The sequence below is a fragment of the Amphiura filiformis genome, chromosome 14, assembly GCF_039555335.1.
Source record: "Amphiura filiformis chromosome 14, Afil_fr2py, whole genome shotgun sequence".
NCBI lineage: Eukaryota > Metazoa > Echinodermata > Ophiuroidea > Amphilepidida > Amphiuridae > Amphiura > Amphiura filiformis.
In genome coordinates, this window is record NC_092641.1 from 24,685,949 (window position 1) to 24,758,037 (window position 72,089).

General features: G+C 37.1%; 2 protein-coding genes and 1 long non-coding RNA gene across 3 annotated transcripts; all 3 read right to left on the bottom strand.

Annotated features, from left to right (window-relative positions):
* Positions 1-18,730: 18,730 nt before the first annotated feature.
* On the bottom strand, positions 18,731-19,560 carry LOC140169299 (uncharacterized). The gene is made up of 2 exons (XM_072192555.1): positions 19,248-19,560; positions 18,731-18,753 (listed from the first exon to the last, which is right to left on the bottom strand). The coding sequence occupies exons 1-2, from the start codon at positions 19,558-19,560 to the stop codon at positions 18,731-18,733; spliced, it is 336 nt and encodes a 111-aa protein (XP_072048656.1).
* Positions 19,561-19,655: 95 nt separating this feature from the next.
* On the bottom strand, positions 19,656-20,060 carry LOC140169301 (protein-tyrosine kinase 6-like). Its single transcript, XM_072192556.1, has one exon. The coding sequence runs from the start codon at positions 20,058-20,060 to the stop codon at positions 19,656-19,658; it is 405 nt and encodes a 134-aa protein (XP_072048657.1).
* Positions 20,061-40,426: 20,366 nt separating this feature from the next.
* LOC140168974 (uncharacterized) lies at positions 40,427-50,657 on the bottom strand. The gene is made up of 3 exons (XR_011861302.1): positions 50,523-50,657; positions 44,040-44,228; positions 40,427-40,504 (listed from the first exon to the last, which is right to left on the bottom strand). It is a non-coding gene; the product is annotated as an uncharacterized lncRNA (long non-coding RNA).
* Between the last annotated feature and the right edge of the window lie 21,432 nt (positions 50,658-72,089).

Genomic DNA, 72,089 nt, shown 5'->3' on the forward strand with positions numbered 1-72,089 from the left:
GTGTGAAATTATTGATTGGCTCCAAACAAAGGATTTGAACTGGTGTCCTTCACCGTAATCAAAATATGGTCAAAATTGAAAAAAAATGAAAAACTTGTCTTGGATATTGATATCTAGTTTTTAAAGATTAATGAAAAAATGTTTACTTAAGAATTGTTTTGTTACGTTGTCCAAAAAGTGTGGGTCAAAGAAAATGTTGGGTTTTTTTTTTCCAACACTGACCATTTTCCAAAATTTGACATCATAGTTGGATTCATCAAGTCTTTGCCATTCTAAAAATGTATACTTTTTCAACTTTAGATCAACAATTTAATAGCAATTATGAGGCTCAATGCCAGGTTTCCATAATTCAAGGTTTGAGATCATCGGTAACAATTGAGGATGCTAGTTCTAAGGGAGTTAAAAGGGCATTTCATGATCCACAGCATCATCCCCCCACTTTTCTCAAAAAAAGTTGAGATTTTTATATCACTTTATTTTTATTTACTTATTTACATTTTGTTTATACAGGGTAGCCTCATCAGCACTTTGTGTTGCTCTCCCTGAGGGCCCTGTTCTAGTTACAAAGAGTATAATGCTTTTACTACACAACATGTTATAATACAATTATATTAATTAAAATGTACATATAAACCTACAAAACTTAATACATGGAGGTGAAATATCAGGCAACAAGCTTAATACTATGTTTGAAAACATTGATTGACATTGACATAGAAGATGCATTTAGTCTAATATCGGCTGGGAGTCTATTCCACAGCTGTACAGAACGGTATAAAGGAAATGTTTGTAAACCCGAAGATGACTTAAATTTAGGAATAACAAGAGTTGCACTACATTGATGTCTTGTAGGATATGAGTGAATGGATGATGTATAAATGAAATTTGAATTAAGGTAACTTGGTGCCAGATTGTTGAGACATTTGAAAATAGTACAATACAATGAAATTTCCGATCTTTTGTTAAGTCTAGACCAGTTTAGATCATTTAACATGTCATCAATGGGTGTTAAAACCTCTGGCTACATGTTTATGTACAAAAAATTTCTTGCAGATTAATTCATTTACATGTAGCAAAGATATTGTGAAATTTGAATTTCGTTCTGGTATACCAGAACGAAATTACAACACATTGTCTATGGAGCAGTGTAATACACATAATCATGCATAACTCGCAAACGCAAACTCGGAATCAACTGAAATTTTGGGAATAAGCATTTTGCGTGGATATCTACTGAAAATGTCATAAAAAGAGGATGCTAGATAACGAAATACTCCTTTAAGTCACAAAATTATAAAAACGGAGCTAGTGTAAGTTTCTGTTATAAGGGGGCTGTGCAAGTTTCATATTGCAATAATGTTGTAGAGCATTGGAATTGCATGGACAAAACCACCTACTTGCACTGAAACTACATGTACATAACAACCTTATTTGGCATTTATCTCAGAAAGCACTCAATGTGATTTAACCCCCTTTTAGAACAAGAATCCTTAAATGTGGATACATTTGTGCAACAAAACAATCTATGTCAAAAGGGTGACATGCTTTTCTAGCAAATCTTTTATTTTACACATATTTCTGCTTTGTACAATACAGAAAAAGGAATTGGAGACACGTTCAGTTCTTTCTTTAAAATCCATTCTGCTCTACATTAATCCAGCCAATGAGGTATTGCCAAACAATGTCACATTATATACATATTACACCACTGAAATCAGTGTTTTTACATCCATAACTCATTGGATCTCATCATTTTTACCCAATTTAGGAACAGAATTGATGAGATCCTCATGGTATTTTCCATCTAGATGTGTGTGGCGACATGTTGTGTAGCGACGTGGTGCAGCAGTGAGTGAGTCTATACCAAATACCACATGCAAAACCCTTACTAAATAAAGCATGGCTCTGTTTTATGCAATTCGGTACAATTCCATCAATACATATTTGATGCCATGGAACTACAATATGTACAAGCAATGAATTTGAATTTATTCCGTATAGTAGTGGTGGTAATCATAACTTGTTTTACATTTTTCTTCATAAGCATGGATACCCAACCAAAATCAAAGACCACCACCCATGGCTTCCTTCCCCCCCCCCCCAGTTAGGGTGCACAAATGGTGAGACATGATATCTTCCCTATCTCTGTGTTCAATAGGACTTCATGAATTACTGACATATATACAGGCCTAATCCCACTGTCTTTAAGTTAATAGGGATGCTGTGTACAAAAACTTTCTTTCACAAATAGTTAGTGTGAAACAAGAAAATACATATGACGATTGGCATTGTAAAAACTAGCTCACAACTTTGCAACCAAGTATCTTAATTGATGATACTTGAATTTGATAATAATAATAATCACTTTGTTCTAAGCAATTGAGACCTCTACAAAGATTTTTATTTGATTCTCGATGCGAGAAAGGGAAATATTAACAATAACGCACAAATCTGTCTGAATGGCGAAACAAAAACATGGGTAGGTAGGTAGGTTGGGATTTTATTTTTATTAATAAAGTTTTAAAGTCACAGACAAGTTTATTTAAAATGCCCGCAGTATTCAAAAATCAAAATACTGCCTGTTTTCAATGGTGTCTATTGGAAGCAAAATAGTAATAATAATAAGTTTGTTTCTAAGCTATTAGAGGGATTTATTTAATTCTCAATGTGAGAAAGGGAAGAAAAGCAGTTAATGGACCTTCCAATGGACAGTGGTGCTTGTGAAGTAAGTATGGTTGATAGAAAATATTACATTTTGCTGTAATTTTTGGAAGTAAAGGATCAAAAGCCCGGGTCAAAAGCATATACAGATATTGAGATATTTTTACTTTTGTGAGAGCTTTGAGACAAACCTTTTTTCCTTTAATTATTCTAAACTGAATATTCTGGTCTCTCTCTGGTAGGCACGCACTGCAAGTATCCCATCTGATGTGGCAGACAACCCTCTATCCCACACATCACCCACATCTTCAATGACACATCCAGTGTTATGATAGCTAGGTGTGCCATTGCCACCCCATATGTATTTGTACACCTGCCCCTTCCTATCCCCCGTATGATAACATGCAGCATATAATTGCCTTGCATCTTCCCTGTAGGATACAGCCCTGAATAGGCCTATACAACCATCAGGTGGTTGTATACTACACAGATCCTGACCTACATCACCCAATGCTTTGATTACCATCTTATTCCTTCCCATTACCACCACCAGGTATTCTGTACTGATACTGAGATGGAATGGAATGAAACTAATGAATACAATCCTTTGGTGTGTGAACCCTGGCAAACTACAAACCACCAATGCAATATCAAGTGAACCTATCACAGCTGTATTGGCATTAGCTGCAATACAGTATGGATACCCATTCCCATTATGAATCTGATATTTCTCTACATAGTTTGATGCTTCTTGTATTGGGAACTGATACACATAAGATTTATTCCAGCATACTATCAATATGCCATCAGGTACAGACTCACTCATTGCTGAACCACATGGGCGTACACTATGTCCCCACTCATCAGATCTGAGGGTGTACAGTAGATGTGTCTCTTCCCTGCTCACATGATGTACCTCTACACTGTCATTTCCACAAATAGCCAGACGATCACTAGTCACAAAACACAATTCTCCCTTTGAGTCAATCTCATGTTTTAACTTCCACTCCAGCCCTGTAATGTGGGAAGATAATGGGAATAAATAAGTTGTTTACATTTGTGAATTTTAAGTGAATGAATGACTGGATGGATGCATGAATGAAATCAGAATAATCATCAATTCAATACAGACAAACATGAAGAAATATTTGCAAACAAAATAATGTCAATGTGTAGTCAATTACTGAATTAGCTATAAAAAAGTAACTTACAATGATACAACTTTGATACAACTTAATAAATATGATAAATAATATAACATTCAAAAATCAACATACTTATAGCAATATTGTCATATTTGTAGAGGTGGACATCCTTATTTATTTTTTTCAAAATTCTGATCAAAATATTCATAACACTGTACACACATAGTGTACTGGATGTTCAAAACACATCAAGCCAATTGATATCAGTCATAACTGACCGACTGGTACACACATGCATTGACAGACTGATATGCACTGGAATTATATAGTAATTCTTTTTACCCCATCAGATCGGCTCAAACTTAAAAGGGGACATAAAATCTAACATTTTGAAGAAATCTATTTTAATGGAAATGATATTGCATAAAGTGCAAATGCAGAAAAGATTTTTCAAAATGTCAGTGAAGTTAACCCATATTGCCCTGTGCATGTGTTTTGGACCAACATCTGGTAAAATTGCAAATAATTGTGCGCTTTGCACCCACTGGCCCTTTACATAGCAAAATTCACCTTCATTTTGGGCTATAATTGTCTGAAATTGGGTTATTTTCGCGTGCAAATGTCCTGACTGGAATAATATATGATTATCTACTACCTAAATTGTAATGCTTCTGCTGCCACTGTCAATCTTATTGTACTAGTCCCCTATTTGTAAACCACAACTGGGCCACTTGAGTGTACAAGCCTTCCTCACAGTGAGTTTGGGGCCTCCAAATTTTGGCCTGGCCCATGGCCCCAAAAAGGTAAATCCAACCCTGACCCCTCTCCACCAAAACGCGTATCACTATATATCTTACCAGTTCGGAGAAATTGCACTCACAATCTGGGACGGACAGAATGACAGATGGAAGGACAGACAACCGGAAAACATAATACCTCCAGTGGAGGCATAAAAATCCTGGTGCTTATCATTTTGGTCCTGTGTTACTGTGATAATTATGTGTGAAGCATGACATTTTTTTCAATTGTACAATATTAGCCCAAAATTAAGCTGAAATTTTGTGTTTACCAGGCTGATTTTCAATACACTATTTTTGCCCAAAATAAATGTACAATTTTGTGTTTTCTGGGCAAGTTTTCAATTAATCCCCCACCCCACAAAGACAACTGCTGACTGCACACATAAAGCAAACAAGCACATATTGTCTAAATCTTTGGCTCCTTCCACTGGTAAGCATGCTTATTGGATATTTGGCAAAATATTTTTCACAAAAAGCAGTTAATTTTCTAACCACACATTCCCAAAATTGAAAAAAAAGATGTTTTTCATTTACCAAACACATGCATAAATCATGAAATCATCATTATTTTGTTTTAATGAGCTGCTTGAAGTCCATCAGCATATTACCAATCTGAACTGTGAGCCAGTCAGGCAGGATGTTTCAGATGGAAGGGGGATGGGCAAGGTAACTTTTAAAGTACCAAAAATTGACAAAATGTGACAGAATAGGCTAAAAAGTACAAAAAATGCTGTAAAAAATCACAGAGGGTCAAGACAGGTGGGGGAAGCTTCCCCCAGCTACTCCATTGTGTTAGCCAAAGAAGTAATAAACATAATTAGGCAAAAAACAAACAAACAATTGTTTGATTGGCGTAACCCGACCGATTAAAATTAGGCCTGACCCTAGAGTTTTTGGTTGTTTCTTTTTTGCAAAAAAATAAATGAATAAATAAATAAATGAAAAATTGAACAAAAAAAGAAGAAGAAAAAGTTCCAAGGCCTATATCAAACGCAATTTACAGCTTTAAAAGTTTAAAATAATCCGACCTACCTACATGTACCCTAATTATGTTACGCCAATCAAACAATTTTTTTATTCCTTATTGTGCATAACATTTTCAGTCATGGTCGCAGCATATATGTGACTGTACACGATGAGCCGTAAATGTCCTGAATTGTATCCTGAGTTACAGTGTAAAATGTGCATGAAGGTCGTATATATAGGTACCTCAAGTTGGTGCGACAAGTATCTGATTTTAATAGTGTTAGTCAAACATCTTTTAAACCAATTAATAATCCTATTGCTGAAGAGGATAATAAGCTTCTACCTATTTCTATAGAATTTTCAAATAGCTCTGGTCTTTGTTTGCTTTGCCTAAATCCTGTTCAAGTGGTGAATTACAAAAGCATTGTATTTTGTCTAGGTATATATAACCAACAATTAACAAGAGAGGAACTCGTTGACTTGGGGATGATTTGAAATGACCACCAATTATGACTGTTTGAAGTTATTACCAGCAATGTGGAAAAAGAGACACATGTAGAAACGAAAAAAGCTACCATTTTGTTGAAGTTCAACAAACCATAACCCCGCTTCTAGATATCGTATGAAGTCAAATGATATACCATTTTGAAGCTTATGAAGATATGATATATATATTCTAAACACGAAATAAAACAAAATTGACCAGGGAGGAATTTACAGCTCATTCGTCGTGTACAGTCACATATCTGTCTCTGAAAAGGTAGGCCTATTATTAGAAATATCATTCCCATTTGAGCAAAACAGGTATTGTTGAAGGGCAAAAAATAAGTGAAATTGCTAAAAAAAGGTATTTTTCCCTGAAAAAAATTCGCAAAACAATTAAGATATCTTCTAAAAGTTGGTGTTTTTAAGGCGAGTGGGGTGGTACATGTAAGAGCCATATGAGTTTTAGCTACTTAACTAAAAACTGGCAAATAATTATTGATGTCTTGAAGATTGACGGTTGGGGCATGAAACGTGTTGGTGACACAATACACTGCACAAACAAGCACACATTGTTTAAATAATCAAAGTTCACTGGGCACATCGGAAAATAATCTGGATGTACACTCTGTCACCCCTCCATTCCAGTGGCGTAGCTGGGAATTTTTCCAGGGGGGCAAGCCATGGGGCGGGGGCCCAAGGCCTAAATCCACCAAACAAAAATTTTGCCGCCCCTTCCTCATCAGCCCGAAAAGGTCGACCCAATATTTTTTTCGGTGGTTTGAAAAAGTGAAGAGCAAAAAAAATGGTTATAGGCGATAGCGCCCTAAAAGCAACACATTTTGTTTTCTCACCACAAATCGTATGGTATTGCATATTGTATGGATTCCCCAATCCCCATCTCTTTTCCCCTCCTATCCCTCTCTCCTCCCTTTTTGTCTCGCCTGAACTTTGTTCAGGATGGGACTTAGTAGTCACTATTTCTGTCTGTCCGTGCGTGTGTGGGGGTGTGTGGGGGTGTGTGTGGATGTATGTGTGTGTGTCCGTCCGGAGCTGTATCTGGGGAACCGTAAGACCTACGGCGACGCTACTTGGTGGGAGGAAGGGTATCCAAGTTTGCTCCGTAACCGTATGTTTTCGGTGAAAAATATGCAAATTAAAGGCCCTTTCAGTGATTTCACAGGAACATTAAAAAAATGGAAATTTGTCAGAGTTGCTTAGAAATAAAGAATAAGTCTACAGAATTTCATTAAACCACTTTTCCCTGAATACATCGACAAATTAGTCAAAAACAGAAGTTTTAGAAAGGTTTTCTACTTCAACTCAGATCGACTCGAGAAAATCGAGATTTTCATACAGTGCGCCACCAATCGACTGGAAAAACTTCCTAGTCCAGTGTTTCTAACACGGGGGAAGTAGAGTCTAAATTGATTTAAAACAGATGCTTAATTTTTGTAGTAGAAAACAAAATAAGCAATTAAAGGTCACCGAGGCAAACTAACGGTCAATTCAAATATGAAAAACAGTTAAAATTGTGTATTTTGTTTAAAATAGTAGCTACTGATGTAATAAGTAGTAGAAACAATACGCAACGCGTGTTGGTACGTGGAGAGTGAGCTTCTTTCGATCTCGAGTCGGACTTTTTGTACTGTCAGTATCAAAAGTCCAGAATCATACAAATGCTTTATTTTGTCTAAAATACACGGCTTTCGACCGAACCACTAGCAGGCTATGTTAGCACATCTATGCCAATTACAAAGGTAACAAAATCTGAATTTTGATGATTTTTACGATCGTCCGGATGAGCAAATCACTGAATGGGCCTTTAACATAGCTAATTTGCATAATTTATGCGAAAATCAGCGCAAATTGATAGCGGAGTTTGTGGACAGACTATCTCAAGATCCGTCGGGCGCATGGTAACGAAACCTGGTGACAGGAATGATACACACCTGCTGATCACCTGATTAGTTTTTCGGCGAAAAGTATGCGCATTTAGTTGTTAATTTGCATAATTTATGCGGAACGATTCTACAAATATGGTTGGAAATCTGAAGAAATCCGCCTTGTGGAGCTGTATCTGGGGGATTCGTAAGATCCCTAAGCCCTATGATGATGAAACGTGGTAGGGGGTAGTAAGACCAGAGGATCTCAACCCGATTCGATTTTCAGCGCAAAATATGGTAATTAAGTACCTAATTTGCATAATTTATGCATAAAATGCAAAAACCTATTTTCTCGGAGACTAGGGGTCGCACGTTCTTCAAACTTGGTGGGTGGGTGCATCTTCACCCCAGACAGAACAAGTTTGTATTGGTTAGTGCGTCAAGGTCACCCAAGGTCATCCAGGGGTCATCTGAGGTCAAATGACTAAAAACTGTCGTATGGGCACGAAACTTGGTGGGTACGGTCAACATAACGTGGTAGGGGGTAGTATGACCAGAGGATGCACACTAGTACCCCCCCCCCCACCATGTGGCCCCTCCCACACACTCAAAGTTGAGGGGGGGTCAAAAATTTAATGAAATATTGTTTTTATATTATGCATTACATATATCAATTTCGGTCATGTAGGCCAAGTTATTAGGCCAAAAAAGACTTTGAAGAATGTCTCTCATGTACAAAAGTATAGGAAACTGAATATTTAAAACCACCTTTTTAGGGTGAAGGAAGCATTTTTTCAAAAAAATGTCTAAAACAGGGTTTTATGTCAAAAATGGTCTATCATTATTTCCGGGTCATCCGAGGTCACCCAGGGGTCATCTAAGGTCAAACTACTAAAAACTGTCGTATGGGCATGAAACTTGGTTGGTACAGTCAACATTTAGAGTCAAATGTTCGGAAGATTATTTCGGGGTCATCCGAGGTCACCCAGGGGTCATCTGAGGTCAAATGACTAAAACTGTCGTATGGGCATGAAACTTGGTGGGTACAGTCAACATTTGGAGTCAAATGTTCGGAAGATTATTTCGGGGTCATCCGAGGTCACCCAGGGGTCATCTAAGGTCAAACTACTAAAAACTGTCGTATGGGCATGAAACTTGGTGGGTACAGTCAACATTTCGAGTAAAATTTTCGGAAGGTTATTTCGGGTTCATCCGAGGTCACCCAAGGGTCATCTGAGGTCAAATTACTAAAAACTGTCATATGGGCATGAAACTTGGTGGGTACAGTCAACATTTAGAGTCAAATGTTCGGAAGATTATTTCGGGGTCATCCGAGGTCACCCAGGGGTCATGTGAGGTCACATTACTAAAAACTTTCATATGGGCATGAAACTTGGTGGGTACAGTCAACATTTAGAGTCGAACGTTTTTGGAAGGTGATTTCAGGGTCATCCAAGGTCACCCAGGGGTCATCTGAGGTCAAATTACTAAAACTGTCGTATGGGCATGACACTTAGTGGTTACAGTCAACATTAAGAGTCAAATTTTGGAAGGGCATTCCGAGGTCACCCAGGGGTCATCTGAGGTCAAATGACTAAAAACTGTCGTATGGGCATGAAACTTGGTGGGTACAGTCAACATTTGGAGTCAAATGTTCGGAAGATTATTTCAGGGTCATCCGAGGTCACCCAGGGGTCATCTGAGGTCAAATTACTAAAACTGTCATATGGGCATGAAACTTGGTGGGTACAGTCAACATTTCGAGTAAAATTTTTGGAAGGTTATTTCGGGGTCATCCGAGGTCACCCAAGGGTCATCTGAGGTCAAATTACTAAAAACTGTCATATGGGCATGAAACTTGGTGGGTACAGTCAACATTTAGAGTCAAATGTTCGGAAGATTATTTCGGGGTCATCCGAGGTCACACAGGGTCATGTGAGGTCACATTACTAAAAACTTTCATATGGGCATGAAACTTGGTGGGTACAGTCAACATTTAGAGTCGAAGTTTCGGAAGGTAATTTAGGGTCATCCAAGGTCACCCAGGGGTCATCTGAGGTCAAATTACTAAAAACTGTCGTATGGGCATGACACTTAGTGGTTACAGTCAACATTAAGAGTCAAATTTTTGGAAGGGCATTTCGGGGTCACCCAGGGGTCATCTGAGGTCAAATTACTCAAAGCTGTCGTATGGGCATGAAACTTGGTGGGTACAGGCAACATTTAGAGCCAAGTTTTTGGAAGGTCATTTTTGGGTCATCCAAGGTCACCCAGGGGTCATCTGAGGTCAAATTACTTAAAACTGTTATATGGGCATGAAACTTGGTGGGTACAGTCAACATTTAGAGTCATTTTTTGGAAAGTCATTTCGGGGTCATCCAAGGTCACTCAGGTCATCTGAGGTCACATTACTAAAAACTCGTATGGGCATGACACTTAGTGGTCACTGTCAAAGTCAAATGACTAAAAACTGTTGTATGGGCATGAAACTTGATAGGTACAGTCAACATTTAGAGCCCAATTTTTGGAAGGTCATTTTGGGGTCAGCAGGGGTCATCTGAGGTCAAATTAGTAAAAATTTGTCGGATGGGCATGAGACTTGGTGGGTACAGTCACCATCAGCCAGGTAATTGTGCCCAGCCGAGACCCACCAAAATTTAGGGATCAAAGGTCAAATTCCAATATTGGTCCAATCAAGCTCAAATTGAACAGGCAAATCGCCATGGGTTGTTGCGGGTTCATTTACTTCTACCAAAAGTAATCGTAAAAGCAGGCGATCGCGAAAGCAGGTGAGACTCGTGGTTCGAGAACCGCCTTGTTTCCTTTCTCTCTCTCCTTTTTCCTCTTTTTTCCTTGCGCTAGGGGGTGGGGGCCCAAATAGGGTTTGCCAGGGGGAAATTGCCCCCTCCCCCCATCAGCTACGCCACTGTTCCATTCCAAGTCCACTCAGAAATATATGGAGTGGGGAATATATGATGCAAATATGATGGAGTCTGGACTCATGAAATCTAATCTCTTTGATTACAATTTAGGAAACATGTAATTTATGAGCCCATAATACATTGACACCAAACATGCTTGTTGCTTTAAGACTCACTTGCATTTTCTGTTTGTTTTATTTGTTGTTGTTAATACTATTTTGTAAAGGTGCATGTGTCCTGCTTTACCTGAATTGACTCAGCTGAGCTGTGATTAACAGGCCTCGAAATAAGCCAGAATTTCTGAGGGCCATTTGGGCCCTTGATCTTAAATGTTTGAGGGCCCTCACAAATTTTTGTGGGCCCGAATTTGGGCCCTTGGTTTTAACCTATGAATCCTGCAAAAAAAGTGAGAAAAATGGTAAATTTTTTGCGGGCCTTTTTGGCCCGCCGGATGTATCTTTTGCGGGCCCTCACTGATTTTTTTTGGGGGGGGGGGAAATAAAACATTTGAGACATAATCGGGTCATAATCGATCGTAGCTAATCGTGTTTTGTGCCGATGACCCGGTTCAGTGACAATCCCGACTTCTGTTATGATTCTATTTTTAACCCAGCGACTCCGGGAGAGTTGTCGCAATTGAGCAATAGCGGGACCCCTGATAAATTAGTGATAATCCCCATAGAGGAGAAGGCACTACGCACACTGTCTCTACATATTTCTGCGCGAGATTGACCTGGATTGGAACTTAGGCTAACATACGGTGGTTCTCCACGACATAAACGGGATTAATTAAAGCATTATTTTATTGACGTGTACAGTTAGATATCTTGACCATTAGGGGTCCTACCGTGAAATAAAATGCATGATAGTGATAGTTGATAACTTTTCACAGTTTCATTTATTTACTCAATTATTCTGCCTCCACAGGAGGTAGCATGTTTTGGAATTGACACCTAAAATGCCGCACATTGCGCGGCATGTAGGCCGATTGTGCAAAGTTATATTCTGACAAGTACTAATTTCCGCCCAATATTGAGAGCACAATATATATCCCCCACTTCTCTGCGCCATACATTAATTCGCCTATCGCCATTTCCCTAAATTGAATGTTTAAAAAGGTAATCACGCTTCCTTAGCATGTGCAATAAATTAGCATTAAAATTAATCTTATTCTATAGGGATTCTAGAAACACCTAGCAAGTGGCGCCACTGGCGTGGGTCTTTCAAGTTCATGAATTATGCATTAGAATATTTTCAAGCTCAGTATGTTGTATAATTAAAGATCTAATTAAAAGGACTAGCTTGCGTATGCCGTCCTGTCAACCAGACCAAAAATGCCATACTGCGCAGGTCAGCAACTAATTACGGCACGCCTTTGTCATGACGTCAGATGCAAACTAGTCTTTTTTTTTATTTCGGTCTTTAATTATAGGTTGTAGCCTCATCAGCAGCTTATCATAGAAGACAAACCGAGTATAAAACCTCTGGGACAACCGTTATGCTGTGGCAATGGGAATACACATCAAACTACAATCAAGGAAAAAAGTCCTTGGAACGCTTGGCACACTCTGTTGAAATTCCGTGCAGAATTTCTTATGTTCATGGAAATGACCTATATTGTGTTTGGGAAGAAACATGACATCTACAACAATGATTTACCCTTCCCTCTCCCCATCAAGCAATGTTGGAACACATTGGGGAACCGCTGAAGACATTGGCAGTTCTCAACATTGCACGGAGGAGAGGGGGTGACAGTTTTCCGTTATTTACACGCAAGCGTTCCAAGACTTTTTTCCTTGATTGTCTCTACCGAATGCAAAATATTTCATCTAAATTTCGTTTTTGTCTCATAACTCAAAAACGGAATGTCGTATGAGCTTCAAATTGCACACGATTTGAGAGTGGATCATATGCTTTGTAATCATAATAAAATTGTTAATAAAGAATTTGGTTTATTTAGGGAGTGGTCATTGGAAACACCCCTATGCTAAATTACTCACGTTTCTTAATCATGGCTCTAAAATGCTCTAAAATGTCGTTTTTGTCCATAACTCAAAAACAGAATGGTGTATGAGTTTCATATTGCACCAGATTTGAGAGTAGATAATATCCTTTTGAATCATAATAAAATTTTTGATAAAATTGTTGGGTTATTCAGGGAGTGGTCACTGAAAACACCTCCTATGCTAAATTACACAAGTTTCGTAATTATGCCCTCTACTGTAGTCAAATTTCGTTTTTGTCTCGTAACTCAAAAACACTACAAATACATTTATTTACAATATCACAATGTTTTGCAGCATGTTTCCAAAATATTTTCAATGTTATTAAAACTTAAAACATTTTGTACCCTTTATGATATAACCCAACATGTAAATGTTTTGTCTAAAACTTGTGTTTGCTGAGTATAGGCATATATAAATGTTTTCTGGAAAACTTGTGTATGCTGAGTATAGGCATATCCGAGCGAATCACAAAGATCATGATGTAACAATTTGAAACAACTCATTTCTGAATATTATTTCTATTAAGACACGCTTTTGCGATGAGAAAAACAAGAAAAAAAAAACACAATTGAATATACTTTTTAAAAAAAAAGACCACCACTGGGACTCGAACCATTCACATCGGTCAATAGTCAAAAGGTTATCAGTCTGAGGACTAATCCGCTACGCCACGCTGCCATTTCGCAATCGAAGTAACAAGTTTTGTTCTTTTATAGTAATCAGGTATCGGGGAAAGTGTAAACTTGTATAGAGTGCTTGCACGAAAGGTCATGAGTTCAAATCATCCTCCAGACACGCTCCATAAGATATGCTAATGCACGGAGTACAAAGAATTACTTTGATCAAAACCAGTTAAACAGGTGATTGGTATTGTACTCCGTGCATTTGCATGTCCTCTGGAGCGTGTCTTTAGGATGGTTTGAACTTTGTGATCTTCCATGCAAGCACCCTATAGTAGAAGCCTTAAAATGTATCAGTTTACCATAATGACAAAATGGTCCAAAATCGATATTTTATGTTTTTAGGCCGCATCTCACGAAGCGTCACGTTCGTTTACATTTGCTATACCAATTGAAAATGTTTTATTGCAACAGGAATGATTTAAAATTTGTTAACAGTTAAGTTTACCAATTTGAATTGAAATAAATACGCATAAACAACTCATTTCTGAATATTATTTATATTAAAATACGCTTTTGCGATGAAAAAAAAAACAAGAAAAGAAAAAAGAAAACAACAATTGAATATATACTTTTAAAAGACCACCATTGGGACTCGAACCACATCGGTCAATAGTCAAAAGGTTATCAGTCTGAGGACTAATCCGCTACGCCACGCTGCCATTTCGCAATCGAAGTAACAAGTTGTGTTCTTTTATAGGAGTCAGGTATCGTGGAAAGTGTAAACTTGTATATTAGAAATGGCAAATATATCATTTCAATTCATAATGACAAAATGGTCCAAATTTCATATATGAGATTTGAGGTGCATCTCATTAAAACATTCGTTTACATTGGTATACCAATTGAGAATGTTTTACGCGTCAAAAGAATGAAACATTGATTTCATATATGAAATTTGTCGATTTACCATTTTGAATTATGGTAAACTGATATACTTTATTTCAATTCAAAAGTTTACACTTTCCCTGATACCTGACTACTATAAAAGAACAAAACGTGTTACTTCGTTTGTGCAATGGCAGCGTGGCGTAGCGGATTAGTCCTCCGACTGTTAACCTTTTGGCTATTGACTGATGTGCATGGTTCGAGTCCCAATGGTGGTCTATATTTTTTCTTTAAGTGTATTAAATTGTTGTCAGTGACCAATTCCTAAATAACTCAACATTTTTATCAACAATTTTATTATGATTCAAAAGGATATTATCTACTCTCTAATCGTGTGCAATATGAAGCTCATACAACATTCTGTTTTTGAGTTATGGACAAAAACGACTTTTTAGAGCAGTTTAGAGCCATAATTATGAAACGTGTGTAATTTAGCATATGGGGTGTTTTCGGTGACCACTCCCTAAGTAAACAAAATTCGTTATCAACAATTTTATTATGATTGCAAAGTATATAACCCACTCTCAAATCGTGTGAAATTTGAAGCTCATACGACATTCCGTTTTTGAGTTATGAGACAAAACGAAATTTAGATGAAATATTTTGCATTCGGTAGAGACAATCAAGGAAAAAGTCCTTGGAACGCTTGGCACACTCTGTTGAAATTCCGTGCAGAATTTCTTATGTTCATGGAAATGACCTATATTGTGTTTGGGAAGAAACATGACATCTACAACAATGATTTACCTTCCCTCTCCCCATCAAGCAATGTTGGAACACATTGGGGAACCGCTGAAGACATTGGCAGTTCTCAACATTGCACGGGGGAGAGGGGGTGACAGTTTTCCGTTATTTACACGCAAGCGTTCCAAGACTTTTTTCCTTGATTGTAGGTTTAATTTCATGATTACATGAAACCTGATTGTCAATGCAAAAACTTTGGCTGGAGAAGTTGAAGCTGACGTCTATGGTGACACTTTGGATTGTTTTGTGCAAAATTGGAGGTATTTTTATACCGTTTAATACGCGGCGAGTCAGCAGACCGATTGGCATGCATGCCTAGCCAGGCCTGGCCAGATGAACTTACAAATTTATATGTTCGACTAGGCACAATCATCGTATCTATACATCATAATAATAGTTCATACACGCTGGACAACAGGAAGAATGTTTATAACTTACAATTCATGATTCAGTACAATCATGTTACTTTTATCTTGAACTTGGAAGAAACTGATTTCAATACCAATTTCAATATTGCAAACTCAGGACCATCAGTGACCATACATGGCACTAAACAGTGAGATCCGTGCCGGTTTACAATTACGATTTATACGTACAAGCAAATTGCTATCACAATTCATGAACTACATGACTAGACCCAGGCGGCGAGTGGCATGATCGAGCCGGCAACCTGTGAAACCGCCCGGCCGTATGGCATTTTCCATATACTCGGTTAGTTTTGTGGGGTTCATTATCGAACCCAACGGTTTTAGCTTGTATTTGTATTATTTATTACCTATTTGTTTGTGATATTTCAAGCGTTTTAAAATTTCAAAATAATCCCATTCAATTACACGGTTGACGATGAAAATTTACTGAATTTAGAGAATGCACGACGACCACCACCTGACTAGCCCCAGGAAATAGCATGCATGCATGACTAGAAAGTAGAATGGATTATTTATTTCTGTTCATCTTGATATCAACATTTAAATGGTAAGTTCATGAGTTTGACCTCAATTAAAATACAAAACAAAACCCGTGTCAAATCTACATTGTAATATGTCGCAAAATTATGTGTATAGTGCATGACTGAGTGCATGATGCTAGCATGACTAGTCTAGAGCTAGGCCCGGGGCTAGTCCTTTACTAGCCCTTGGCAGTTGGCAGTTTGACCTGCACTTGGGTTAGGTAAATCTCTGACTAAAATCCAAAGTTCTTTTCAGCCACTTCCCATCATACCGTCACATACAAAATGACATACAAACCGTAGCCTATCGTAATACTAATCATGGCGTGTCCGTCCGTCCGTCCCTCTGTCCGCGCGCTATCGCGTGCGCGTGTGGCTCGCTAACGCGTGCTTGCGGTACGTATCGCGTGCGCGCGGTGTGCTATCGCATAGTGCGCGGAGTACCGACGGGCGCAGTGCGAGCATCGGAAAGCATTACAGTGTGGTTAATCGTGCAGGTGAATCTCATCGGATCAATAGGCCTATTTTCAACACATTATTTCAAAACAGCACACGTGCAGAACATGAACATGTTTCCAGGGTGCAATATTTTTTTCCATAGTTAAACCCCAACCTGTTACCCGTTGATTATTGTGTCAAATTGGGTCTTGATCATTGATAGATGTATATCATAGTACTTTAAAAGGTCAGGGCAAGTAGGCCTATATGGGTAACGGGTGTTGGGTAATTAGAGATAGTCACAAGAACCACCCAACCCGAGAACCGCGAAATCTAGTTTATTATAGTATAGGCCTATAGTATAAATTTCAGTACTTAACTCCCATCATACCATTACACATGGGGACAGAGAGAGAGAGTGAGGGAGTCCCTTTTGAAAAAAAATTGCTCGACCATAAGCCTACAGCCCTACACTCAATCCATGACCCTCCATGCTCCATCAAACTCGGCTCTATGCACTACATGTCCCATGCAAAGCAGTTGGATGGGTACAGGGCGTTAGTCCGACACGCTGCTAGTCCGACACTCTGCTAGTCCGACCCGCTGCTATAGTCCAAATCTAAAATACACTCTGCCAGTCCGACACGCCTCTACTCCGAAAATGAAAAACTCTGCGCTAGTCCGAAACTGAAAACCACTGCGCTTGTCCGAATCTGAAATACACTGCACCAGTCCGACACACCGCAAGTCCAAACCTACAATATGCTCTGCCAGTCCGACACGGCGCTAGTCCGAAAATGAAAAACACTGCACCAGTCCGAAATGGAAAACCACTGTCCTAGTCCGAATCTGGAAAACACTCCTCCGACACAGCGCTAGTCCAAATCTAAAAAAACCATTCTGCCAGTCCGAAACTGAAAACCACTGCCCTAGTCCGAATTTGCAAAACATGGCGCTATTCCGAATCTGAATTCGGACTAGCGCCGTGTTTTTCAGATTCGGACCAGCGCTGTGATTTTCAGATTCGGACTACCGTTTTGTATTTCTGCAGTTTCAGACTAGCGCAGTTTCGGACTGACGAAGTGTTTTCCAGACTCGGACTAGCGCAGTGTATTTCGGATTCGGACTAGGGGCGTGTCGGACTTGTGCAGTGGTGTTCAAATTTGCCAAAGGCATCCATGGGTTTTATATCATATTTTGTAGCCTATCTGAAAGTTTTACTTTGCATAATTCTTGCATATATTTATTTTGGTAATCGAATATCCAATTAAAATAAAATGTTCAGTCTTGTATTAGGAGAGAATGGACTCACACATTTCAATCAGACAAAAATCTATAGGCTATCCAATAGCATTACCTTAAAGCTAGCATTATAAGTATCTCCTAAACTAATAACAAAAGGTGCCCACTGGTAGTTAAAGACATTTCTTGTTTTGATAGTGTGAGCAAATGTGTTGTTTAAGGGCAGTATATAATTGCTGAAAACATCTTATGCAAAACATTAATGAAGGCTTACTTGAAAAGGGTATGATTTCAGACTTGATTTGAAAATACTTGTTTAGGGTGGGGAAAACATGACAAAATACTTGTTTAGGGTATTCTGAGATCGAAGGATAATTACTTGTTTAGGGTCCATTTTGAAAGTCCATACATGAGCATGGTGTCCACCTTGTAATGGCAGTGGCCCCCGGGCAGTTTTCAGGCAAATGCCTGATTTCCTACTTTTTGTAGCTCCATTTCTGCACTTTTATTTATTTTCAGTCCGTTTAGAGGCTTTATAGCTCAAATTTGCGTGCATTTTCTGGCTTTTCCTGCAAATGGTTACTTCAGGCCACTGGCATCCCTGCGCACATGAGGACTGGTGTATTTTGTAATGTCAGATAGGACCTGTCATGGTCCCCTACACACTGAACAAGTGCTAACCTGACCAGGAATTATGGCAAGGGGCTGACCCATAGCCAGGATTTATTTTGGAGTACTGGACAATGAAAATGTGGAGCTTTAATATCAGGAAAAATTCAACTTGCATCAAAAAAGTGAACTTATGTTTTCTTTTTTTTTAAGTAGATCCTCTGTTAATTTTTCTTTTCAACTTTTGGGAACTTTTTAACAAAATAATTGGACCTTTTGGTAGGAGGCCTAATTGCAACCACCCCCTCCTGGCTATGAGCCTGGGGCTGCACAACCTGGAGTGTTGAAACAAAAATATATTGAGATATTTTCACTTTTTATATGATCTAGAAATTATACAGAATTCTGTGTGAAAATATTCAGAATGCAATTTAGTGTATCTGAGCTGATGTGTCCCACAAAAAATACTGTGCAAAGGTGGGGTGTCCAATCCCTTAAAGGAGTATGGTACATCACATGATGTATTCCGACCTATAGTTTGTGATGGTATTTCAATCACTTTTATGATCCAGAAGTTACATGAGATTTTGAAGGCCCCAGAATTCTATGTGATGAATAAATGGTTAATTAATCCATTTTAGACATGTTTTGTCTTACAAAATTCAAGCGAAGCATCTTTCATCTCTACTATTTCATGGGGTACTGACTGACACATCATTTTTCAAAGAAAAAGTGAATCTGATGTGTGGATAAGATTGTTAATTGGACCATCCTACTTTAAAGGAGGTTCAAGTTTATATTTTATATATTTTAAGTTTTATCTACTTACCATCTTCTGCAAGATTTTCTCCCACCAATGTGGTTCTGTATTCATGGGACACGCTTCTCAGAATTTCCAAACTCTCTGGTCTCTGGGTGCGATCTTGATGCCAGCATCTCGTCATCAGCTGTTTCAGGAATTGGGGGCAATCATCAGGAATCTTGGGACGCAGGCCGTTTACACTAACTTGGAAGATCACAGTCTCAGCTTGCATGCCTTTGTATGGTATTTCACATGATACCATTTCCCAAACAATGACTCCAAAAGCAAATATATCAGCTTTTGGTGACAGTTGCAAATCAGTAAACCTCTCTGGCGCCATCCATCTTGCACTTCCTTTTGTGCTTTCTGTCGTCTTTGTACTAGTAAGTTCTTTTGCGATACCGAAGTCACAAATCTTTAAGACATCATCAGCTGTTAAATGCAATTGTGCGATTTCAAATCGCGATGTGCCACATCATGTTTCTTAAGGTAGTTAACTCCGCGAGCTAAGTGAAAGATCCATCGATGAAGAAGATGTTCTGGAAGTTTGTCTTTATCTTTGAGATAATCATAAAGGGATCCTTTGGCAGCAAATTCAGTTACAATAACTACATGTTCCTTCTCCAGGACTGTATCATAATACTTGACAATATTCTTGTGATCTAGTCTCTTGAGGAATTCAATCTCACTTTTTTGCTGGGCTGTCAGTTGTCCATCAAATCTAATCTTCTTTGCGGCTGCTTCTATTGTCCCAAATTCTTTGGATTTCCAAGTGACCCTGAAGACTTCCCCACTGGCTCCGCTACCTAGGCGCTCATGATAGGTCAAATTTGCACCCATATGGGCTTAAATCTAGTTCTGAAAGAAAAGATAAGTATATTTTGTTATTAATTTTGAGGGGAAAAATCAATAATAGTATGTTCCAAAAGTTGTCAAAATCATAAGATATTGATTGGCCAAAAGTAACACATTGCTTGATCACTAGGCATATTACATGTATACAACTTTGTTTTTTGTGTTAATTAAACTTCCTTACATACATATCATAACAAAAGAAGAAGAGAAGATGTGTGATTCTTTTAATAAAAATCATTAGATATTATGAGCTAAAACTTACCATAAAAATCAAGCTGCCAAGTTTGTGTCGTGGTCATAATTTGTTGTGGGAAAAAAATTTTCGGTATAAATAACTTGGGTTGTAATCAAATTGGGCTATTCCAGTTTGTATCCGTATTACCCTGTATAGAAGACATGACCTTAATCTTTCACATGGGGAGTCTAAATTTCAAATGGGGCTACCCGAATGTAGGGATTTCAAATGAAATAGCCCATTGGACAGTTTGGACCTTGATCAATACCAGTTTTGTGACTTTAGGCGTCGAAGTAGCATTGAACATGAACACAAGAGTTTGTTCACTTGACTTTGGTAGCTTTTGGTGGTTTATATATATAGATAATGTTTACCCTGCTTGAAATTTGTGGAATCATGTTCAATCAAAACAATTTATCTTGTCAGAGTGAGATAAGTGGTGATTACAAGTTTTGTACAATTGAAGAGATAAATAAAAATTCCTTTAAAAGGAATAGGGCGAGCAAATGAAAAATTGTCAAGAGAAATGAAAGAATGTGTAACCCTTCACAATTAAAAACAGGGAAATATGACACAACATTGATTTCCAATGGAGGAATAACACAAAACTTATAAACAAAGTTAAAAGAGTTTTTTTTAACTTTATACGTTTATGTTATTCCCCCATTGGAGGTTGTGTCATATGCTTGATTTTGATCTTATCCATTGCTTATCCTTTGGTTCCCTGCTGGTCAGTTGGAACAGATTTTCCCTGTTTTTGTGGCGCCCTCTACGGAGGCGCGCCACAATATAGGCATGGACTTTGTGAAAAGCTTCTAATTTCACTCTTGCTAGATTGACTTCGCAATTGTTTTGCTAAAATTATGCCCAGCTCAGAAATAAAACCACAATTTGCTTGGATTTTATTTTATTATTGTTTTCTGATATGCACGGGATAAAATGGTGAGCGTATATTCTTTGTTTAAAATACAAAATTAGGATTTATAAAAACACCAAATAAATCCTGACCTTTGTATGTGTTCAACCAGTTTACCGTGTGCCTTAGAACCCGATAGACGGTGACATTTGACCATACACTAGGATCCACAACATGCTCATCTATCATGGGAACAGTTCTTAAACCCTAATACATTTGTACATTCATCCTTGGAAGATTTGGGTAAACAAACTCTACTCTGCAACTTGAGGTCAAATTTTGCACTATGATTATGTAATTGAGGTTATTGGACTATGCCATTGGGATGAGACTCTTGTGGTCCATAGTACCCAGTAATGTTTGCTTAATTAGATGTTATCTTAATTAGAGCTCTAGTAGGCCAAAGGTTATTATTTGCATGGTATAATTGACTTGGAACGTTTGTTTGCTAGGAGATGTCAGAGTCAGGATGTAGGTATCATTATGCCTCAAATCACAAATTATTGTAAGATTAGTGCAGAGTAGGTTAGATATGAAAATGGAAAGTTACAACAAATGACTATACACCTGATTTGTGAACTGTGTCTTTTTGAAAGACTCTTCCTGTTTATCCTTCATCTCTATTTGATTTTCAATGTTTTAGCAAGTAGATGATGTATATGTATCACAGACGTTATACATTTATAAAAACTTAACGTTTTCTATTGGTCAACATAGGCGTAGATCCCGGGTGGTTTGCCAGGGGAGCTTACATATTTGTGTCTTCTATACTATTCATCATATACCCCTGCATAACGAAATTTAACAATATTCAATATCCAAAGCAAGATCCTCACTATAATAGGTCCCAAAAACAGAATTTTTCCCCACCCCACATAATCGCAAATTGACACGAAAGCTTCATTCCCATTTATTTCATCCAAAACGGTCCTGTCATACATCTTCCCCAATCAAACACATTTCTCTTGCATTTGATCATTTCCTACTCTTCCTAAAAAATCATTATAATACCAAATCTACACATCATGGAATTCACCATATCACGTCCAAGCACTGTTCATCATATACCCCTGCATAACGAAATTCAACAATATTCAATATCCAAAGCAATATCCTCACTACAATAGGTCCCCAAAACAGAAATCCCCCACCCCACATAATCGCAAATTGACACAAAACTCAAAAGCTTCATTCCCATTAATTTCATCCAAAACGGTCCTGTCATACACCTTCCCCAATCAAACACATTTCTCTTGCATTTGATCATCTTCTACTCTTCCCTAGAAAAATCATTATAATACCAAATCTACACACCATGGAATTCACCATATCACGTCCAAGTTCACATTGGGCGCCACATTCCTTTTTTAAAGGAATTTTTATTATATTAACCCTTCACATCATAACAGAAGACGTTTTATGTTAACATTTTATATAAAACATTGTTATAAAACTTAGATAATAGTTATTTAAAACATTTTCGTAAGCATACCTAGAGTTTTTGGGCGCCCTCTACGGAGGCGGCCCACAATATAGGCATGAGTTTGTGAGAAGCTTCTAATTTCACTCTTACTAGATTTACTCCGCAATTGTTTTGCTAAAATTATGCCTTGCTCAGAAATAAAACCACAATATGCTTGGATTTTATTTTATTATTGTTTTCTGTTATGCACAGGATAAAATGGTGTGCGTATATTCTTTGTTTAAAAGACAAAATTAATGGATTTGTATAAACACCAAATAATTCGAGACCTTTGACCTTTGTAACCACTTTGACCTTTGTAACCAATTTACCGCCTCTTAGAACCCGATAGACGGTGACCAACACTATGGACTACAATAGCCTAATCTGAATGGCATAGTCCAATAACCTCAAATAAACAATCATAGTGCAAAATTTGACCTAACTTGCAGAGTATGAGTTTTTGTACCCAAAGTTTCAAAGTCAGGCATCTTATCAAGATCAAGATAGTGATAGTGAAATAACAATTAACATGCTTATCTTACCAAGGTCTTATCTATCTGCATGGGGTAATTGGAAATTATGGTGTAGCCTATTTGTTTTAAGGATGAAACAACTGGCTCCTTTTGCATGGAAATTAGAACAAATTACTATACAAGCTGTATCAAAAAGTTTGGTACCCAGCAGTTTTGATAGTAATTGAAAAGCCTGGTTCTTCCAAATGCAATATCGGGTCCCCCTTAAAATGATAAAATGATCAGACCATAAATCTTTTGTGACTGTTTATGACATTAATCAACAAATTATGCGGATCCTAGATGTGTCGAGGATGTTATGTTTATGAACAAAACGTTACGCTTGTATTTTCAACATTGTTAATCATTGCTACGTGTATGTTAACAAATGAAAGTTCTGTAATTATTTTAATTCTTCAATGCTAAGTTAGTAAGTATTCTTTTGGATATCATCAAATTGTAAATCTCTAGTCAGATTTTCAGTGTGTTAACAACTATGTATCAAAGATGTTACGTTCATGTACAAAACATTAACGTTCTTATCTTGTAAACATTGTATACCCATATAGCTACTTTTGAAGAATGAATGTTCTGTAATTGTCTTTTATCCTTCAAATTTTGATCATCTTCTACTCTTCCCTAGAAAAAATCATTATGATACCAAATCCCCGGGACCAAATCTAAACACCATGCCATGGAATTCACCATCACGTCCAAGCTCACATAATTTGGGCGCCCCATTCCTTTTTTAAAGGAATTTTGATTTTTATCATCAGATAGAAGGACTTCTTCTCTCGAGACAACAGGGCTGGGGTATCTTTCCATATCAGAGTTTCAAAATCTGTCATATCAATTTCCTCAATATGTTGTTTTGATACAACTTATGAGGGGGAAAGTTTGATTTTACAATATTTCGATATTATTTTTGAACTTTGTAACTTTATCATGATTAACATAACTGTATTTCAAAGTGTCAAACTATATCATTATTTTGTCCCAACAAATATAATCCAGGGAATAAAATATTCATTCATATGTTTATTTATTTTATTCAACCTGGGCCATTTCTACTGGTGCTACATACATGCAGAACAGCGCTAGGCTACACATGCATTCTAATAATTTTTCTACAATACATTATACAAGCATCAGCAAGCACAATATGCCACAAGATTTGAAAAGTAAATAGCCTATGTACACACTGAACATAATGCACATACAAGCTGTAAAGTACATACTGAAGCTGTCAGTATAAAATGATATATATGACCTTCACGATGCTATTGATTTAGCCCAAAGATTAGGAAAACTAGCAAAACTGGAGAACTGGCACTGTTCAAATAAAAACATCTGCAAATCTTGCTGCAATTTCCAAATAGTATTTCTATTACTTAAATAATTATTTTTGTTATTTCTTTTAATACAAACACATTACTGCCTATGATGACTTTATCGTATTACTTAAATATCAAAATCAAGTAATAATTACAAAACTCGCCGTAAACTATCACCTCTGTGTGTTTTTGGGTATATAACCAGCACGAATATAACCAGCATGCGATTTTTCAGCTGATCAGCTGAATTCAGCTTTTTTGACTATTCAAATTTACACATTTTTATTTATTTTCAGCCCAATTTTGTGTCTTTTTTACCAATTTCACACTGTTTTTCAGTATTTTTTGTTATACTACAGCTTTTTTCAAGCAATTAAGCCACTCTCATGCCTGATAAATGGACATAAAACTATAGATTATAGTTATATCAACAGGATCTCAAAAACATTTAAAAGAAGCAGGCTTTTCAATAAACTTCAAAACTGATGGGTACCAATTATTTTGATATACACGGTATACTGTCAGGTTAGGGTAGTGGTCTTCTGACTTGCTTAAGGAATCGGATAATTACATTTTCACAGTATTTTTTTGTGGGAGCTGAGAGTACATCAGATATATCAAATTGCATTCTGAAAATGGGGAATGTCCTGATATCAAAAATTTTTTGATTTTTGAAATTTACGATATAATACAAATTTTATGACAAATTATTCAAATTTGGTATTTTTTTAATTTTTAAAATTTAACAGTCCTCAAAGTAAACTTTATAAATCTAATATACATTTAAAATAGACTTGCTGATTTAAAGCATTATTTACAACGTTGTTTCATGCAGGCCAGCCAAAGCCGACCTACACTCATCAATCAGAATATGCTATTCACTGGAAACTGATTATGATGCTCCGATTTCTAGCGCGGAGCACTCACGCCGTTAAGAGTGAGAGCGAAACGCGTGGCCAAGCACGTGGATCTAGTGCTAGATATTCAGACAATTCAGTTGGCATAAATTTACAGTCAAAATGGTTAGATAACATTATTTAAGCAGGTAATCCAAGTACATGATGGCAGTCAATACTTGACATATTGCTGTAGTTGATCAAGAGATACTTCTTCCTGTGCAGTAAAGAGAGAAGAGGCTTAAATATGATGAAGTATTTTTACTCTAGACAAAGTCTGCATAGTTTGTTGGTAGTTGAATAGGCCTTAGCCTGACTAATTAATTTCCATTCAGTTGAATAAGGTATTTTCTTATCCTTCAATTTAATTGATATATTGCTTTGTCAACAGCTTGCCGACGTCAGATCTTGAGATTTGACAATTGTCAGCAATGAAAGTTGTACTCGACAACAGCCCTTGGTGCTGATGTTAGATAAAGTGGACATTTTGGTGCAAGACCCCCCCCCCCCCAAGAAAGTAGATTAAGCATGATCAAATTTTAACAAAAAACCTTAAGCATTTAAGAATGGTTGACTTTTTATGTGCAACAGCTTCCAAGAAGTTGTAAAAAGTTTTCTTCAAAATACCATTTTGCAGGTGTTTGGATGGATGCACTCATTGACTTTACTCTTAGAGTTTGGTTTGTCTTGAAAATGGTGGGTTTATATTATGTTCTTTTAAATCTCATTACAGTTCTGACGTCTTATTACTTACCAACTGGGCTTCATCGATACCAGAGCCTTATGTTATTCTACAACATCAGGATATTTGAATGATACTTTGGATCAGAGAAGTATGTGGTAAGTTTAAATTTTGATCCACCTTAAAGGAAGGTGACCTGATAATATTTGGAAAATCAAATTCTTTAAAACTTATGTGTAACATAAACTGTTGTCCCTTTCAAGCATTCATGAAAAAAGATCATGTAAATGTTCATTGTAAACGCGACTAAATCTTCATGGAATTACTGACATTTAATACAGTGTAAAACTGGTAGTCTACAGTGTTTTTATTAATGATAATCATCATGATCATGTAATAAATTGATATCAAATAAAAGATCCTATTTTTCTCATTAAGATACTGAAATTAGGAGTTCCAAATCGGTGTATTTCCAAAGATATCATCAAAAACTGCTTAATTTGTCAAAATGTGGTATACCATATTTGAGACTAATTTGGCAGTTTTTTGACGATTTCTTCATTAATGTACCGATTTGGAATGCCTAATTTCAATATGTTAATGAGAAAAATATGAGCTTTCACCTGATACCAAAATCTACATTTTGATAGGGTAAAGTTGGGGATGAGGCTGTCAATCAGGTCACCCATCTTTAAGCAGTGTCTTGGCTACATACTATAAAGATTCACCTAATGGTGCACTTGGACTCCTTTGCCTTGGGGGTAAATTTCATGTGCAAATAGAAAGCTCCCTCCTCTGAAATCCTAACAAGAATAAGGTTCTGTGCCCTTATTTGCTGGTGGGGATTTTACAGGAGGGTACTTTTAGTTTGTGCCTATAATTCCACTTATGTCAAAGGATTCCATAGCGCCATTAGGCTTAATCTTTTGTCCATCATTTGAACCAAATTGCCCATCCTTTTACCTTGGACCTGATCTTTGGTAAAATAATATTTATGATATTGTATGCAAATATTGTTTAATTGATACTGTGAGCTTGCAGACTAAATAAACACACCAATCAAAATAACTGTACAATACACGTCAAAGGTTTATTTTATCAGTCCCTTGTTTGCTGGTATCACTAGGATCTCATACATGATCATAGTCAGGACACAGTTCTTTAACCCTAATATGTTTGTACATTCATTGAATGACCTTTGAATGAGTTGGGTACAAAAACTCATACTCCACTTGAGGTCAAATTTTGAGTCTGACCTAACTGGAGGTTAATGAACTGTGCTCCTGGTTATGAGACTAATTTGGCTCATGTTGGGCTATTCCATGTGAAATCCAAACGCCCCCTCAGGAAGACATGACCTTAATCTTTCACAGAGGGGTTGACGATTTTAGATGGAGTCACCCATTTAGGTAACCCCATTTGAAATTCACACTCCCTGTGTGGAAGATTAAAGTCATGTCTTCCATAGGGGGTGTATGGATTTCAACTGGAATAGCCCATTGTATTATACATTTCATATTCTTTAATAATTGCTTCTGTGATTACATATTTGATAAAAATTTAATCACTGTCAGACCCCATATACAAAAGTTTGTACTTGATATCACGTGAAGTCAAATGAAGACGGGAACAGTTGTTATATTGATTGCACTCTTGAATGTTGCTTAAAAGTATCATTTGTTAAAACATTCGCTCCATGCAAAAACACAATTGGGTCTTGATGGGACCAGGCTCAAAGAAAATGCTCAGGCTAGACTACAAAGCGTACAATCATTCTGGCCTATACGGGAAGAATGGAGAGAGAAGATAAAGATCAAATAATACAAAAATTAAGGAAAAAAGGCCACCTCTTTAGTTCTGCGAACAATTTTACTGTCATCCTTTTGATCAAGAGAAAGGAAATTCTTAATCCAACCTCAACTGCCATGAAGGCATATAAGTCAAATTTAATTGCATTTGCTAGAAGTAGAATAAATGTACAGTCAATCTAAATAAATTTGTGTTTCTCATGCATAGCTGCTTAAAGGGGGGAGGGGGTAACCCTATTGGTTTAGGATATGGATTGTCAAAACTTTCATACAATGTCAAATATTGTTTACATACAATGTCAAATATTGTCCCCCTTTATGTATATGACAAAACCAGCTGCGTAAATGTGAATAATTAACACAATTAGCAAGCCAATACGTTGGATACGTGTGAATTGCATTCTGCTCCAACATTCTGAAACAACATTGTGTGCCATATTCCCGTTCAAGTGTTATCAAGATAGATTCTGGGGATAGATTCATTAAGGGCTGGGGTAGCGACGTTGGTCAGGGTAGCCCCTGTCGAAAAGTAAAGATGACCTACACTCATTATCATGTGTGATAACTACCATGGGTCAATACATGCCATGTATACTCTTTTTTTACTACCTTTTATATCTGGTCAGATTTTTGGGGCAAATTAGTGAAAAAGCGTTTTTTTGCACATTTTCATTAAAGAGAAATGTCAGAAACAATCGCTGTTGGACAGTTGTTATACATACATACACACAAAATTTCAGTATGGTTTTAGCATCTGCGAATGTTCCATTTAAATATTACAGTTGAATTTGTCTTCCCATTTTAGTGTTTTCTGTCGGTTTTATGTATGTACTCGCATTAAGAATCATTTTTCACAATGGCATGCTCAAAATTTTGTTTTCACCGTCGGCATTTCGTGCAAACATTATGCACATTACATCCGAATTTTATTTAAGTCACTCTCCGTGGATCTTTTGGTTGCTACCGAAGTTTGCAAGTGATAAAAACAACTGGTACAAGGGACAACTTGGACTTATTTAGTTCTTCGTAAATCTTCTTCGTAATTATTTGGGTGACAAATGTCGGTTTTGGGGTCCATTTGGTAATTCACATTTTCTTACTCACCGTGCTGCACCTATGAAACTTGACGCACATTTCTTCTTCTTTAGCATACTGCCATAACGTCCCATTTTGGAACTAATCTTTATTGAAAATTACCAAACATTTCCTTTGAATTTGCACGATTTCGGCACACCATCCATTTTAATAGCTGACTAGCCTGAGTCCTCGGCCCGACCTCGAAACAATTCAAAACACCTGCAAGCACAACCCGATGACCATGCGTAAGCAGTTGAAGGACTGGTGGATCAACCCTAAACAGCTGATCATGTACCTGACCGGTCACATGCTTGGTCAGCTGATCCAATTTGCAATTTAGTCTCGTAGTCTCATATACACTGTTTGTACCCGTACAAATCAACTGAAGAAAAAGTGCATTGTAAAATCGAATGTCTGTGTGAAATTTATATACTGTAACGAGGTTGGATCAGCTGTTGGTTTGTTTACTTCTGCTCCGATCAGATATCAGATGAGATGTTCGTTCAGTGAAAATTATAAACTTCTATGCAGTATGTCATCATGATGTGAAGTGACATGATATTTTACCTTTTTTGAACCAAGTATAAACCACGTCACGGCACGGCATGCATGTTGTTATATTGTAAGCTTTCTAAAATTAGTAAACTGCAACTTCCTGGTTTTGTAATTGTATATCGATTCAGACATGGGCATGACTCATTTCACATGCCCTGTATAGTGTATTGGATATTGCATGAGTGTCAACATTTTGCAACAAACAAGGCTTCACAGTTAAAGCCATATTATAACATTTTCATACAAAATAGATTAGCATTTCTTGGCCATAAAATGTTACTTTTAGTACTGTCAGATATGTGGCCATCCACCACGAAGTGCCACGACTCTAGATCATGTTCTGTTTATTGCAGATTTTGAAAGAATTCACTTTCAGCTTTAAAATGACACCTCAACCAGCTTCATCTGACATCTGGAAGTGATGTTATGGTTCATCAAAGGTCAAATTCCTACTATATTTTACATAGAAATCCATATACTGTTTTTGATTGTATCTCAAAATGGAAAATGCTGACTTTACGACCAGTTTGTGGTGGATGGGCACATATATCCCTTTTATTTTTGATCCGAACAACTCACGACAAAGCAAAGAAAATTTAAATTTACTTCCAGCGCATATGTCACCAATACGTTCCACTCGCTCGGTCATGTTATGGTACGACCCTTTGTGTAGATCACCATCCCGAACACCGTGTACGTACTATGTGTAAATGACCATCGTGAATGCGTTCGACTAATAATTCCATCGTAATAATAAAAAACGCCGGTTCCATCGTTTTATTCAAAATCTTGGATTTTTGACAAAACTACACAGCACCTAGAGTCTTGATTTTTGCAGGGTATATTGGTTTAAGGGGATACTACACCCCTGGCCAATTTTGTGCCTATTTTTGCATTTTTCTCAAAAATAATAGCGCATTGGTGAGAAGTAAGATGTATATTATAGGGGCAAGGACTACAACTACTGCACTGAAAATTCAGCAACTCAAAACAAGTAGTTATTGATTTATTGATCAAATATTGGTTTCCCTCATTTTTGACTGTAACTCCACAACTGTTGTCTGTGCAGAAATAAAATTTACAGTGCAATAGTTGTACTCCTTGCCCCTATAATATACATATCTTACTTGTCACCAATGCGCTATAATTTTTGAGAAAAATGCAAAAATAGGCACAAAATTGGGCAGGTGTAGTAATACCTCTAATAAAGTACAATATAATCGTGTAAAAACAAATTTTAAAAAAATCAGCGAGGGCGTCATTCTCAGTAAATGTTATAATATGTCTTTAAAGGAGGATTTCGTGATCCTAGCATTTGACATTTTTCAGTATATATCCACGAAAAAAAATTCAGTTGATTCGGATTTATTTGCGAGTTATGCATGATTATGTGAATTACACTGTTCCATAGGCCACTGTTGTAATTTCGTTCTGGTATACCAGATGGAAAATCAAATGTGACGATATTTTTGTTAAACGAATTAATCTGCCAGAAATTTTTGGTACATAAACATTATGTAGCCAGAGGTTTCCAGTGGTATAAAAATCTCAACTTTTTGGAAACAAGTGGGGGATGAGGCTGTGGATCACGACATGCCCTTAAACAATTAGATACACCATCTGCATTGGTCATCCACCATTCATGTCCGCAATATCAATATAGGCCTATAGGACACATGGATGTGGGACGGGATCTCAGCATGTTGTCATTGGCAACTCCATGTCTGAGCCATACGCACTTCAATTCGCCTACCACAGGGATCGGTGTTGGGGCCGCAGTGGTTTATGATCTTTGCTCATCCATTTGCTGACATAGTCAGAAGGCACTATCTGCAATTTTATCTTTACGCAGATAACACTCAAGATTTATTTTGCCTACAAACCATGTGATTCTTCTAAAAGTATTTCTCAATTTTTAAGCTGGCATTGAGGAAATCAGACTGTGGATGTGTGAAAACTTTCTTAAACTTAATGGCACCAAAATAACATTTCTCATTATCAGCTCAAAGCATCAGAAATCTAAATTTCCATCATTAATAATAATATCATCAGTGATTCACAAATTCCACCTTCTTGTGATGCACGCAATCTGCATGGGTGCTGGGATCTGGGTGTCATCTTTGACTCTGACATGTCTCATAAATTGCAAGTTTTGTCGTCTCTCAAAGCTGATTATTACAAGACACTGAAGCCAATGCTTGAATAGCCCATGGGATACCAGTACCACTAGCCAAGCCAGAATGAAACAAATCCTATCATAGTACTTTTGCTCCAACAAGGAAACCTCTTCACAAATGTGCTATGTACAAGTAGACATGGGATCGGGCATGGGATACCATTCCTGGCGCACCTGTAAAAAATTGGTGGTGTGTATTTCTCTAAACTTTTAACACTTTGACGAAGGCTTCATCAATCATTCACAACTTTATTCAATGCCTTTTTACTAGATGTAAGATTACAAAGGGTGAATGGTCCCTGTAGAAAATTCTTATCTATAAGGCACTGCTTATTGCTTTTAGACACTCAAATATTGGGCACACAGTATTGGGCATAATCACATACATATGTATTCAGATACTCTAACACCTCCATAGTTTTATTTTCAAGTAAGAGAGTTAATTCCCATAGGCGTAGATCCCGGGGGGGATGGGGGGGATTTATCCCCCCCAATATTTTGCCAGGGGGGGATGCTCCATACAATCATCCCCCCCAATGTTGACACCTGAATATAGTTTTCTGACCAAATTGACCTCATATTTGCCCACTTTAGCCCCAAAAGTGCAAATTTTTGCGCGCTTCACGCGCATTTATTCCACTTTTGCACCATATTTCATCACTTTAGCCTCAAAATAGCCAAATTTTTCGCGCGCTTCCCGCGCATTTGTAACATAAACTTATTTTGTCGCTAAAAAGTGCCGAATTCACTATCTTTCAAGATTTTTTTTCCAACTCCATCCCCCCCAATGTCAAAAAGAAATCTACGCCACTGTTAATTCCAAGTGCCCAATAATAATCTCATGAATGTTCACATGCAGATTTTTAAAGGTCTGCAGCTGCTATCTGCAAATATAATTTTGTAATTTGAAATGTTTGAGCATGAGTTTTGTTTGCTTAGTAAGAGTGGGATTAAAAGTTAAACATGACCTAAACAAAACTGTCTGAAATTATTGTATTGCTGTATGTGCTATCTCCTTTTCATAGCCCAGCTATAGAACACCAACAGGGTATTTTATAACCACTCCTAAGAAAACACATGCACATGCAGACATGCTGCAGAAATGATGCTCCTTTATATTATCAATCATTGGGATTGCCTTTTAACCCATACTACTCTATTTGTCTCAATATTTGAGTGCAAATTGTGAGTGCAAGCACCACTCTGACCCTCCTTAAATGTATTGTTTGAGTTCATTTTATCACATCAATGAATTAACATCATTGTTATCAGACGTGTAGCTGTAGGTTATCTGAACAGTGGGGGCACAGCCTTTGCAATGCAACCGGCTATGGGCGGGGATACCAAATTTTCCCCCAGGAAATTTACCTTTCTAACCAGGATATGAGTTACAAACATGCCACTAGCAACATGCATTTAACACTAGGTCTTAGGTAAAGTTTGGGTGTGTAAAATTCAAAAACCTGGGTGTGTAAATTTAAGATTTGTGTACAAAGTATAGACCACGCGTGGGCAAAAACTGGGTGTGTATTTTCAAATTTAAACACAGTCTTCCTACATGGCTGGCTGCATAGTTCATACATGTAAGCCCTTGATTTGATGTAACATTTATATATCAATAGTCCATCACCACACTAGGTACACACAAAATTGTGATTTTTTTTTCACGGCAGTGAAATGATGCCACTTTCCCCCACATCTCATATGCACAGTTTATCCCTTACATATCATGTGTCATGAATAGGTATTGTAGCACACCAGCCTTGTGAATAAGAGTCTAGGAGATAATTCCTAATATCTCATACCCTAGTTTGTATGCCTTAATATCTAATCTTGCCACACTGACAACTTACTAATTAGCCCTAACCCAGAAAAGAGTCTGTCCAGGAGTAGGAATTTTTTAGCCTTTTTTAGAAACATGTTTTCAATTGGCTTATAGCCATCACATGCCTACAATACACATAACTGATTGGTTAATCAAAACTAGCAGGATCCTGGCCTGGCCTGATTACAAAGTAAACATCATTCTGTATAGAAAACTGTGTAGCAAGCGATTTACTTCAGAAAATTAATACACTGCTCAAAACTAAGTCCATTATCTATCATAGTTAATTGAAGGTTAGTTAATGTTTATTGACTTCATATTGGTGTTCATACATATCCCTGACCCTGACAAAAGCTAGCAAGAGCAAGCTGTGTAATTATTTTGTTTACTTGTGATAAGATACAATTTTCCAAATTTGTTTCCTAGGTGACTTAGTAAAATTCCTTTAAAAAGGAACGGGCGACCAATGTGAGCTTGGTCGTGATGTGGTAAATTTCATGGTGTTTAGATTTGGCATTATTATCTCTTGCAAACCCGGTGACACCTCATTATAGAAATCAGACCTGTCGATAGGTTGTAAGAGGGGATAGCCTTTTCCAGGCTCGAATTGGTCCATTATATAGGCCTAAAGAAAGTTTTGCTACTTTGCAATGCAATAAAATCCTTAATGCAAAACGAGATCCTGTAGGTGGCTCCCGAGGTGGCTTAAAAAACTAAATGCAAAATGAGGTTTTTAAAAAATATTGTTTTCCAGAGTCAAGACGCAGGTATCATTATTAAGCCTCAAATCACTTATTTATTGTCGAATAGGCCTAAGTGCAGAGTAGGTTAGATATAAATATTGAATGTTAGACCAAAGTAGCTCAAAGTACATGTACTGTACACTTGATCCGTGAACTTGTCTTTTTTTAAGACAAATTCTTGTTTGACTTAAAATAATTTTGACTTGGACACTCGAGTCACTCGTGTACCGACGATCTGTGATGTACGTACTGATGGTCCATGATTAGGTGAGGAGCACTGGAATTGTTACAATGGACCATATGGAACAGAATAGTTACTGGTTATACAATAAATATTGATTGATCTATATTAGGAAACAGTGAATTCCATTACCCCCAAGTTTCACTGTAGAATACAGGCATACAATTTTCCATTGGACATCAGTTGTGGGAAATCTACCTAGGCCCAAACTCTCCAGACCACCTTGGGGCAATAGTCTGTACAATAATATTTCTATCATGAGCAACTGCATGTAATAGATTGTATTTGTACTATAATCAGGCCTGGAAACAATGGGGAATTCAGGAATCGCATTCCTAAGGAATTTGGTAATCAAGAGGGAAACTGCTTTTTTTTGGATAAAAAAATACATATACAATGGTGGGAAATCCTGATATTTTGGAGGGAAATAATTTTTTTTCAGGCCTGTGTATAATGCCGCTAACCTCTTGGTCATTTGGGTACATAGCATAAACTGGGAATAATACAATGAAGACACTTGATCACAACCTTGAACTTATCACAATCTTTTAATATAATTCATCACCATTTGTAATAAATATACATTTGTTGAACATGATTACTGATTATTAAAATTACTGACATTATTTCTGTACATATCATATCCTTATGAACATGGCAGAGTGCCAAATGACAGTTCATCATAATATAAATTGTCCCCCTTTAACATGTGAATTACAACTGGAAACAGATTCCTGTAAGGCCAAAAAAAAATTATGGGCCCGAACGACCCAGATTTTCCATTTTGGGAGGATATTTTTTTATTTGGGCGCCAAAATTTATTGATTTTCACTGACAATTTTTGAAAGTATTCAGAACATTTTCAAAATATGTTTGCCAAAGAAATAGAACAAATTAATTCTTGCCAAATGTTCCAAGCTTTTGGTGATATTTGGGTCATTTTAGCCTCTTGGAAAAGCAGCACTGAATGTTGTATGAAATAAATAAAGCTTTAAAAAAATATAGGCCTAATTAATGAATTAATTATCAAAAATAAAAATCTTGTCCAAACCTTTCATACTTGAGAAGTCCATCCACCAGTAAAACATGAGGTTTTTTTCATCCCTAATGGTTACATGTTTGTAAAGGGACACACCATTTGATACTCAGGGGGGGGTAGGAAGTTGGAGTCGGGAAAGAAAAACTTCCTACCCCCACCCTGAGAATCTAATGGTGCGTCCCTAATGTACATATCCCATGAGTAGGGGTTCTCAGATAATGCTTGGTACACATGCCCTTTCCAGAAACCTATTCAAGATTATAAGACAGTTTGATTCTGATAACCCTTAGGAGTCATCACGGGACTAGCATGGATACCAAAACAAAATCCAATTTGCCAGCAAAGTGGTTACATTTTTGGTAACTGGATCACACACCTTTTGGAATTGGTAGTACATGCCATAGACTTTGTGTTTTGATAATTTCGATCGTGGTGCAGAACTCAAAAGTGTGAGTGATCCAGTTGGCATAGTGATAATCGGATTACACATCACTTCGCTTGACACCATTTTGAAGAGACTGTTTCCTTATATATCGGGGGAAAATATCATTTTATGTCTCAAAGCTTGCACAGATCTAGAAATCAAGTGAAGAGTGCTATTCCCCCCCCCCCCAACTCAAACTAATCAGAATAAGTTACATGAATTCTTATAATGCGCAAAATATTTTCGATAATTGAAAGTGTCATTTTAGAAGTTCACAACATATTTTCCAACAAATGCTTCAAACATTTTGACCTACGTTTTTTTTGAAAAGAAATGCGCACTGCAAGATGAATGTGGCAGCTTTGAGTGTGTGGCAGCTTTGAGACATACTTCTTTTAAGCCTTAACTTACATCACATGTAGGTAATTTACTCTACTTCAAAAGGGATATTTGATGGCTACAAAACATAAAAGTTTGATCTTAAAAGTGGATGCTCTATGGAAACTGAACATCCCTTGGTGAACAAGACTCATATTCAATAAGGAGTCTTGTCAAGAACCACTGCAGTCCCACCCAAACCTTTTCTAACTGACAGCCTAATGTTAATAACCCCAATAGAAACTCTCTCTGATTAATACCCAGGGGGCCACTCAAGTTCCACAGTGTACACATCCATTACCAAAGATTTTCAAAACATACCCTTTAAAAACAGGATTCTTCCTTTTGAGCAAAATACACCCCTTAACAGGAATTTAACTCGGTTGTGCAACAAATTTTCCCCCTAAACCAGTGAGATTGTACCTGAAAGATACCCTTAGGAGTATTTGTTTGTAAAGATATCACCCTTACAGGTTTATGATAAAATAAACCCTAGTACATGTTTTTGTTTATAATTTTCTAATATTTATGTTAGGGTTATGTTCCTTATGCAAAACATGCCATGGAAACTCGCTTTGTGAATAAGCGGGATCATTAAAATTCGCATCTTTCTGGGCACTTGTGTATATTTTGAAACTGCAGTTGCTCCTGTGAATTAATATAAGAGCTAAAACTGTTTGTTTGTATTATTTCTTCTTTAAACTGGGACACAATTACATGTAATCAGTTAAATACCACAATAAATCATCTGTTCATCCTTGAGGTCACCTAAAATACTGTAAAATACATGTATGGGCTTCTCACTGATACTAGTACCAAAATCTCCAATCTGAATGAAGAAAAAGAGGGCCTTTAAACTGATTACAGACACATTATCTCAATTATCAGTTATCACTTGCTTGTTCATGTAATATGAAAAACTATCAACATTTGGTTTAAATTGGATTTGCAGAGACCAAAGGCTGTGAATGTGATACATACATTGTACCCAATACCATACACCTGTGAGCATTGCTATATTGTTTCATACTGCATACAGGAACAAACAAGGGATATACTCATTTTTATAGTAGATAGCTTTACTGATCATCATTGATAAAATATGCCAACATTACAAAACAGCAAAGTTGGAATTAAACTTACTGTCAATCAAACTCAGAAACAGTTTATGATTTGTCATCATATAGTTTAGTGTTTCACTTTCACACATATAAGTTCATCTTCAAAGTTAGGTTTTATGCACAAATCAATTGTAGTCCCGGGGGCCGGGGATAGCGGGGACCTACCCGGGGATGTAATTTTGGAAACTGTTACAAACATGTTACAGTCCCGGCTTAGTCCCCACAGGGCAGGGCACTATTTCTGTGTACATCCTGGGGTAAATCCCTGGCCAAGTCCCCGCCCCTAGCCCCGGGCACCATGTTCGAAGTCCCCACGAGTGTTTCCCCCTTGATCTGACCCGCACGGTTGTGAGTACTCTTCTATTACGTCCCGGTACACTCGGTGTAGATCCCGGCCTGTTTCAGAGGCATTACATCCCGTACACTCCCCCACTATGTCCTCGCACTGCGGGACACATTGAGCTGTTACATCCCGGCCAAGTCCCGGCTCGGACCCCGCTATTGCCAGGCCCTGGAGGGCCAGGACTACAATTGATTTGTGCATTAGTAACTAGAAACTTCTTTTGCTTGGGTGAAGTGTCTGTAATTCCATTTCTCCAGGCACCAGATGAATCAACCTCACTTTGGTCTGTTTTTAAACCTTATCAAAGGCTGTGGTGAGTTTAATGATCGTCACATGCCAAATAGTTGATTAATTTCTGACTTCTATTATAAATACATGTTTGTTGAAGCTCCTAAAATAAAATGGTTAATTCAAACCACGCAATACACACAAAATGCCCTTGTCAGCATGCTACACGCACAGAGGAGCATGCACTGTGCTGAGTATGCTCTGTGCAATACAAAAATACACTCATTAATATGGCAATTACTTGACTATCAACAATAGCATTGATATAACTACTAATGATAATACAGAATGCCTACAAAAGGGATATATACAAGGTATAACAAAATAAGTTTACCATTAACTTTTGGTTGTTAAGTTGACCAGGTGTGTAGCCAGATATATGTGGCTGCTAAGGGGCTGTTATTTTCTTCGGCAGGAGGGGTCATGATTATGTTGGTGACCAGAGTCAATTTTATGAACCCCCTCCATCGTGGGCTGAACATTTTGTGGCACCCCCTCCCCAATTTTAGGCAGAATATTTTTATGACCACCCTTCTGCACGCATACCAGAAACAAATTTTCCCAAAAAAGTCAAGAAATGTGTGCTTGATGGAAAGGTGACCACAGTACGGAAACATTTGTCGTTGTAACTAAAGATGGTGCAAAATGTGTGGTGGAGAGTGTAAATACGAGGGGGTATCAAAAAGTTTTAGAAATCGCCCAGAAGTGAAAGAGCTATATCAATGAAATTTTGTCAGTGTAATCACTGGTCCTTATGTACACTATGATGCAAAAATGGTCTCATAAGAATGTTTACTTTTTTTACAGGCGCTAGATGTCAGTACCTGCTTATGTAATCGCATAACCAGCAAAATGGAGAAAATTGAGGCATGTAGCATGATTAAGTTCCATTTTAAGGGTTACAGTGCCCAAAAAATCTGTGATGAAATAAAAATTCATTTTCCAAAAAGCAACAGTGACAATATCACAATCATCACCGAAGATAACTTTCATTTCATCATCAATTTTCTAGGCACTGCAACCCTTCAAATGCAGGATCTTAATAACGCTGCTTGCCTCAATTTTCTCAATCTTGCAGTTTATGCGCAGTAACTGGGGCAGCAGGTTATTAGCATCTAGCGTCGCCTGTAAACAAAGTAAACATACTTATGAGACCATTTTTGCACCATAGTCACCGGCATGTCCAGGATCTTTTCCTGCGGGGGGCTAAGCCCCTTTTTCAGATTTATGCGGGGGGCTTTATGGCTAAAATCGCCAAAAAACGGCTGATTTTACATGATTTTTAACAAAGTGCGGGGGGCTTCAGCACCCAAAGCTCCCCCCCTGGACACGCTACTGATAGTGTACATAAGGACCAGTGATTGCACTGACAAAATTTCATTGATATAGCTCTTTCACTTCTGGGCGATTTCTAAAACTTGTTGATACCCCTCGTATGCATGTAGGGCAGTCCGGCACCCAAAATGTTTAATAGTCACATGCCCTTACACTCGGTTTCAGAGAAGTATGGCAGCTTGCTCAGATTGATGCGAGCACCCGTTAATGAGGGACATAATGCAGAGCTTTGTTTGTGCCAACCAACGTTTTGATGCGTAATTGGCCAATCAGATTACCGCATCTGTTGTTATGATTGTCAGATGATTGAATCAGCTAATCAGAACCCTACTTCTGTGTTTACACCGTGCACACTCTCAAAATGTAAACAAGTGCTGTTCTTCTTTCACAGAAACTGTAGTAATTTTATAACCTTCCTATTTTGGTATCTCCTATTTTTGGTGTAAAAAATTTGACCCTCACTATTCTTTGGTATACAATTTTTATGACCCCAAGTATATTCATGAACCTTTCTGAAGAAAATGACAGCCCATAGTTCACAAAACAGTCGCCTTTAATGTAAAGGTCATTCAGCATGTTTAAGCCAACCTGAAGCATTCAACCTTGTTCACCTCAACCACTTATATTGTCATTATTGGAGGTCAAGCTTCACCTCAGCTTACTTTCACCTTTTGCTCACAAATGTAAAGTCAACTTTCACTTTATAAAACATGCATCAAAAAGGTTTTCCATTGTCTCACTATTCATGCGTTCAATTTGTCACCACCATCAGTTCACAATGATGCCTGATGAAAGCAAAAGCCAAGTTTAACCTTGATCATATGAATGCTTTTAATAGTTCAAGCTGCTCCTAGTAGCTCATTTGACAAATCCAAACTTAATCATTGTAAAGCGGTATCCAAGAAGAAGAAGAAGAAAGTGGTGAAGCTTGGTGTGGCAAGGAGCAACCTCTGTAAAATGTATTCCTTATTTTTAAGATGCCGGCTTTTGTAACAGTATCCACATCCAGTTTTGAAGCAAGTGTGAAGTGTGCGTGCTGTGGACAGAACAAAAATACAATTATTATTGACATATACCTCTGTGAAATTCCTAAAACACTATTTCCAAATCAATGTGTAAATTGTCAACAAGAAATCAAGGGCTCAGCAAGACAGCAACACAACATCTTAACTCAAAATAGCATACCTGCCAACCCTAAGACCTCACAAATAGGGACAAATGTGAGAAAAAAATCTGAAAATAGGGACATTCCTGAATTTTCTATACCTTACTGCAGTCATATTTTTGCAAAAATAGGGACACATGGTAAAATTGCTCTCTTTTATGCTATTTGTTTCTGTAAAAATAGGGACAGTCCCTATTAAATAGGGACAGTTGGCAGGTATGAAATAACTAGAGTGTACTGTGTAAATACAAACCATGATGTACACATGATTTTGTGTCCATTAAAAGTAGGCACTGACAGCTTAATTTTCATATCATTATCAAAATCTCATTTTCACCACAAATGGAGTTAAGATACTGTGGCACTTTAATTGGGGGAGGGGGGGCACCCCAGCCCCACCTTTCACTGGTTCCGGAAAACTGATTTTGCTTCTAGTTATTTGTATTAACTGCAATCCACAAAAATTACCAAGTGTTAATTATGGTATTTACCTATATAATTCCACGTTTTACCCCTGTCCGTATGTACACCATGCTTGCACTCATCGTGAACTTGGGATGTAATATTTTGCACACAAGAGAAAAAAGCCATATCCCAGTAAGGGCCAAAATTTATCTCAGTTTTGATAAGCAACCATGGCAATCAGAGACATGCAGTGGCATAGCTAGGGGGCAGGGGTGACACATGCCCTGGGCGCCAGGTTTTGAAATGATGATAGATTAAATAAAATTCCTTTAAAAGGGAAAGCCAGCCTCAATGTAGAAGAGGTCTTGTAATTAGTTTTGGTCAATGTGAAAGGCATTTTTAGGATCACGCTTACATCTACATGACAGTCCACCAAACCATCAACGATGAGAACATGCACACTGAAACAGCAGAAAACATTAATTCCTAATATCATGTCAACTCTTTTAATTCATTACATGTACTCCAAATTGTTCTGGTCTGTTTGTTTTGTTGTTGTTGTTGTTGTTGTTGTTGTTGTTGTTGTTGTTGTTGTCGTTGGTTTTTTTGTCTTTTCAGCTTTTTACCCACGATATCTCAATTTCCAATTTTGTAATACCAGAACTTACGAACTCAATATCTTCGCTTAGGAATGTCCGATTTCACTGCTTTTCGATATATACACTGCGGTTTGAGTTAACTTACATGTACATTTTATTTTAAAATAACTTAATTAATTCGCAATGTATAGTTTAAGCCTACTATATTATAATAGATAGTGGCCAGCACATTTATAAAGGACTGGTTACTCACTACAATCTTCACTCTTAAACTGTGTTTTTCTGAGTTATTATTTGCATGGTATAATTGACTGGAAAGTTTGTTTGCTGGGATGGGGAGTTATAGGCCTATAGGTCAGAGTCAGGATGTAGGTATCATTATGCCTCAAATCACGAATTATTGTAAGATTTAGTGCAGAGTACGTTAGATATGAAAATGGAAAGTTACAACAAATGACTATACACCTGATTCGTGAACTGTGTCATTTTGAAAGACTCTTTATCCTTCATCTCTATTTGATTTTCAGTGTATTAGCAAGTAGATGATGTATATGTATCACAGACGTTATACATTTATAAAAACTTAACGTTTTCTATTGGTCAACATAGGCGTAGATCCTGGGTGGGGGATAACCCCCCATATTTTGCCAGGGGAGCTTACTTATTTGTGTCTTCTATACTATTCATCATATACCCCTGCATAACGAAATTCAACAATATTCAATATCCAAAGCAATATCCTCACTATAATAGGTCCCCAAAACAGAATTTTTCCCACCCCCACATAATCGCAAATTGACACGAAAGCTTCATTCCCATTTTTTTCATCCAAAACGGTCCTGTCATACATCTTCCCCAATCAAACACATTTCTCTTGCATTTGATCATTTCCTACTCTTCCCTAGAAAAATCATTTAATACCAAATCTACACACCATGGAATTCACCATATCACGTCCAAGCACTATTCATCATATACCCCTGCATAACGAAATTCAACAATATTCAATATCCAAAGCAATCTCCTCACTACAATAGGTCCCAAAAACAGAAATCCCCCACCCCACATAATCGCAAATTGACACGAAAGCTTCAATCCCATTTATTTCATCCAAAACGGTCCTGTCATACACCTTCCCCAATCAAACACATTTCTCTTGCATTTGATCATCTTCTACTCTTCCCTAGAAAAATCATTATAATACCAAATCTACACACCATGGAATTCACCGTCACGTCCAAGCTCACATTGGGCGCCCCATTCCTTTTTTAAAGGAATTTTTATTCTGAATGTGCTGATCATGTTGATTGCTAGTCGGAAACTCCTGCGAAGCTATGGACATGGCATCTTATATACTCCATTCTATAACAGTCTGCCTAGTGCCTTGTGTGTTTTCTCTTCAATCATTTTGTTGAATGTAATTTTATGAATCAAATAGTTATGTGTCATTTTATTTATAATAAAGAAGTTATTAAATTAATAAAGTAAGACAATTTATTTATCTATAAGTGCATGTCAAATGGGGTACATTGTTCAATACTATATGCATAAATTATGCCCATATTATAGCTAGGCCCTAAAAACTTTATTTTGCATCGGATTTTTCCCGTTGAAAAGACAAAACTGATGTTTATGATAGCAACCATTTCATCAATAACATTTTGAGTCATTTTTATCCATAAAACGACACAGGATATGATAGATAACTACTTTCACATCAATATGGTCCATATGATCACAGATTGTTGAGAATCTGTGATATGATCCGAGGATATGATGAAGATTTTGATTCTATAGATCTGTTATCAACATGATATCACGCTGTTCAGTGGTCAAGGAGTAAGGACCCCGGTCAAGGACACTGATATGACATCATAGGTGATGTCAGATTTTCTTCTGCTGACCATATGATGCTATATATATTAACTATTATTGTTACATTTAGGCCTTTAAACTTTTAAAGTCATAATTAATTAGTTCAAACATAACTTTGGTAATACTCACTCGTTTTCGTTCGTTGAAACGGCAAAACATACTTACTTTTCCTAACAAATCGAATTAAAATATTTAAAAAAAAATTTAACCACAAAAAGTTTTTAAAAATCATTCCAATACCACTAAAATATAATCTCTTGAGTAAACTGACCCCAAACCTGAAACAGATCCAGCCCCGAATGGGCTGGCGAAAAGGTGTTGATGAAAATATAAACTTTCTCAAATTACATAAACCAAATGAAATACCGGTACCTGTTATTAATGTTTCTTTTTGTAGTGTATCTATTGAGGTACAAGCTGTGAAAAGTTTGTATCCTTGCCCTGGGCACCACAACCCCATACATGTAGCTACATGCCACTGGACATGCAACATAAAAAGAGATATATAGTGGAATAACTGTTCTTACCTACAATGGCTTTCTAGTGTCAGTGGTGGGTGCCATTCATGGTCTTGTTTGATCACATCTAAACCTGTTCTGCCCCACTGTAAAAATCATCCATTCTACATAGTTTTGCAAACTATTTATGTCTTCTCCATATCCAGTATACTTGAAACACATTGACCACTGCCATATGCCTGGAGTAAGCTCTGCCATCTGGAAGTAGTAAAACAGTAAAACAATTCTGTATAATTATAACACTTACTGCCAAAATTGTGGGCTGTCATTTTCTTCGTAAGGGGGACTCAAATAAAAAAAAAAAAAATTTTAGCCTTTTTAGGGGGGTAAGGTGTATTGGTAGTGGTGGTCATAAAATTTTGTTGCCGAGATAGAGGGGGTCGCAATTGTATTGATTTATTTAGTATTAATTTATTTAGCTGCCAAGGTCATACAAGTAGCCCACTGTATTCACCATAATTAGTTCCCCTCCCCTAATAACCACACCTAAAGAAACTTTTGAATGACAACCGCACAACTAAATTGATCAAATGTGTGAATAAAATCACCTTCTAAACAGTGGTGGCACTAGGTGGGGACATAGGGCACTTTCCCAAAATATATTTTTTCTTGCCCCTCCCTCCACTTTTAACTCCAATATTCCAAACATTTTCCACTTTTTGTGGTAATTTTGTGCAAACTTTGTTGATTTTGATTTAATAGTGATTTGATTTGGATGAATTGTATATTGTAGAGCAAATTGCCTAGTTTGAAATAGTTGAAGTGCAATTTTAACAACATTTTTTATGTGATCGCCTGTCGTGATCAGCTGTGTTTACTTCTGAACATCCATTGCTTTACACTGTGTCATGCTTCATCATTTGATTGCCTTGAGTAACTTGCAATGGATCGCTATTATCACAATGGTAATTTTTTCCCAGGATTTCATTTGGCTGTTCCATCCCCAAGGTTCTAATTCTGTAAAGGTTCATCCCTCAGAGGGTCCCTCCTTTCCTCAAGCACTGTTGGAAAAGACCGAAAACTACTAACAATGCTAATTTTACATCCCCCCATCAATTCATGAAAATGTTATTCTCTCAGTCGATGTTGTTCCATCCAGTGCTCTACCCCATTTCTCAGTCTGTCAAAACGGACACCTTGTGAAATCCCTATTGGTTTGTACAGGGCCTTTCAGTTCAATTTTCTCCATGTAAAAAGCTCCAATTTGCTCAAATTGTAAATATTAGGAATTTATTCCCCTGATATTAGAAATCAAACTGTTTGAATTGTTTTACCAAGAGGTACATGTACTACATGTAGTTATTTTGTGACATGTTTTGTGATTCCCCCCATTGGGTACAACTACTGAGTTATCCATGTCCAACTTAGTTTCGTCAGCAGTGAGCACAGACTGTATTATCATACTGACATTTTTTTTATAGAATATCGATACTCTACTAGTCTTCACTAAATCACTAGTTGGACTATACTTAGTATAATAAGCAGTCATGAAACACGTAGCGGAAGAGCATCGGACAAAGTGTCATAACAATGCAAAAACTGTCCCACAATGCATTGCAAACTTCCAATGCTGATTGGGCTTATTGTAAAATGTACACAATAAATTCCCACTGTAGCACGATAGACACCCATATGATAAAGGCCCGGATCAAGGCCTGACGGTGGGATATTTCTCACTTAGATCCATTCTTCCCATTGGTTGCTTAATTGGCGATATTTAGCTGTTCCATCTCACCCCTCGGACACGAAGGGGCGATGACCTTAGTCTTTCAGCTTACATGAATGGGAATTAAACAAGATTTTCCCCTTGTTTTCCCGAATTTCTCCATTCAGTGATTTGCTCATCCGGACGATCGTAAAAAAATCTTAATTCAGATTTTGGTACCTTTGTTAATTGTCATAGATAAAAATGTAAACATAGCCTGCGAGTGGTTCAGCCGAATATTTTAAGACAATATATATACATTTTACACGGATCTGTAATTCTAAATTATAGCGACATGTATTTGAATGGGGCTTCCACAGCCTTCCAGCAATGCCGTTTTCTTCATTTTTTGCCAAATTTGTCATTTCAAAAATACCACATGATAAGGGGGCTGGCATTTTCTTCGGAAGGGGGGGTCCCAAATATGTCGGTGACCAGAGTCAATTTTTTTATGACCCCCCCTATCGCGGGTCAAAATTTTTTATGACCCCCACCTTCCAACTACACAGACTCAAGAAAAATTATTTGTCGCTGGAACTATGACACAGAGAAAGTGTGCGGAGCCCGTTCCGAAGAAAATGCCAGCCCCCTAATTTGAATGACTTATCCTTGACTTTTAAGCAATTTATAAATCAGTTTCATTTTTGTAAACGCTCGGATCACTGAATGGGTCTTTAACAACATTTCCCTCTCCTGGTTCAACAAAAAAATTTGTGTTCCCCCTCAAGATCCCCAAAAAATTTTGGGTACCTCGATCCTCAAAATGACCATCCCCCCTGTCGTAAATAACGATCGCTCCCTATAAGTAGGTATGAGAGGCAAACCTTAGTTAACACATTTGCTTGTCAGCCAAATTCGCCTAGACCAGGGCCCAAACACAATAGATATTTACTTAGAAATGTAAAAGAACAGCTAGGTCAAGGAAACCTACATAATGTAAATATGTTGTCTATACTTCACTTGACCCAAATGATTTTTTATGGTGATGAGACACTCACACATGTAATTTTAGAGGGATTTTGATAGCAGTTCCACATAGAAAAGCTGCTATCATCATGAGACTAAGATCTAGAAACACCACAGAAATGCTGTTTTGTTAGCTGAATCCCCGGCAGAATCTTTTTGATGAAAGTCAATCTTTGACAATATGTAACTTTGCTACGGAAAGTGCAGTTCGATTTAGAGGGTTTTACATGCACAAATGCATGTAACTTTGGCTCTGTGCATGTAGAATTTTGCCTGTGCATGCAAAATTTTGTGTTATTTGGCCCATTTTGAGGGAAAAATCGGAGTTGTGCATGTACATTTTATTTTCTAAATCCAACCCTGGGAAAGTGCTATGACAAAAAGGTTTCAGTTTTGGCTTTCTTTACTCAATGGCTTTAATTTGATATATATATAAAATGATGCAGTTTGATGGCAAATTTTAATTCATACAGGGGCGTAGCCAGGTTTCTTGGTCAGGGGGGGCAAAATAAAATTTGGGGGGCACAGAAGAAAAAAATTGGAGTTGCATCATACAATACATAAGACTGTATGTCTTCGAGCGTCCCGAAAAGGGCCTTATTGTGATGATGTGCTTGTAGCGTAGCAAAAAAAATGGTATTTGACACTATTTTAGCCCATTATCCGCTAAAAAGGGCTTTATTGTTAGAATGTGTGCGCGTAGAGCTGGAAAATTTTTGTATTTTACACTATTTTGGCCCTGAATTTTGCTAGAAAAGGGGCTACTTGCCCTTTTTCTTTTCCTTTGCCCTCCTGATTTTCTTTCATTTTTTGTCAGAAGGGCACTTTTTCTTTCATTTTTTTTTGTCAGGGGGCACTCTGCCCCCTGCCTTCCCTATTGGCTACGCTCCACAAAAATGGTACATTTTCATAAATTTTAAAAGTTCATTCAATGCTTCCAAGCTATTGTTTCCTGGAAAGTAGACTAACAAAGCTTTCAGAAACCAGTTTTGTTTTTTGCCTTGCACAATTTAATATATTTTTATGACAATTTGAAGTAGTGGGAACTGGAACAGGTTTGTGTATCCCTAATTTTGCAGGAAATTGCTGATCTTATGAGTATTGCTGATCCCAGTGTACATGCACAAAAGATATGTATTAGTGGTTTAATATTAGCTTTGATATCTCGACTGCAATTCCAGAACAAAATTTAAACCCATCAGTAACATTATAAATGTATACTACAGCCTTCAAATGTGGGTATTGAAATGTCCCGTCTGTCACAGAAAAACATCAAAAAGTTGTTTATTTTCCATATTTTAATATATTTTTTGTTCAAAACTTAATTCCTATCTCATATCAAGTAGGCCTCATATAAAAAACAAAGTAAAATTGTTCACTGACATTTAGTATAGAAGATATTCCATCTCAAAATGTGTCCGTCTGTCACATTTTAGCATTCTTACCATGTACAATCAAATGGGGGGAAATTTTCAAGTCAAAAGTTTTTGGTTTTTTACTTCAGATTTATATTCTGCACTAAATTTTGGCAAATAAAAAATGATTTAATGCTCATTTTGACAATTAAAATTCCATCTGGCAGTCAAACCATTGTAAACACTAAAAATTGATCATTTTTATGGGTACTGGCTGTTTGAGGTTGACTCCCTTCGCATGAGAGGCCTTAAATGATGTTTAAGGTAATATTTTATCATGATTAGATGTTGTTTGTAATTTCTGTATGAAAATAAATCCCACAAAGTATATTTGAGCAACTTACCATTGCTCTAAAGATCACTGTAAAAAATGTTCAAAAATGGTCCCGTCTGTCACGTCCCGTCTGTCACGACTTTGGCGAGCCCAGGTATAAAAATCTCAGCTTTGTATTTTTTGCGTATGATGTTTACTGAGAGTTTATGTACCAATGTTTAATTTTGACAGCATTTTTCAATAAATCTTACTTGAGAACAGATAGAGTTTTGCAAGAATGTACTTTTTTTTTTAAATGGGTGCTTTTTCCGTCCGTCTGTCACGCTGTATTTCAATTTGCAACCATACAGCCATTGAATCACTTGGTTTCATCTTGTGTGTTTTAAATTAAATTATGACATGTTCTCTTTGACTTGGAGTATAACAATTTGGGATATGTCTTGTAGATTTTTTTGTTGAGGCATTTGAAAAAAAAAGAGCCTATCTAAATGTCCCGTCTGTCACGCTGGAGTTATTAGCATGCTATGATGCTATAAATACATGTACGGTACTATAAGTTATAGGTATGCTAGGTGAATTCAAATTTGCCATCAAACTGCATCATTTTATATATCAAATTAAAGCCCTTGAGTAAACAAAGCCAAAACTGAAACCCTTTTTTCATAGCACTTTCCGTAGCAAAATTACATCTTGTCAAAGATTGACTTTCATCAAAAAGATTCAGCTAGCAAAATTCCCCAAAACGGCATTTCGGGGTGTTTCTAGATCTTAGTCATGGAAGTCTTATGCTGGTTTCATACTACCCTGCCGCTTGCCGCTGGCGGCGTGGCGCCAAGCGTATTGCAGACAAGCGGACACAATAAAGGCTTGTCATTGGTTGAAACGTCCTGCGGCAAGCGGCAGGAAAGTATGCTGGAGGCTTTAGTCTCATTTATAGCAGCTTTTTTTAATGGAACTGCTATCAAAATGAATCAAAATCCCTCTAAAATTCCATGTGCGATTGTCTTATCACCATAAGTATAGAAAACATATTTATGTAGGTTTCCCTCCTCGGCCAGTTGTTTTAAATTTCTATGTAAATTTGCATTGACATTTTCGGCGAATTTGGCTGACTACATGTAGCAAAAAAATGTTTGTAAGTTTATAATTTATTTCAATATTTCCACAAAAATTCACAAAAAAATTTTCCTTACAGTATGCCTCGGCCTATAACCAAAAAAATCAGTTTTTGTTAATTTTTTTATAATTTATTTCAGCATTAAAAAAATAGAAAGATAGGTGTAGAACCCCCCGAGCCGTCTTTTAATTTTTCTTTTTTTTTTAAACTTTTTTCATTTTTTGTTAGTTTTTTTATAATTTATTTCAGCTTTTCCCAAAAATTCCAAAATAAAGGGGGGTGTAGAACCCCCTCAAATCGACTTTAAATTTTGCTTCAGCTTTTTTTTATTTATTTTTTTTTTTCAGTTTTTTCAGTTTTTGTTGTTTTTTTAGAATTTATTTCAGCATTTTCAAAAATTTCAAAATAAAATGGGGGTGTAGAATTCCCCTATATTGATTTTAAAAATTTGGGCGATTTTTGGCTAATGAGATACACGTAGCACCAAATTGAAATACCTATGAATATGACCTTCATGCCCATTTTACACTGTAACTCAGAATACAATTGAGGACATTTACGGCTCATTCGTGCTGTACGGTCACATTTGGGCGACATTTCACGGCTAATACCCGCGACTTGGGCTAAAAAGTTTTGGCAACCCTGTTTTTATACACGTGATCAGCTGGTGATACTGATAGCTCATACAGAACACAGTGCATACATTGGATAAATAAGACTAATTTTAAATAAAGATATTATTTCCTTCTAAAGATCCTAAACAATTATTATATTCATATGCAATCTGTTTATACTGTCACGCTCAAAGAACGCTACAATAGCGTTTTAACATGAGGGGATGAAATGTCCAGGGGATGAAATGTCCAGGGGATGAAATGTCCAGCATTGTCCAGGGGATGAAAATGCGAGGGGATGAAAATGCGAGGGGATGAAATGTCCCGTTACCTGCCTTGGGATACCTACTATAAGCTTAACTGAAAACACGTCACACTTTGATATTTGTAGAAGTACTTACTTCAAAAGGATATAGGCCTAGCTGCTAAAGACGCCTCTTTCTTTCTCCGTGATCGAAAAGTAATATTGGTGGATGAATTTCACTAGAATTTAGACAGAATAGCCGACGATGCTTTACGGGTATCAGTACGTACAGCACAGCTGAATTTTTGCTTATAGTCTCTACATCAGCGACAAGCAGAGGGAGCATGAGGGAGCGTAACCAAACTGGTTGTAGAGGAGACTATGTATAGAAAGCCAATGCTGCCATAAATTTCGTTTTTAATTGAAAGAGATGAAATTCCCCTCAAATTCGCATTTCAAAAAGGAAATTTATAATTTTATCTGGCTGACCTGATAGTTTATGATCCACTTAAACAAAATAAGGCAAAAATTTTTTTTGGAAAAATTATTGGAGGGGTCTTGGACCTAGCCCATTCTACTTCCCTTAACATGAACTTTAAACTGATCAGTCCAGGTGTCAGTATCATAACAGATTGGATTGCCCAGCATGTATTGAGTAAAGTGTTATTATGTGCACTGCATTTTCTCATGTTACATCATCTCCTACACAGGCCCAGATTTACCATAAGGCTAATACTAGTTAGGTCCTGGAGATCCAGGTGGCTCAGATTGGATTGGGCAGTGTATATTGAGCAATTCACTATCATGTACATTGCAGTACCATCCCGAGTACCATAAGTCCATATTACATTGTTTGTTACACAGGTCCAGATTTACCAAAGGGCTAGTTAGGCTTACGCCCAGGGTCTGAGATCCAGGTGCCTCAGATTGGATTGGGCAGTGTATATTATGAGCTATTATGAGCAAAATATCAGTACCTTGCACATTGTCTGTTATGTCTATGGTTACACAGGCCCAGATTCACTGGAGGGTCATTTAGGCCTAGGCCCAGGGCCTGAGATCCAGGTGCCTCAGATTGGATTGGGCAGTCTATATTATGAGGAACACACCTCATGTACATTGTAGTGACATGTTACATTTTACACCGCCCAAATTCATCGGAGGGCCAGTTAGATCTAGACCCAGGGTCTGAGAACCCAGATGCCTCAGACTGGATTGGGTAGTGTGTATTATTAGCAACACATCATCATGTGCATTGTAGTACCCTGTACATTGTCTGTTACACAGACACAGATTCACTGGAGGGCCAGTTAGGCCTAGGCCCAGGGCCTGAGATCCAGGTACCTCAGATTGGATTGGGCAGTGTGTATTATGAGCTACACACCATCATTGTGCATTGTAGTAACATATTACATTGTCTGTTACACAGGCCCAGATTCACCAGAGGGCCAGTTAGACCTATGCCCAAGGCTTGAGATCCAGGTGCCTAAGATTGGATTGGGCAGTGTGTATTGAGCACCACAGTGCCATCATGTGCATTATATATAGACAGTGCCATGTTAAATTGTTTGCTACATAGGCCATTTAGCATGTTTAGGCATTGAGTCTCAGGCTCTCGAAATCCAGGGGGATAAAAAAAGCCCAACAACGTAACACGGAACAGGGGAGGGTAAATTTTAGTGATGTATTATTATGAAATGAGAAAAAGGTTGGGTGGTGGTATAACAGGTTGGGTAGACCACAATTCTATCCCGCCAAGGAGATGAATGATCCAGAGAGTCAGAATGGCAAAAATTTTATCCCGGCCAAGGGTCCTTGGGGATGTAAGATGTGATCCAAGCAATGATAATTTAATCTGGTCCATTCAGTGTACTGAAAAAGGTCAATCTAGGCCTGGAATCAATTGAATACATGAATACAAAACCCACCCAAGTCCATGGGAAGTGATTTTGAGAGAAAAACCTGTGTATCATTTTAATTCCTTAAGTTAGATTTACCTGGTCAATATGGTAAGTTTTATGTGCAAATGAGTGGATTAAACTGTATAAAGTATGACGATTAGCATTTCAGGGACTTTGTAGGGTTCATTTTAAATTTTGGACTTGGGTGGTTTTTGAATCATATACAAAGACAACAACGTTGGAATGAGATTACCACTAGTAAGATAATACAAAATAAAGCACACAGGTATGTATGATGTTGATAAGCATTCTGCCATGTAATATAAACCACACACGTTCCTTTATTAAACCCATTTTTTTTTTCTTCAAAAGTCACTCTCCAGCAATAAATGTGTTACAAGTGGACTTTTATACATACTGGATTTCAATCAATATGTTACAAGACTCAAATCACGGAATTGGGTGGTTCTTTCATACATGTTATTTCTCACATGCTCAATAGACACAGATGATGAATTTGAGTTGTTCTTTCATACATATGACAGGCCTATGTATAGCAACAATTTCCCATGCTTAACTCAATTTGGCCAACGTATGGACTTGGCTGGGTTTTGTATTCATATATTCAATTGTGTCAATTTGTTATTTCAAGATATCAAAGGGAAGTGTCCTTTTATTCAGAATCTTTAAATTTTGACGTCTTGATCTTGGGAAATTTTAGTGATGCTCTGATTTGAAATGACAAGATGTGGTGGGGTTGTAACACATGAATTTGGAGAGACAGGGTCACCCTAAATTTTAGACTGGCCCAGAGTCCTGAAAAAGGTTAATCCATGTCTTATCTTAAGTTACACCACAGTCAGGAACTAATGAAATTCATGTAAAGATTTAAGTGTTTATGAATTTTATTTTAAATTTTCCAAGGGAATTAATTGTCCCTTTAATCATATACCCTAAATATTGATCTTTGTATTGTATACAAATATTATTTAATTGATATCAGGCTTGCAGACTAAATAAGCAAGCAAATCAAAATAACTAATATTACAAGTCATTCTACTAGTCCCTTGTTTGTTGTTGACACTGAGATGAATACATACTCATCTATCAGGACACAGTTCTTTAATCCCAATATGTTTGTACATTCATTACATGACCTTTGAATGGGTTGGGTACTAAAACTCATACTCCACAACTTGAGGTCAAATTTTGAGCCTGTACTGTTAAAGGGTGGTTAATGAACTGTACCCCTGGTTATGAGACCAATTTGGCTCATAATTAAGCTATTCCATTTGAAATCCATACACCCCGTATGGAAGACTTATGGTTTTTATCTTTCACACAGGGAGTGTAAATTTCAAATGGAGTCACTCAGTTAGGTAACCCCATTTGAAATCCACACTCCCTCCCTCTGTGAAGGATTAAAGTCATGTCTTCCATAGGGGTACATGTATTTCAAATAGAATAGCCCATGATTCAATTGAATTGCTTCTATGATTTACATAATTATTTGCTACAAATGGAGACTACTAACATTTACTAATATAAGGCACATTCTCCGATAAAGTGTTCAAGTTTGGTGTCAGGAATAATAGTTTCAGAGCACAAAACAATGCATGGGTGATTTTCAACAATACTACATTTTTGAGCAATATTAGTTGTACATATTGGGGGTATCTGTATCTGTGGTAACGTATCTGTGAAGCCCTTTCCCACCTTTGTCCCAATCGTGCAAGTGTGAAAACTGACCGACTTAATACCCATACTTGATCAGTCATCACCCAATGTACTAAAGTCTGGTATGGTATTTGGCTTCATTTATCACAGCGTTTTTTTCACAGGGGAGTAGAATTTAGGTAACGTATCTGTGACGACATGAACGTAACATCAGGACTTTTTGCCATTAATAGACCTGATTTTTTTACTTTGAAACCAGGCGTATTATGTACCACACATATAATTTAACTATGGCGCCTGCTTGATCCATCACATATGAGAACATTCATCTAGCCCACTATTTTCATAGATTGTTATCCATTAGAAATATGGTAACGTATCTGTGAACAATATTGGCGATATAGTCTCAAAGACCTGTTGGAAAAATTTAATAACCTGTGTTGTGATGTTTTTTATATTTTATAATTTAGGGCATAATACCAGCTTATGAAAAGTACCTACAATCCACTATATGCGCGCATGTTTAGCACCTTGGCTGGCGACATGGAGGAAAACAATGGATATGCATAATCAGCTTTATTGTTTTATACTTTCTAGGCATGTTACAACCTCTAGCCCCACACATTTTAAAAAACAACTCCTAAGTATAAGTTATATTAATAAAAGTCATTTCTTTCTGATGAAACAAGTCTTAATACGACTTTTAAGTCGACTTAAACCGACTTAAAACTATGGGTGACACAAAGTTGGCATTTTGAACACTTTATCGGAGAATGTGACATATTTTTAAAAAGCACCCGCTTACTTAAAGTGAAACAGAGTTTTATGATACAATTCATACACATTTACTGATATGTAGGCACACCCCGACCCAAAGTGAACCAGAGTCTTGGTTGTATGATACAATTCATACACATTTACTGATATCAGTGTAGGCACCACTGACTCAAAGTGAAAACAGAGTCTTGTACAATTCATACACATTTACTGATATGTAGGCATGCACTGATTCAAAGGGAAAACAGTCTTGGTTGTATGATACAATTCATACACATTTACTGATATATTAGAGGCACCCACTGACTCAAGTGAAAGCAGAGTTTTGGTTCTATGATACATTCGTACACATTTACTGATATATAGGCACACCCGACCCAAAGTGAAACAGAGTCTTTGTATGATACAGTTCATACACATTTATTGATATGTAGGCACACCCAATCCAAAGTGAAACAGAGTCTTTGTATGATACAGTTCATACACATTTACTGATATGTAGGCACACCCAATCCAAAGTGAAACAGAGTCTTTGTATGATACAGTTCATACACATTTATTGATATGTAGGCACACCCGATCCAAAGTGAAACAGAGTCTTTGTATGATACAATTCATACACATTTACTGATATGTAGGCACACCCGATCCAAAGTGAAACAGAGTCTTTGTATGATACAGTTCATACACATTTACTGATATGTAGGCACACCCGATCCAAAGTGAAACAGAGTCTTTGTATGATACAGTTCATACACATTTATTGATATGTAGGCACACCTGATCCAAAGTGAAACAGAGTCTTTGTATGATACAGTTCATACACAATTATTGATATGTAGGCACACCCGATCCAAAGTGAAACAGAGTCTTTGTATGATACAATTCATACACATTTATTGATATGTAGGCACACCCGATCCAAAGTGAAACAGAGTCTTTGTATGATACAATTCATACACATTTACTGATATATAGGCACCCACAGGTCAACACAAAGTGAAAGCACAGTCTTTGTTGTATGATACAATTATTATTCATACTTTAAGTGATATATAGGCACAAATTGACTCAAAGTGAAAAGGAAGTCTTGGTTGTATGATACAATTCATACACATTTTATGATAATGATTTGAACACAAATTATTATATTTCAGTCCTGCATTGTAGGTTTGCTTACATGTATTTTACAATACACACACACCCCCACCCCTACCCGGTCCCCCATATAAAGCGAGATTTACAAAAAAAAGACACACATTGCAAAGCGAGGATATAAAAGAAACATGCATAAAGACCGAGGAAATTTGCATTGCACATTAGAAGTGAGGAGTATGCTTATATACCCCCAATCCCCCTCGCTACATCAAAAGCATTATAAGCGACATCCTCACTTTCGTGCCTCTCTTTGTTCCATCGCTTTTACACAAATCCTCGGCTTGTATGTGTTTTGCTAAACACACAGCCTCACTTTGATTCGAACTCACACACACTTGTTTTGCTACTATTATACAATTTTTACCATTGATTATTATAATAGAAAGGATTATTTAAAGTAATAACCACATCTTATGCAGAGACATACTTATTATATGAAAAAATGGTTCAGAAATTGTAAATTATTTGGATCTTAAAGCTTGTGTTTGAATTTGATGAGACAGTTTTGTAAAATATAATATGGAAACTTGAGTAACAATCATTTTAATATAGTCTGTAATGTACTCATCTTATTGGTAATATCAGAGAGGGGGAAGGATATCTCACAGGAAGGCAGAACCACTCTTTGGCTGATTCCAGCAATCATATGCCAAATTCACCTCCAAAAACAGTCTTTTTTAAAAACAAACATTTAACCTTTTTGGGCTTATTTTATTATTGTTCTGGGCTTGTTTTTTCCTTTTGTTTCTTTTTTAGGATATTCAAATTGTTGAAATCTTAAAAACAGTGTTAGTGTAATCTTTATAAAAATAACAAAATCAGTATTACAAAACAATGCATATTACAGTTATTATGCCAAAATTTGAAATATACACATATAGGCCTATACACAAGATACAAACTACAGTAATATAAAACAACTGATTTATGAAAACTTTCAAAGTGATGGAAAAGTTAGATGAGTGGGTTGTGCTGCAAACAATAACTAGTGTTTTACAACTATCACATTGTACTGCACTTTTAATGGTCTTACACTCCACAAAATGTTTTTAAACCAAGTTAATCATGTGAGCATGAACTCATAGCTGAACAAAAATTGCAGCAGAGAATGAAATATCGCTGCAGAAAACCAAGAACACAACTTTACACAAAGTCACAACATGATTGACACACTTGACATGTGTGTGACAATGTTTGTCAGTAGACATTACAAAGTGAAATTATCAATATCAGTCAGATTTGAAATTAAATTGACAAATAATGCACGCGCGCTGATGTTGATGCGTCAAATGCACGTGGAGTGCATTAGGCCTCGTATCCATAGGCTGTTCCCTTGTGGCGTGTGCCCTTGTTCCGTGTTTACTTTTTCCCATGTGACCTGCCACACAGACAACCTATGGATACGGCCACTAAGCAAAACAAAGGTTCGTTGTCTGTGTGGCAGGTCACATGGGAAAAAAAGTAAACACGGAACAAGGGCACACGCCACAAGGGAACAGCCTATGGATACGAGGCCTTAGACACAACAACATCAGTGCAAGTGCATTATTTTGTCTAATTTCCTGAGCAACAAGTAATACGCTTTCATTAACCTATTTCATACACGAGAAGAAGAAAAAAAAACCTTATTTTTTTCTGTTTTTAAACGTATTATCACTAAAAACGTTAGAAAATAGAAGCAAATATAATTACATCAACCCGCCCGAAAATGAATCGATCCTAAGCGACGCGAACCCCGCGAAACACTGCGCGTAGTACGCGATATACACAATCAATGCATGTTTCGTATTTTTCTAACCACTTTTCTGATTTGCTGCTTTGATATAGGAGTGTATGAAAACATAATAATGTAAATTGAATGCAAGACATAAGTGCTCACTTCAGCATCATGGCATTGCCTGTTGTGGATTAGCAGAGTCTTATAAAGTGTCACAAAATGTGGACCAGAGTAACAAAATTTTTAAAATAGATTAGGGCTTGAGACTTCAAAACCCAGGGGCCAGTTCTTTGAAGATTTTGGTTTATTTTTGGACACTGTATCACATTATTAGCAGGACATGGGTGGAGAAAATGGCAGATTCAGAAGATGAATTTGGCTAAAATTAGTGATGTCGAACCTTATAGTGGACCTTTTTTGTAATTAGTGATAACGAACCTTAGGGATAGCGAACCTTAGAGATAGCGGTCCTTAGAGATAGCAAACCATAACCTAATGACCTGGTGTGGATTAGCAGAGTCTTACAAAGTGTCACAAAATGTGGACCAGTGTAACAAAGTTTCCTAAATTGATGAGGGCCTGAGATTTCAAAACCAAAAAGAAAGAAAATGTTTTGAAAATTAGTACATCGGTGGGGAAAATGGAAATGAATCAGTAGAAATTCATCCATGGCATTACTTGTTGTTGATTTGAATCTTACAAAGTGTCACAAAATGTAGACCAGTGTAACAAAGTTTCCTAAATTGATGAGGGCCTGAGATTTCAAAACCAAGGGCCTGATTCTTGATGATTTTGGTTTATTTTGGACGCTGTATCATGTTATAAGCAGGACATATCATCAGGGTCCAATGATTTGTGTGAACAAAGAGAGACATATTTTTGGGGAAATGGCAATGAATTAATAGAAATTGTTACATTATCATCAGGTTCCAATGATTTTGGCAAAACAAGAAAGAACATTAGGCACATTGGGTGGGGAAAATGGCAGATTCAGGGGATGAATTGGGCTATAAAATAAGTAAATTAAACTGATGAGAGAAAGCCAAACAGCATTTCGCATCACAAAATCATCAGTTGGGCCTGTATCACAAAGTAGATGAAACGTTTTCTCATTAAAATTTCTATCATAATACAATTTCTTTCATTAGCACGTATGAGTATTTATCTGCTTCAAATATTATGTCACTGCCAGACCAGTGATAGGGTTAAAGTCCTTCTGTTACTTTTTTTCATATAAGTATTGATATACTGAGCTGAGCCAAAACAAACATACTTCCACTTTAAACTACAAAAGTTTGTATGGTTGTTCTACGTGGGGTGCATCAAAAATGTATGAAAATGTTCATTTACTAAAACAGCATATTTTATATACTTTTAAATACAATAAGTACTATGAACGCATATACATTAATTTGTACAACAACAACAAAATAATCTGTCAAACGGTATTTCTGCTTTGTACGATAGAGGAAAAGAATATCTGAGATAAGCGCAGTTCTTTCTATTTGCTACTTGCATAGTTCCGCCATTATGCACTATGTGCAGGGAGATCCTCGAACTGGCAGCATACGTGAAAGGAAGAATTACATAACCTTACACAGAATGTTATATAACTGGTTCAATCCACATTTTTACAGTAAGCGTATATGCGAACACCAGCGCACATCCGCGTTTCGCGTGAGTGTGTAAAATTCGTCATGTCTGGAATCTGTGTGCGTATCACGCTTACAAGTTGAATTCAGTATTTTGGAAGTATTGGATTAAGATTGCCGTTTTATTCAGTTTTATTGCTGATATCAACCGAAATCACTGATCTTTTTGTAAGGCTGACTGTCAATGATTAACTGACATTCCTTATGAAATAATCATGTGAATTATACGATCTTTAGCTTGTTTTCGTTGTTGAAAGGGATTCAATCATATTTCACCATTGTTCATCACCGATTAACAGTTCGCGTCCAGCACGTCTGCGTGGTTTACTCCCGGGGGGGGGCACTCAACTTTTTTTTGGTAGGGGTGTGCCACCGCCAGTTTCGAACTTGAGGTCTAAGGAACTGATCGGCAGGTCAAAAAGGGGTGTCTAGGGAACTGATCGGCCGGTCAATAAGAGGGGGTCTTGAGAACTGTTTGACCGGCCAAAAGGGGGGTCTTGGGAACTGATCAGCCGGCAAAATCTGAAAAATCTCGGCAACTAAACCATGCAGGCCAAACCAGGGTTCAATTTTGTTGCGTTTTTGCCACAGATTTTTGAAGGAACCGATTTCACTTTGAATTGTGCATTAAATTATTAAATCAGGAAAACCATTAAATTTAATGCAAAATAGGTCTGGTTTGGCCTATTACGATGAAAATCTCAGCAAAACAAAACAGCATTCGAATCAAAATTACTAAGACCCTGCAGACCTACAATCTATGCTATTAGCCTACTGATAATTATAGCAGCAGCTAGCAGCATTACATAAAAGCCCTCCATAAAAACAAACCCACAAGAATATTTTTTTCAGTGCCGAAAAGAAAAACATTTTGACTACATTGAACTGCATGAGATGATTGAGTGAAGTGTGCAGAATTTGACACCATTCCACTAGACCAGTAGATCGTAAATTACCTTTTAATTCACTGTTATGGCCAGCTGCAAGGACGTGCACACAATTATTTGAGGTACTTTTCCTCATATCTGGCTATTTTATTCCCAAAAGAGATCTCAAAATCATTTATTTCTAGCAAAATGTTCATCAGCTGAAGGCATCGGCACCCGCATCGGCATCGCGGCAGTGCAGTGCTGTTTAAAACAACAAACCAGTGTTGCCACTACTAAAGGAGCCCAAAATCCCGCCCAAAGTTCACCTTATTCCTAATACAATGTGTTTCAATGGGGAAGAAATTTATGGAAAATTCCCTTTGACGTTTTTGGGCTCGCAAAGTAGCTTTTGGGCTTGAAATAGTAGGACAAAAAACACGCCTGTCAAGATGCCAATGAGAGCGGAAATCGATGATCTGAGGGTCTATGGAACGGCTAGAAAAATTTCGGGGCTTCAGAGCGGGCAATCAATGAATTCAGAGGGTCTAAGGAACGGCTAGCGGCTCTGAAAAAGGGGGTCGTCGCCGCGGCACATACCCGTATAGCTGGGAAATGTGAGTGCCCCCCCCCGGGGGTTTACTTCGCTCGCGAAGCAAACCACGCAGACGATGTGGACGCATCGTTGCTAATCGGTGACGAGCAACGGTGAAACATGATTGAATCCCTAACACTATGACTGAAAGCCAATCAGTGAGGCATTTACTAACAACATCACAATATTATAAAAAATGACATCACAGTAGATCTTACACACCACTAAAATCAGTCTTCGTACCTCTCATTGAATCTCATCATTTTTGCCTTAATTAGGAATAGGATTAATGAGCCTATCCTCATGGTATTTTCCATCTAGATGTGCATGGAGACGTGGTGAAGCAGTGCGTGAGTCTATACCAAATAACACTTACAAAACCCTTACTAAGTATAGAGCATGGCTCTATTTGTTGCTTTATTTTTGAGGCAACTTTGTAACAATTAGGCCCCTACATCAAGATAAATTTGAAATATAATGTTGAACTACAATGTACTAGAGATACATTTTATTTTATTTAGTAGTGGTAATCATGGCTAGTTTTTTCATTGACATGTAAATCCAACCAAAATCAAAGACTGCCCCTGGCTACCCCCCCCCCCCTCCCCTTCACCCTCTCCCTCCTGGGTTGAGGTTAGGCATGTTAGGGGTCAACACTTGGTGGTATAGGGATATCTTTCCTGTCCGAAGGCCGATTCCATTTAGGTGTAAGTTGGGATATGTGTAAAGATTACAAATAATGCCAAAAAATTAGTTTGAAAAAGTTCATGTTAATGAGTTAATGTCTATTGGGTCACAATAATAAAAATAAACAGTTTGTTTCCAAGCTATAGAGATCTAGAAGTTTTATTTGATTCTCAATGTGAGAAAGTGAAGAAAATCAGTCAACTGGCTTTCCTATGCTCAGTGGTACTTGTCATGTTAACAAGAGTAAGTATATGCTTAATAGAATATGTTTCAGAAATTAGTGTTATGAAAAGCATGAAATATTGAGATATTTGTGGGAAATTTAAGTTTAATAAGGCAAACTATTTTTTTTCTTATTCTAAACTGAATATTCTGGTTTCTCTTGACAAGACACTCACTGATGTGCTCACTGCAAGTATCCCATCTGATGTGACAGACAACCCTCTAAACCACGCATCACCCACATCCTCAATGACACATCCAGTGTTGTGATAGCTAGCTGTGCCATTCCCTTCCCATATGTATTTGTACACATGGCACTTCCTATCCCCCCTATGATAACATGCAGCATATAATTGCCTTGCATCATTCCTATAGGATACAGCCCTGAATACACAACCATCAGGTGGTTCTATCCTACACAGATCCTGACCTACATCACCCAATGCTTTGATTACCATCTTATCCCTTCCCATTACCACCAGGTATTCTGTACTGATACTAAGATGATATGGAATGAAACTAATGGATACAATCCTTTGGTGTGTGAACCCTGGCAAATTACAAACCACCAATGCACCCTCATATAAACCTATCACAGCTGTATTGGCATTAGCTGCAATACACCATGGATCCACATTCCCATTATGAATCTGATATTTCTCTACATGGTTTGATGCTTCATGTATTGGGACCTGATACACATAAGATTTATTACTGCATACTACCAACATGCCATCAGGTACAGACTCACTCACTGCTGCACCATTTGGGTACACACCATCATATCCCCACTCATCAGATCTGAGGGTGTACAGTAGATGTGTCTCTTCTCTGCTCACATGATGTACCTCTACACTGTCATTTCCACAAATAGCCAGACGATCACTAGCCACAAAACACAAACCTCTTCCTGAGCCAATCTCATGTTTTAACTTCCACTCCAGCCCTGAAATGTGGAAAGATAATGGGAATAATAAGGTTTTTGTTTTTATATTTGTGAATATTAAATGAATGAATGACTGGATGGATGCATGAATGAAATCAGAATGGTCATCAATTCAATACAAACAAACATAAAAACATGCCCTATGTATGTCTATAATGTTTATATTCGCAAACAAAATCATGTGGAGTCAGCTATAAAGTAACTTACAATGATACAATGTAACATGTTTATAAATATGATAAATAATATAAATGATAAATAATATAACATTCAAAAAGCAACAAACACTTATACTAGCAATATTGTAACATTTGTAGAGGTGGACATCCTCAATTTTTTTTTCAAAATTCTGATCAAAATATTCATAACACTGTATGTACATGGTATACTAGGTGTAACACCTCAAGTCAATCAACCTCAGTCACAACTGATGGACTGATACACGCATTAGCAATATATGCACTGGAATAAAATTGTGATTTTTTTTTACCCATTTGTGTTTACCAGGCTGATTTCCAAATGTACACTATTTTTGCCCAAAGTAAAATTTTGTGTTTACTGTACCAGTTTTCAATTTTACACTTATGGGGGTAGGGGGCCTGGGGGATCACTCAAATATGACAGTGTACGCATGCGTGACCAAATTTTTTTCAAACACCCCCTAAACGATTTTTACCCTACCAGCAAATTTAGCCCCTTAATAAGGTAATTTATATAGAATTTACCCCCTAATGAGTTTTTGGCCAGTAAAAAATGCAACAAATGTACCCTTTTTGGACTTGTAATTTACCAAAAATTTGAAAAGGTACCCTAAACAAGTTGTTCAGATTCAGAAAACTACCCTTATTCTTGAAAAACAGTGTTTTTTAGACCCTAAATGTGTCATGCGCGTAACTTGCCTTGCCTAAAAAACACCCCCTTTTACTTGTTTTTTTGGTCACGCATGCGTACAGACCATTTATATGAATTATTTGGGGCGGTTTTAGGGGGTTAAAATTTTCTTTTGGGGGTTGAGTTAGCAAACATAGCAAACCAACTCATTTAGGGTTTCAACCCCCTTAATCCCCACCCACCTCAGCAAAGACCACTGCTGACTGCTCATATAAAGCAAACAAGCACACTAAATCCCAACTCCTCACTTTGTTTATCCACTAGTAGGCATGCTCATTGGATATGTGGCAAAATACTAGTAAGGTTTCACATATTTTGATAAAAAATCACAAAAAGGAGGAATTTTCTAACCACACATTCCCGAAATTGAAAAAAAAAAAAGATGTTTTTCATTTACCAAACACATGCATAAATCATGAAATCTTCATTATTTTGTTTTAATAAGCTGCTTGAAGTCCATTAGCATATATTATTACCAATCTGGACTGTGAGCCACTCAGCCAGGATGTTTCAGATGGAGGGCAACGGGGGAAGGGCAAGGTAACTTTTAAAGTACCAAAAATTGACAAAATGTGACAGAATAGGCTAAAAAGTATGCTGTAAAATATCCCAGGGGGTCAAGACAGGTGGGGGAAGCTTCCCCCGGCTACTCCGCTGTGTTAGTCAAAGAAGCAATAAACATAATTAGGCCTAAAAAAACCCAATTGTTTGATTGGCGTACCTGACCGATTAAAATTAGGCCCGACCCTAGAGTTTTTTGTTGTTGTTTTTTTTTGCCAAAAAATAAATGAATAAATAAATAAATGAAAAATTTAATTAAAAAAAAGAAGAAGAAAAAGTTCCAAGGACTTTATCAAACGCAATTTACAGCTTTAAAAGTTAAAAAATCCGACCTACCTACATGTACCCTAATTTTTTTTTATGTTTAGCCAATCAAACAATTTTTAGGCCTTATTGTGCATAACATAATTTTTCAGTCATGGTCGCAGCATATATGTGATTGTACACGACGACTGAGCCGTAAATATCCTAAATTGAATTCTGAGTTACAGTGTAAAATGTGCATGAAGGTCGTATATATAGGTACCTCAAGTTGGTGTGACCATGGAAGAAAGAGATAAGAAGGAACCACAACGAACGCATTCACTTTGTCCACTCCCTTTACCGACATTTAATTGACATTGTTATTCATGAGGATTTACTTTGATCAATACCCCGCGTTAAATAGGTGATTGGTATTGTATTCCATGTATTTGCATGTCTTCTGGAGCGTGTGTGAAGGATGATTTGAACTAATGACCTTCCGTGCAAGCACCCTATAGGATTTTCTTTGGTGACGTGATCATCGGTCATTGATGGCCTACATCTTTTCTTCCATTTTGCCCAATTTTTCCGAACTTTGATGACTTTTTTCTCAGAGTTGGCAGTCTTTGGCACTGAAACGAGTTAGCTAGTTACGATTATACACATATAAACTATTAAATTAAACAGGTTTTATGTACCGGACTCAACCGGAACATTGTGCATTATTTAAGAACATTTTACATCTATTTTTCATCGAAAAAGTCACCAAAATCTTACCTTATTTGCTAAAGATGAAACTCAGCAAAAAAACGGCCGATTTTGATTACCTTTTCGATGTTTTATAGGACATTTTCTACACAACACGATCAAGAAAACAGTTTGACTGTAGATCCCAAAACAAAGCTACTATACATGCTCAGAGCATCAGTGAAATTCCATAATCTTACAACTGGGTAGCGTTTGTTTGTTCGTGGATGGGTTTGTTATAAATTTTTCCAGTAATGATTTTGCCAAGCATCGATCGCGGTAAATGGATCATACATGAAAGTAAGTACCATTGATAGCTTTTCTTTTCATGCGTCAATAGATAAGCGGATTAAAACTTGGCCGATCGAAGTCGTTGTGGTTCCTTCTCATCTCTTTCTTCCATGGTGTGACAAGTATCTGATTTTAATAGTGTTAGTCAAACGTCTTTTAAACCAATCAATAATCCTATTGCTGGAGAGAATAATAAGCTTCTACCTATTTCTATAGAATTTTCAAATAGCTCTGGTCTTTGTTTGCTTTGCCTAAATCCTGTTCAAGTGGTGGATTACAAAGCATTTTATTTTGTCTAGTTATGTATAACCAACAATTAACAGGAGAGGACCTTGTTTACTTGGGGATGATTTGAAATGACCTTATGACTGTTTGAAGTTATTACCAGCAATGTGGAAAAAGAGACACATTTAGAAACAAAAAAAGCTGCCATTTTGTTGAAGGAGCAAAGTTCAACATAACCCGCTTCTGGATATCGTTTGTAGTCAAATGATATACCATTGTGAAGCTTATGAAGTTATGATATATATATTCTAAACACGAAATAAAACAAAATTGACCGGGGAGGAATTTACGGCTCATTCGTCGTGTAAAGTCACATATCTGTCTCTAAAAGGTAGGCCTATTATTAGAAATATCATTCCTTATCATTCCCATTTTAGCAAAAAATAGGTATTGTTGAAGGGCAAAAAATAAGTGAAATTGCTAAAAAAAATGTATTTTTCCCCTGAAAAAAATTCGCAAAGCAAGATATCTTCTGAAAGTTGGTGTTTTTAAGGCGAGTGGGGTGGTACATGCAGGAGCCGTATCATTTTTGAGTTTTAGCTACTTAACTAAAAGCTGGCAAATAATTATTGATGTCTTGAAGATTGAGGGTTGGGGCATGAAACGTGTTGGTGACACAATACACTGCACAAACAAGCACACATAGTTTAAATAATCAAAGTTCACTGGGCACATCGGAAAATAATCTGGATGTACACCCCTCCATTCCAAGTCCAACTCGGAAATATATGGAGTGGGGAATATATGATGCAAATATGATGGAGTCTGGACTCATGAAATCTAATCTCTTTGATTAAAGCTTACGAAACATGTAATTGACACCAAACATGCTTGTTGCTTTAAGACTCACTTACATTTTCTGTTTGTTTTATTTCTTGTTGCTAATACTATTTTGGAAAGGTGCATGTGTCCTGCTTTACCTGAGTTGACTCAGCTGAGCTGTGAATTCCTGAGCCAGCACTTGTTCAAGGATCATCAATCTTTATATCAGGCCTGGCAAAGTGCAAACCTGACCTAGAACTGGTTCCAGTTCCTTGAGGGTTGTGTGTGAAGCATGCATGGCCATCCAGAGCAATATAGGGCATTCATGGTCCCCCCCCCTACATTTGCACTGACATGATGACAGGAATGCCAGTTTTCAGGCAAATGCCTGATTTCCTCTCCAAATTTCTGCACTTTTATTTATTTTCAGTCCGTTTTGCGTGCATTTTCTGGCTTTTCCTGCAAATGGTTACTTCAGGCCACTGGCATCCGTGCCCGGGGGGGGGCACTCAACTTATATTTTGGTAGGGGTGTGCGGCGCGGAGCGCCGAACTTTGGGAACTGAGAACTGATTTTTGGGCAAAATAGGGGCTTGAAGAACTGAAATTTGGGCCAAATTATAGGCTGTTGAGCTAAAAATTTCCAATTTTTTTCCAAATTTGAGCTTAAAGAGCTGCAATTGTCTGAGTTTGAGGCTCAAAGAACTGGATTAGATTCAAATGTGGGGCATAAGGAACTGCCGGAGAGCCTGAAAAAGGGACCCTTGACCGCCGCACATACCCGTACCACCTTAACATGTGAGTGCCCCCCGGGCATCCGTGCACACATGAGGACTGGTGTATTTTGTAATGTCAGATAAGGACCTGTCATGGTCCCCTACACACTGAACAAGTGCTAACCTGACCAGGAATTATGGCAAGGGGCTGACCCATAGCCAGGATTTATTTTGGAGTGCTGGGCTACGAAAATTTGGACATTTTTTGGGAAAAAAGTCCACTTGCAACAAAAAAGTGAACTTATGATTTCTTTTAAAGTAGATCTTCTATTCTGTGATTTTTTCTTTTCAAATTAGGAACTTTTGTGAACATTTTAACAAACAATGTGGACCTTTTGGTAGGGGGGGCTATTCTATATTGCACCCACTTACTCCTGGCTATGGGCCTGGGCCTATTACGGACCTAAAGTTTTGAAACAAAAGTATATTGAATTGTTTAAAGGAGGATGGTCCAATTTTATCCCATGATGTATTCCTACCTATAATTTGCAATGGTATTTCAATCACTTTTATGTTTCCAGAAATTACATGAGATTTTGAAGGCCCCTGAATTCTGTGTGATAAATAAATGGATTAATTAACCCATTTTAGACATGTTTTGTCTAACAAAATTCAAGCAAATTAAGTATCTCTCATCTCTAATGTTTCTCTGGGTACTGACTGATACATCATTTCTCAATACAAGAAAAGTGAATCTCAAGTGGTGATAAGATCATTAATTGGACCATCCTACTTTAAAGGAGGTTCAAGTTTATATTTTTTTATATTTTTATAAGTTTTATCTACTTACCATCTTCTGCAAGATTTTCTCCCACCAATGTGGTTCTGTATTCATGGGACACGCTTCTCAGAATTTCCAAACTCTCTGGTCTCTGGGTGCGATCTTGATGCCAGCATCTCGTCATCAGCTGTTTCAGGAATTGGGGGCAATCATCAGGAATCTTGGGACGCAGGCCGTTTACACTAACTTGGAAGATCACAGTCTCAGCTTGCATGCCTTTGTATGGTATTTCACATGATACCATTTCCCAAACAATGACTCCAAAAGCAAATATATCAGCTTTTGGTGACAGTTGCAAATCAGTAAACCTCTCTGGCGCCATCCATCTTGCACTTCCTTTTGTGCTTTCTGTCGTCTTTGTACTAGTAAGTTCTTTTGCAATACCGAAGTCACAAATCTTTAAGACATCATCAGCTGTTAAAATGCAATTGTGCGATTTCAAATCGCGATGTGCCACATCATGTTTCTTAAGGTAGTTAACTCCGCGAGCTAAGTGAAAGATCCATCGATGAAGAAGATGTTCTGGAAGTTTGTCTTTATCTTTGAGATAATCATAAAGGGATCCTTTGGCAGCAAATTCAGTTACAATAACTACATGTTCCTTCTCCAGGACTGTATCATAATACTTGACAATATTCTTGTGATCAAGTCTCTTGAGGAATTCAATCTCACTTTTTTGCTGGGCTGTCAGTTGTCCATCAAATCTAATCTTCTTTGCGGCTGCTTCTATTGTCCCAAATTCTTTGGATTTCCAAGTGACCCTGAAGACTTCCCCACTGGCTCCGCTCCCTAAGCGCTCATGATAGGTCAAATTTGCACCCATATGGGCTTAAATCTAGTTCTGAAAGAAAAGAAAAGTACAGTTTGTTGTTAATTTCGAGGGGAAAAATCAATAATAGTATGTTCCAAAAGTTTTCAAAATCATAACATATTGATTGGCCAAAAGTAACACATTGCTTGATCACAAGGCATATTACATGTATACAACTTTGTTTTTTTGTGTTAATTAAACTTGCTTACATACAAATCATAACAAAAGAAGAAGAGAAGATGTGCGATTCTTTTAATAAAAATCATTAGATATTATGAGCTAAAACTTAACCATAAAAATCTAGCTGCCAAGTTTGTGTCGTCGTCATAATTAGTTGTGGGAAATATTTTTTCGGTATAAATAACTTGGGTTGTAATCAAATTGGGCTATTCCAGTTTGTATCCTCACACCCCTATGGAAGACATGACCTTAATCTTTCACATGGCGAGTGTAAATTTCAACTGGCCTATCCGAATGTGCAACTCCATTTGAAATCTACAACCCATGTATGGGAGATTAAGATCATATCTTCAATAGAGGGTGTAGGGATTTCAAATGGAATAGACCATTGGACCTTGATCAATACTAGTTTTGTGACTTTAGGCGTGGGAGTAGCATTGAACACAAGAGTTTGTTCACTCGACTTTGATAGCTTTTGGTGGTTTTATAGATAACATTTTCCTTGCGTGAAAACTCTGGTATCAAGTTCAGTCAAAGCAATTTATCTTGTCAGAGTGAGGTAATTGGTGATTACAAGTTTTGTACAATTGAAGAGATAAAAAAAGCAATATATCCATTTTCTTTGATTCAAGATATGGGCAAATATAACTTGTCAAATATAACGAACATAATAAGAAAATATGTGCTGTTTTTGATCATACTTTCAAAATATATACATTGGATTTGTCAAATAACATTATATAGGACAGATGTTGGTGGGGGCATTAACACAGGAAGTTTGAAAATGATGAATATAACGTTTTGCATCAGAACTTATCAATTGGACAGTAGCTAGCTATACAGACTGTATCAAAATGATCGGTACCCATCAGTTCTAGTGATTTTGGACTGGACTGCCACAATCAAATGATCTCCCCTTTAGTTTGTGGATAAATGTTGTAAATGGTCATAAAACTATAAAATATGGTTATTTCAACAAGATCCAATGTTACATTAGAAAGAAGCAGGCTTTTTAATAAACTTCAAAACTGATGGGTACCAATTATTTTGATACACTCTGTATACTGCCAGGTTAGGGGTAGTGATCTTCTCACTCTTGCTTAAGGGATCTAAAATGAGCATTTATTGCGTTTCGACAATATTTTTTGTGGGACATGAGAGCACCTCAGACCTATCGAATTGCATTCTGAATACGAAGCATGTCTTTCTGATACCAAATAATTTTCATTTTCTTTGCGGCTGCTTCTATTGTCCCAAATTCTTTGGTTTTCCAAGTGACCCTGAAGACTTCCCCACTGGCTCCGCTCCCTAAGCGCTCATGATAGGTCAACTTTGCACCCATATGGGCTTAAATCTAGTTCTGAAAGAAAAGAAAAGTATATTTTGTTGTTAATTTTGAGGGGAAAAATCAATAATAGAATGTTCCAAAAGTTTTCAAAATCATAAGATATTGATTGGCCAAAAGTAACACATTGCTTGATCACAAGGCATATTACATGTATACAACTTTGTTTTTTGTGTTAATTAAACTTGCTTACATACAAATCATAACAAAAGAAGAAGAGAAGATGTGTGATTCTTTTAATAAAAATCATTAGATATTATTCTAAAACTTACCATAAAAATCTAGCTGCCAAGTTTGTGTCGTCGTCATAAGTAGTTGTGGGAAATATTTTTTCGGTATAAATAACTTTGGTTGTAATCAAATTGGGCTATTCCAGTTTGTATCCTCACACCCCTATGGAAGACATGACCTTAATCTTTCACATGGGGAGTGTAAATTTCAAATGGCCTATCCGAATGTGTGACTCCATTTGAAATCTACACCCCCTGTGTAGGAGATTAAGATCATATCTTCAATAGAGGGTGTAGGGATTTCAAATGGAATAGACCATTGGACCTTGATCAATACCAGTTTTGTGACTTGATGCATTAGATGTAATCGAACACAATAGTTTGTTCACTTGACTTTGGTAGTGTTTGGTGATTTATATACAGATAGTAATTAGTTACCTTGATTGAAATTTCTGGTATTAAGTTCAATCAAAGCAGTTTATCTTGTCAGAGTGAGGTAATTGGTGATTACAAGTTTTGTACAATTGAAGAGATAAAAAAGCAATATATCCATTTTTCTCGATTCAAGATATGGGCAAATATAACTTGTCAAATACAGGGTGTCCCATAGTGAATAAAATTGAATGTATGTCGAGAAATAGACATCAGAATCAAACAATTTAAAATGTAACGCATAGCCTATTTTATTGTGCATCACATACAAAAAAATTATTTGATTCGGTTGACTGGTTGCGAAGAAATTAACGATTACATAATGCGCGCATCAATGCAGTTCATTCCAAGTTTGATCAACAGGCACCTTTATCATACCCGCTTCCTAAAGTTTGTGTATCTCATTAAATTTAGTTCATATTATATGTTTTATAATTCGACGGTGTTATGTTATTCATGCTTTCACTTCTTTGTCGGAGAAAACTTTGATTTCTGCAATTGGTAGCTTTCCAACTTTAATTCTTTAGGTTGTGCAAATATGTTATATTTTAACTTTCCAAATAATATTTGAGCCAAGAATGACAATGATCAAGTGCTTACAGCTTCACGTGTAATTTTTGATACCATGCGACATTAATGTTGAAGTTTTAAACTTTGCATTACAATTTCTTGGAAATATTTCAAAAACATTAACGTGTGTGAGAAAGACTTTTTTTGAATTCTGTATGCAATAATTCTTTATGCAACATTTATATCAACATTAACGAAAAAAGATATTTACAAGTACTGATCATTATCTTACATGCAAGCTTTCATTTTCAATATCGTGCAGATTAAAAAAAAATTGAACACAACCTAATTAAATGTTTTGCAAGAAAGATTATTTAAAAAGAACGAAAAGGATTTCACTGAACAAAATATGAAGCCGATTGACAGTTAACCAGTGCGCATTGTGTTGAATGATCTTTCTTTCAAACTTGGAATGAAGTGAATTGACGCATGCGTTATGTAAACGCTCATTTCTTCGCAATCAGTCAACCGATTCCAGTACAATTAACATATAAGATGCAGAATAAGATGGGCTACACGCTGATTTTTAGATTTTTGGATTTTGATGTCTATTTCTCGACTTACGTCCAAATTCATTTGCCCGGTAATTTTTTCTGGGACACCCTGTATAAAGAACATAATA

Bases quoted from the DNA above. Each gene is read 5' to 3' on its own strand.
- LOC140169299 (XM_072192555.1), bottom strand. From the start codon at position 19,560: ATGGCGCCAGAGAGGTTTACTGATTTGCAACTGTCACCAAAAGCTGAT. The intron at 18,754-19,247 runs GTAAGTAGATAA...TCAACACTCCAG, and splicing joins AGAAAATCTTGCAGAAGATG to GTTGTGCAGCCCCAGGCTCA.
- LOC140169301 (XM_072192556.1), bottom strand. From the start codon at position 20,060: ATGGGTGCAAATTTGACCTATCATGAGCGCCTAGGTAGCGGAGCCAGT.